The sequence below is a fragment of the Mugil cephalus genome, chromosome 17 (assembly GCF_022458985.1).
Source record: "Mugil cephalus isolate CIBA_MC_2020 chromosome 17, CIBA_Mcephalus_1.1, whole genome shotgun sequence".
Classification (NCBI taxonomy): Eukaryota; Metazoa; Chordata; class Actinopteri; order Mugiliformes; family Mugilidae; genus Mugil; species Mugil cephalus.
Genome location: NC_061786.1, coordinates 15,014,055 through 15,075,002, shown reverse-complemented (window position 1 = coordinate 15,075,002; position 60,948 = coordinate 15,014,055). Strand labels below are relative to the sequence as shown.

Sequence of the window (60,948 nt, the reverse complement as noted above, 5' to 3'; positions counted from 1 at the left end):
TCATTCAGTCATTCCAAAGCTTGTTTTTGTGTTGAAGGCAAAGGGAGGTCATCAAATATTAAACGTGTAGTCAGTGAAATGCATGTTACTCCTAAAGGTAATCCAACCTCTTCTTTAGTTTGTAATGTGTAATTTTACCATATAAAATGTAAGTGCCTCCCGCAAAAAGTCATCAAATAGTATTTTATTATAATTTTTTAAATGGTCATTAATTCACATTCAGAAAATTTTAGTTGTCTCCAAGGAAGGAAATTAAGTGAAACTGAGTGGAAAACATAGAATAAACAAATTAGAATAGATTTATATATAAATAAATGAAGAAAAAACACCTGGTTAAAACTCTTGGTTAGTGTGGTCGAATGTTTTATGATTTTACAACGGGGGAATAGCCATTCACCCAGAACCCTTGTTTGTAATGGAATGCTCTTCTTCTACTACTCCCAAAACAAGCAGGCTCGAGGAGCAGCTACGTGCCGTGGCTGTGACACTGCACGTGATTGGCGGGCGGGCGGGTTTGTGTGTCTCGTGGGGGCGGAGGGGTGGACCTGCTACTGGTTTCCCCATCCAGTCTGCTCTCAGTCCGCACTCGGTCGGGCGAGCTGGCTCTTCTCTGAAAAAAAAAAAGAAGAGAGAAACTCCCCTCCCCTCACAACAAACCAATAACTGTCACACAGAGTCGACGCGAAATGTTGAACGCGAAATGCTCCCGTTTAGTTTGAGAGGACAGCTCACAACTACGAGGAAGAAGCTGCTGGAAAAAAAAAAAAGTGGGCGAACTGTGACAGCTGGAGAAATTAAAAGGTGGGATTGAGGGACCGCACGTGGGATAAAAAAAAGAGTCTCCTTTAAACACGTCGGTGAGTAAAGTCAAGATGTACTTATTTTAAATATATATATATTTTTTAGATTACTGGTCCTAAATTTAAACGTTTTCCTCATAGAAAAAAGTTTAATTGTCTCATATCCTCGCGTGGTTTGTTGCGCTGTTCATGTTTATTTGGCACAGGCTGCGTCAACGACCCTCTCAGCCACTTTGCAGAGGAATCAAGTGCGCGCGACGCTGTAGCTCATCAATTATCAGTGCACGTGGTGGCGTTTCATTATTAAACTTATCTCTTGGTGATTTTTCAAGTTTCATTTTTGTGTTTTTTTTTTTTTTTTATTATTATTTATGTACTGTGCTTTCGGAGGCAAAAACTGTTCACCGCCATTTGCCTTGACTAAATAATTATAGTAGTTGATTAGCTTGACGAAGTCTGCACCGCACCTTCTTGCTTTGGTGCTGAGCCTGATGTCACTGTGTGCGTTTGAAAAGAAAACTGAAAGACCCGTTTGTGTCAAGCCTCGAAGTTGGCCAATATTTGAACAAGTTATGTGCCTGTTACATGTGTGACTTGGAACTGCAGATATCCCAGTAAATTCCTGTTAGCCCAAAGTGCATCTGGGTGTTGTCCAACTTGAATAGCTAGGAGTGTTATGATTGTAGGCTGCGCTTCTGTATCATCGGTCTGTTTGCTCATAAAACGGCATGACACACTTCTTTCACATATCATTGGCCACGCTTATGTGAGGGATATTTTGGTGAAATACTTCTCACTAGAGATTCCAACTTAACTGCTCTCATAGATGCTATAGCCTGTATAATGATATGACAAGATTCACTGATCAGCCACAACATTAAAACCACTGACAGGTAAAGAAGTGAATAACTGTGGTCTTGTTGCAATGCAATATCCTGCTGGGAATTCTGTGTCGTTGCATATTTGCCAATATTATTTAGACAGGTCCAACCTAAACATCATTGCCACCCCATTGCAATAACATTTCCCGGCCGCAAAAGCCATATCTCGCAGGAATGCGGCTTGGGACGCCACAAAAATTGCTCCGTAACATCTCAAAAAAGATGAAAAGTCGCCCAAAGTGTTACTGTTTGGTATACTGTTTGATTACCAGTCCCTACAGGACACTCTCAGATTGCCCATGTTCACTCCCGGAAGAGTTTTGGAGGCACAGGGGAAACCTGCAGAATATTAACATGGTGGTTTTAATTTAATGGCCGATTGGTGCATATGCGTTTTCCCCAAGACATTCATCAGAGTTGTCTTTTTGACACGAAAATTCCTTCTGATCAGATCAAACGGTTCAGGTTGAGGTGGTTACTTGAGAGTTATTCTGACTGGAGAGACTGCGTAATAGGTTGGAGCAGTGAGGTGCTTGGATATATAGATAGCAGAGATAATATGATGGTTAAATCTTAATTTGGTGCAACATTTGGGGAATAGGTGCAACAACATTTAGCTGTTATATTTAAACAAAACAAAAACACTGAAAGCTGTTTTTTGGAATGAATGACTGGCTTGTTTGTGTCACAGAAAAACAGTATCAAGGCATGTGCAAACTAAGCAGCCCTCAGGTGCCAGCTACGCTTCTGTAAACCAAACGAATGCTGAATGTATTTCTTCAGTCAAATAATTGTGCCTTAACCATAACCATGCCTTTTTCTTGGAAACTGGTTCCTTTTGTTTGTTGCAAAGTCTAATTTCTGAAAGTAGCTGGTTGCATTGAAATACCAGTTGTCCAGAGGAGGAGTTCCTACATGTCTCAACTGCTGTATCTCAGTGACAGGTCGGGATTGGAATGCCGTTTAGTTGAGAATTAGCTGTGATGCTCATAGGCCTACCCCTGCGCTACCCAATGGCATTAACCACCCCACTTACATTAAAATATTGCCTCCTCCCATGCGCGGGTTCAGGGTTTAATTTTCTCTGGCATGCCATAAAAGATAAGCTTATGCATTTACCAGCGATTCAGTGTCCAATTACAGTCGGCTTAATGTAAAGTGTCGAGCTGGCTCCCTCCCCGTGCGTCCACCACCTCATCTTGTTCTGCAGCTCGACAGGACAGATCCTCGGAGGCGGACATAAATGTATAAAAACCCTTGTTTTTTTTTTTTTTCAGTGGATCATACAGTGAAAAGAAAGAACAAAACCAGTCTGTCAGTGTTTCTGGCACAGTGACACAAACATTAGAAGTCCTTGAGTAATCTGAATCAGTGAGGTTGTAGTTGGCTTCCCTGCATAACAGAATGACTGTGATGTTAAGAAGCGCCGCTATAATTGGGCAGGACTTACACGAGACTTTTTGTTGTTTGTGCGTATCTGACAGTTTTGGCGAGTTGTTGATCTAAGCGCATCGACCAGATCTGCTGTTTTGGCTTCGTGCACCGACTCTGAATGTCAAATGCTTCATCTTATAATGCATACACAGTCGCATTGTTAGCGCCTCATGTCATTGCCTCGGCATAACTTCTTGTGGGGATGATTCTTGCAGTGTTGGTAGAGATATGTTGGTAAGTGTTTGCTGTTCTGATGTTTACCCAGTCCCTCTTAAATGTTTTATTGCTATAAGGTGCTAGGCCATAAAGAGAGGGCTCATTTGGAAACCTGGCATGTCATTTATTGATTCACGGTTAGCCCATGTCTCCCTGGCACTATATAACCTTCCCAAACAGCTGAGTCACATGCATACAAGGATGGGTCCGTGCAGATGTTTTGCTTTTAAGGAAAAAGACAAAGGTACCGTTCAGTCCGCTGCTTTGATGGAGAGCTATTATTTTAACATCGTACATGTAACATGTACAGCGTACAGTGTTGGTTGCCATATGTTGTAAAGGGAAACACACAACTCTCATTAAAGACATGACAGAGACGGGGTTAAATTACATTTTGAATTCAAATTAAAGATCAGTTAAGTTATGAGACGGATCCAGAGGCAAAAAGACAAGACATCTCTTTGAACTCTCCCATCAAGAATAAAGAGGCCTATATATTCCAGCTGGAGCATCGTTCAGAATAGCCAGTTATGAATGTTGATGTGAATTTCTTCTTGAAAATCAGTCTGATCCCCTGGCGCAGCACAAACTTTTCAGCTATAAGGAGCCGAGCTGAGTTCTCTTTTTTTTTTTTTGTCTTCCTCACATTGTCATCCGAAAGCTAAATAGTGCGGTTCAGGCCTGGCGTCACACATGAAACAACCCTTAGTTTGGATTTGGTTGTGAGAAAACCCAGATGCCTTATTCTCCCAAAAACAAAACAAACAAACAAGAAAATGATGCACAAGGAGAGAGAGCATCTTAGAGACTAGGGTGACTGAGTGTCAGCAAGGAAAACTGGAGGCGAGATCCTGAATTTTAAGCTCTTAATAGTTCAGTTGCAGCATTCCCTGTCATTTCTGTTCAGTTTGAAATAATTTATATAGCCTGGTGATATTTTTTTTACCATAATTTCCACTAAAACAAGTCCAATACTTGTATTCAAGTAAAGTGCATTTGGCCGGATCAAATGCGTTTGAAGGTCTCTGGACGTCTAACATGGCAGACAAACTGTGCTAATGAGCATTGCTGACTGGCACGAGTTGGACCTGAAGGAGGGATTTGTTCCTAGATGTAAAAACTTGGACGGCTAAATAAGGCCTGTAGTTGTACCACGCTTCAATAAGCTGCCGTACCGTTGTGCTTGTTTTTATCTTGAAAAAGATAAATAGTTTGGCTTGATTTTTCATAATTCGAAGCAATTCTACTGATAGAGCTGCTTAATTCCCCAAGTGCTGTCGTGAGGTATTGTAAAAAAGCTTCTAAAAAGTGGGATCTCTTTGACAGACTTTCATGTCTTGCCTATGAAATACCAGAGCTAGATTTTCCTCGGCTTGGAACGTGCAGCTGTGTAACATAATTATAATGCTTGGTATCGCTGGCCCTTAGCAACAAACAGGATACTTGAAAGTTAGTGGAAGGCTTTTATTGTGTATGTGGAGCTTAAGTTTTGTTATTTGTAGCGCGTTGCTGTAGTAATGTAAGATTAAATATTAATGCATCACAGACTGGCATTGACCCCACAAAAACAGCAGGCGAGATAGTGTAATCTCTCAATTATTTTATGAGAGGTAACATTCACCATCTGTTCATGCGGCGATGCTGGATACTGTTCCCTGAAAGGGACACCAATGAATGACATCACTCTCTAAAGATTTAGTCTATGAAGACGGGTGCACTGTAGGAGGTTTTTTGTTCTCCTGTCTAAAATCAAGGCCTTTTACAAGAGCTGTGACTCAACATGAAAGACATGCATGAGATGCTGTAGACGAGGCAAAGTGGTTCATTCGTTTCATAGATGTTTGAGAGTGTGGTGTGCGCGTGAAAGGAATTATTTTGTCTTTGAAAATTTTACTTGGTGTGTGTGTGGGAGGAGCTGAGATGAATGGATTCTAAATGAAGAGTTTTATTTATTTAATTACATATCTTACCGTAGAACCCAACTGTAAGTGACAACGTTGGTTACTTCTTGTCTTGCTGGTGACTTATCAGGAACAATATGCTTGCAGACACACCAGTGCAGCGCAGTTGAACAATTATGCTTGTTTCAAGAAGACTTATAATGTAAATGTTACTAAACTTGGATTGAACTTGGAGTAAATTCCTAAAAGTGAATCATCATTTGTGTTAAGTAGACTGTTTTCTCTGCATTCCCCCCATTTTATTTGAAAACGACTATTCAAGTTTTCTCAGGACTGTAAATATAAAAAAGGTTGACAATGATAAACGTAAGAACAAGTTCCATTTCACATTCAATGCTGGGTGTTTTCTATGGAGTAAAGATAAGGACACAGAAATATGAGTTTTTCCACGCTTATCATTCAAAGCATGTGCACGTACATTTGTATGCATTACCCTTCCTCTTACCTTAACCTAAACTTGATCTAACCTCACTCCAGGGAGCAAGCCTCAACCTTCATATTTCCTTTTTTAAATAAAATGCACATACATATGAGATCTATTGCCAGTGGGTTTCAGTTGTCCCTTAATACGCATTAGCTCAGTGCTTATCCATAGCACTAGCTCACTACTTCACATCATTTTGGTTGATTTCTAATGGCTCTCAACATGATTTTCCCATAAACTACCAGATGTTTAATTACACAAACAGCAGAGTAAATATATTTGATACTAGATGGATTACAGATGAACCTAGATTGATTTTTAACCTATGCCAACTGCTGATGTAGCTTTTATGTCTCTCCAAAGAAAATTAACGACAAACCTACAATTTAGCATTATGTGCCTTTCTTTGGGCCACTTAAGTTTTATTCTTCTACTACTACTTCAACTACTTTGGCTGGAGGCCAGGACTGTGTTGATGCTTTAAGAGGTGGCTGCGCAGGCTAACTCAAAGACCCTACTCTGGGGAAATCCCAGGAGAGCAGTGAGCACCGTCTGAACACATTTCACATTTACACACTAGACAAGAGGGAGCGAGGAAATGAGCCGAAACTGTGCTGCTCCTTCCACTGCTTGGCAACACGCAGCCACTGTTAATGAAGTGTTTTTGAAAGGGGCTATGCTAGAAAATGGGGTGATAAGCAGGCGTAAAATATATGTGTCGTTTTCACTGCCTCAGCAGCTCCTTGGCTACAACTGTACGGCCCTGCGCTGTTAGCATTGCATAAGGCCGATCAAAGTCGAACCACAAGCCGCACGCTGTGGCTGGCTACGTTTCGCCGCCTTCAGGCTCCTGTTGGCTTCCTCCTCCTATTCCTACTTCTTGTTTTATTCCTCGCATCCCCCATCTCCTTATCCCTCCTTCCTGTCATGCTTCAGTGGACCACCTGAGGGGGGATCTGCGCTGGTGACAGCTTGAGGAGAGCCATCCCTTTTCAGCTGGAGGATGGTGTAGGAGAGGGAGAGATGCTGAGGATTAGAGCTTCCACACAGAGGGACTCCAGTGTCTTGATTTGCTACCATACAGAAATAAGGCCGGTGGCTATTTAGCAATTAACTTTGATTTTCTGGTTTTGTTTTCTTTAGTGTGTTATCCATTTAAGTGACAATAGAATGGAATTTGAAATAAACAGCAGTGAGAGTAAGGGAAAACGCAGTACTGCATGGAATTTCACTATTTACTACGGGCAAATTGTTCCTATCAAGGAGGAAAAATGTATATAAAAACTATGCAATCTTCAGGTTGTTTGAATTGAAATCTCTGATACACACAAGACAATATATAATATTCGGTGGACATAATGATCAAGTCTTCTGTCTTGAGGTTGTACTGCCACAGGACAGGACTTTCAGTTCTTAGCAGAGCTCAGTTTGACCTGCACATGCAGCTGGAACATGTTACCCACTGTTTTTACGTGATGTCTGACTTGTGGAAAGTGCCCCTGGTGAAAGAGTAGTCCTGCTTTTCACAGAGGGTTGAATGCAAAAGAACACGGCACCTATTTTTATAGGAAACATTATGTCTGCTGTACACCTCAGCCAAAATGTTGGGAGGTTGGATGTCTTTTCAATTCCAAAGAAAGGCATATTTATCAGCCCTTCTAATTACTTTCCACAAACTCTTGGCACCTTTTTTTCTTTACTGTGAGTGCTTACATTGCTAAAAGGACAGAGGGAAAGGTATGAGACGGATAGAAAGCTGGCTGTACCTTTTGTTTGTTGTTTTTTTTATACGAAAACAATTGATTACTACAACTACAAAAATGAGTTTTATTGTAACTACCTAGTTCTGGACATGTTGACCCTTTTTAATCTCACACTTAAGCTCAGGATGAAAGCCTTTTTTATGTCTGTATGAGCTGTATATGTTAACAATACAGTTCAAAATGCGGCCTTGTATAGTGCATTGTACCTTAAACCCAGACAGTTTGTGTCAAGGAAGTGATAATTCATCTAATTGTGTAGAAAATGCAGTGCAATTCAACATGAAGCAACCATTAAGTGCTGCACTAGAAATCACCATTGAGCAAACACACTCGACACAATAACCAGAAATAACGCCTCTTCTGCAGGACTGTTTATTAGAGTGCATATAGGCCCAGTAACAATGCTTTTGTGTCTGAAGCTTTTATGTTGCACTCCTGCTGAAATGTTCCTTCTGGCTTGACATAATCCTGCTTCAACAATGACCACCAGTCAACAATAGCAGCCTTTTAGCTACTTGCTCAGCCTGGAAAAGTGACTGTGTACACTTTGTTCTCCCCCAGGTTTGTCTTTTCTTTTGATAACCAGTCAAACAACTCTGTGTTCCTCTGTTTAATTGTTCAATACTCATTTTAAAGCTCGCTGCACTGCTAGAAAACGACTTGGTGTCTGTGGGCAGTGGTTAAATAGCAAGTAAATTTGATGAGAACAATGTCTTGCAGTCTGGCTCGCTTTGCAGCGCAGTGGAGTAATTCATCCACTAGTTGAGACTGACAGATTGGGTCATGAGCAGCAGCAGGGTGGCCTGTGCAGTATGCGGTCGTCTGTGCTTATTTATGCGTTTCCAATGAATATGTGTGGCTGAGAAAATGATTAAGTTCCTCAGTCCTCATGGGGATATTTTGACCTAATTAGTCCCACTTCTTTATGACCGAATCCTGCACTTGAGTACAGTTAAGCCAAGTAAGCACAGCACAGTTTTTCCTGACGCCATCAAACGTACTGCTGGGTTTATCGTGGCATATTCCCAGTCTCGTTTTGGTGAAGTGATTTATACAGATTGAGCTTCTAGGGAGAACACTGGCAAAACACTGAACGCGGAGAATGGCAGCAAAACAAAGTTGCAACTGTTAATCTGTTTTGGATTCCTTTACTCCCTGTGATTACTTTAATATGCTGAACACTGTGAGCTGTAGAGACTGTACATGTTCAGATTGTGTGCGTGGGTGTCCATCGGAGATCGAGGCCACGGATTGACTCAAGGCTGAGGTCATCAACAGAAACATAACACATGTTTATATAATAACTTATAAATTTCTTATTTCATTGCATAATAATTTCTCATTGTTTAGTTTATTCTAACCAGCCCCCTAATATTTGCATAGTTTTAACTCATCGGACATTTTATTGCACACTATTCGTACACTATCAGCCACAACATTAAAATAAGTGAGTGAATAACATGCAGTAAATAACATTTATCAGTTCTGATTTCAGATTTCCTCTAGCTATTATTTTGACACGTCCCACCAAACTAAATATTGTTAAAGACTAACAATGGCAACTATGACATCATGACCTCGAATCATGGCTGGAAGGTGGCCCACATGCTGGGACTGTCCAGAGAAAAAGCACTGAACAGGGTAAATTTATATTAAGGATGATTTTCTTCATCTGCCTCGAGTTTTCACACCGTCAACAGTTTTCATAGGGCCAATTTCACTGGACCAAAAAGTGTGAAACACAATGTGGAAACTAGCAGATGAAATGAAAAGACTGGGTTTTTTTTTGTGTGTTTTCTTCCCAGTTTCATTTGCCTTTTCCCTTTTTTCTTCTCATCTGCAGTCAAGACTGAATCTCTCCACCTAAACCATTCGCCAGCTGTTTGCTCCTGTCTGCTTCAGAGATGAGCGCCAAGTCAGTCATCAACAAGGAGGTCTTCACGCCCCACGATGAGAAGATGCTCGCTGCCGTGCAGGTGAAGCGGAGGACGAAGAAAAAGATCCCTTTCCTGGCCACCGGTGGTCAAGGAGATTACATGACGTTCATCTGCCTCTCAGGTCAGCACGAACCAAAACCTCTGTCTCACTCGGTCGTTTTTGCCGGCGTTTCCGCTGCTTTTATGTGTCCATCTATGTTATTTGTGTGTGCGCACCCTTGTTGTGCTCTTGCAACCCGAAGTCACATTTCAACATGTCTCCCTTAATTCTCCCTCTAATGTTCACACTGATGAGCATGTTTACGTTTTCTCTGCCAATAGAGTGCCACGCTAAATCAATTTACTGCCAGGCCTCAGGTCAATCCATTTTAAATAGATTTAAGCTCAAACTGAAAAATTGTTTCGCCAGAAATTGTGGTTTTAATTATTTTGTGTTTTTCTTTCCGCGACATTAGTTGACATATTGCTTGTTAATTGAATTAGCCATGCATAATGTTCTTGATGAGAATAGCTAGAATCTGTTCACGTTTGTGCCAGCAGAAATGCTTATGAAGATAATTGACATTTGTTAATCTTACATGTTACTTTGTTTTAAACTGTTAATGGCCAAGGGCACAGAAATACTCAATAGTTTGTCGATGCAGCGCAAATGCCAGTAAAACTTTGCACTTGATTCAAATTCAAGGTTGCCTTGCAATAGTCAAGCTCCTCAACACTGGGCCTCGGAGTTTACAGTTAAACTTACGGTTTTCAAGTACAAGTCACAAATTAACATGTTTCAGAGAACATGCCCCCACTTTTCCAACAGATTTAGGATGAGTCACTTCTTCTTTTATGTTCTCCTTTCAATATTGCTTAATATTCAGTTTTGGTAATGCCAATCTCATCACATTCCCAGCAGCCGTATCCCATCTGAGCTTTGCTGCTCTGAGATCTGTGAAAGTCACTGGATGCCTTGACTGTTTAATCTACTTGACATCATCGAAATGTGTTAATTATCTGATGTCATGTGATCTTTCCACTTGTGGAGACAGACCTTATTGAGTAAAGGAATGCAACTTGATGCTGAGCGTTTGTTTAGACTGCTCGGTAAACGGCTGTCTTTTCATATTTCATAAAGGTAGCTATTTGTACAACACTGCTGACAGTGTTGATGTCATAGCTGTTTGCTGATATACAGCTTAGGTAAATTACAGTAGCTGTATGTGACTAACTCAATTAGGTTCTCATCTAGGCATCTACCAAACTGAGACAGTCGTACACAGCAAACAAACCAGGTGTACAGACAGGCTTTGCCTCATTTAACAGGCATCTTCAGTGCAACTAATAACAACATACATTCTACAGAAGACACTGCAAATCCAATACATGGATTTGCTGGGGCCAAAACTGACCTATAATATAACGTATAGTTTGGTGCCACATTTGGTTCCCACATTGCCAAACATCACCCTACTGTAGACATTTTAATCAAAGCAAAAATACCTTGTTTAACAGTTAATCGTAAGGAAGATGAATAAAAGAGAGACTAATTCCACTCATTCAACTTCCTTCGCATTGCAAACAAATAACAGTTGACTCAAACGGAAATAAGAAGGAGTTCAGAAATACATGAATTTATGTAAAGATCCCCATTCTGTACTCGTTAATTGAACATTTATCCTCAGATTTGTGGGGCCGCTCTCTCTCATACACTGAAAGGCAACAGAACCCGGACAGAAAAGCAGTCTTAAATCTCCACTGAGGGGCCCAGGGGGATCCAATTTAAAGTGCCTTAAAGTTGCTTTCAGTGGGGGATTCACACAGATTTACTTTTGTGGAGATTTGCTACAGTCAGTGGCTTTAACCTTTTCATAAGAAGGTAGAGGCCTAATGTTGACTGTAGCCTTCTCGCTTCATTTACTCTTTATACAGTATAAAGAAGCTCAGTAGCTGTATTCCCTGTGATCGTAATGAGGATATTTTTTACACTTAGGACTGAGACTTCAGCCTTTTTAAAAAGATGTGTTCATCTTTAAAGAAAGAATTTGCATTTCACTATCATTTAGAAAAAGTGTAACTAAACTGCGTGTAGTGCGTTACCACAGGCTGCTTCGCTGTCTAATTTATATAAAGTCTCCTGACGCCTAAGCTGATGTCTGGGACCGCGTGTGCAAGCGCAGCACTGAATGCCAGCACTGTTGCGTAGTTCATTTAGTCATGTGGCATTTTTCTCAAGCCAGCGACGCATTGTTCTGAGTTTTATGTGTGTTCCTGTGCCTGCACTGTACAGACACAACTCGAGTGTGAAGCCAGGCTGTTCCCAGTGCAACTTGTGTGACTCTTGAGTGATCGGCATGTATATGAAAGCACTGTGTGTGTGTGTGTGTGTGTGTGTGTGTAAGTGGTGGGGGATGGGGGTCACTGGTAGTCTCATGCTACAGTAGCAGATAGTTGAGGGCCCCAGGGCCAAGCAGTGGCAGAGTTATGTAATATGTGGCATGTCACGGCGAAAGGAAGCCCACTGTGTGAGTAGCAGTGCTACAGAGACATCCACAGGCATGCCACTTTCAAACTGAGGAGGGTACCAGGATGAAACACCAGGCTGAAACTGCTACTCCAGTAAAAAGACCATATGCTCTAGTGGTGTCATAACTTCTGACTCAGTGCGAGCAAAATATTTTCAACTAATATGAATGAAAACACTATCGCTTTCAGTTTTTATCATGTGCTTGGAACAAACCACTGCTTTTGATAGTGGGGTTATGCAGGCATCCTTGTAACCACAGCTGTATTTTCGTTGTGGGAGAGTCTTTGAATTGTCTTTTTGTTGAACACATGGCTGTTTGTCTTAGGTAGAGGGCTACATTTATCAGTGGAACAATAAGCCTGGACAGCTGCCACTTGGAGAGCAGGGGCTTCTTGTTTCAGAGTTACACGTGGCTCCAGGAAAATAAGACTGGTTCTGCTCACTTAGCTTACTGTTGTTTGGCTTCAGGGGGGGAAGCTTGGAAATTAGTCTTATGTCAGCACACCACACCAGTAATACTATTAAATTCCCTGTAGCACCGATTTTCCAGGAGAAGAAGGATTTTGTCTAACCACTATATCTAATCTAGATCTGGATCTAAAATGTAGCAATTTTATTTATTTTTGCTAAGGACCCAGGAAAGCAAAGGAGTTTCACTACTTTCAAAATGATTTAAACGGTTTTCATATAACTCACAATTGTGTTTTTTTTAATACAGAATCAACTTTATTGTTACATAGTGTGATTGAAATCTAAACACTCCTCCTTGTCGCTTTTGCGATGAGATTTCTGAGATCCCTTTGATGTTATGCACATGCACGTTCTCACGGAGTTACACAACGGCGCGCAGAAACATATGTTAACGCTTTTACAACAACATCAGGGGTCTTGATGACATAGGAGTGTACTGGAGCGATGCCAGGAGCTCGACATGGACCACGTTGGTTAGTGAGTTTTCTCTTTGATCACCAGGCTTCATGCGGTGCCTTCGTGGCTGGACCTTAGGGCTGAAACAGTGGACCGCCCACAGAATATTTGGCAGGGGAGATGTGAGGCCAGTTGAAGCAGATAAGACACTGTGAAGGTTCACTGGAGGTAGCCTATTAGTCTACATGGATTTCTTCTATATTTTTTAAGATCTGAAAGGAAAACACATTTTTGTTGCCTTCCCACCCTGCCTCTCCTTTCCCCTCATAACTTTCAGCACCTCTCTTTGCTCATCCTTGTGTTTTTTTCCTCGTGTGAGTCTGTGTATGAACTGTAACTATTACAGCCTGGCATCTGCGGCAGCTTTAGTGAAAGGATTGCAAAACCATCTGACGGTTTCCAAATCACATCAGGAAATGCCATTATAACGCTACCTAACTTTCTTCTGCTTTTGTTATTTTTTCGCACTTGGCTACGTCAGTGATTTATGCTAATGCGTGAATTTCCAAGTGGGAAGCGTGTGGGCATCCATGCTGCTGGGTGTATTTGTGCATTATGTGTTTATGCAGGCATGTTGTTTTGTGGGCTGTTTACATGCTTAAAAATATGCGTAGGCTGCGTCTTAATCATGCGATCCACCGAGAACCCCATGCCGACATCTTGGTTCAAGTGCATCCTTTTTGTGGATGAAAAATGTAACGAGGAAAGAATCTTTTAATCATAATGATACAAAGATAATATATAATTTGAGTGCTTTTATATGTTGGTGATTTACGACGGTTATATATATTCTCATGTGTCTTACATGTGTGTGATTGTGAGCTTTTGTTCAAATGACAAAGATCTCTTACCGTCTGTCAAATTCATACCGAGTCCAGTATCAGTTTTTGTTCCACACCCTTTACATTTGCCATCCCAGTTTGTCTATTGCATCTGTGTACTTTTGCCTCCAGCCCATTCATCACCAATGTCCTTGTGATTATTGATTTGCTGGTAAGATGGATTGGAGAGGAGCTCACTGGTATTTTAAAGTGTTTACTCCATTAGAAAGTCAGATCCATTATGACCTTGGTTGCATTTTCAAAAAAAAAAAACCCGTCCGTCTAAGGTTCTGTATTCATATACACACATTGTAAGTTGTTAGTGTGTCCAGAGGGTAAAGTAAACCAATGAGAGACTATGATGCATATTCATAAGGATCTTAGGAGGTTATTATGCAAAACATTTAAAAACAGGAAAACACCTCACTGTTTCACAATGTATATTTGTTAAAATTCATAGGGTTGTTGTCAGTTTTGAGGCTTGTACTCAGTTTCAGTTGAACTGTTGAGCTTGTGATAACAACATGGGAATTCATGTACACAAAATGCTTAGTGTTTCATCAGCCAAGGTGTGTGGGAATATTGTCATTTCTCCCAGGCGTGGTATAAAATATTGCAGAAAACTGTCAATTTTATGTCGGCAACTTGTTACAACTCTAATCATTCGTAGCTGTGATCATGGGAAACCCAATCCCTATTTGAAGACACCTTTAGTTACAGAAGATTAATCTAATATGCGTCTATTTGACGTTATAATATTGATTCATTGCGAGAAAGCATATCTTTAGCTTCGTAGCTGCTATTCAGTCCAGCTCAGTGTTGTGCCATTCAGTGTACTTGAAAGAATTTCCTCGACTGCTTTAGCGTGGGCTCTGCATCGCACTGGTAAAAACTTTTTTTTTTTTTTTAAGCATATTAGGGAGTCTGGAAAATATTTGAGCCAGGCGGGGTTGTGTGGGTGGTCAGTATTCTGTTGTGAGGTTTTGCCTTCTGTGGCAGCAGTGACTGATGCTGGCCTCGGGTATTTACCGAGAGCAGAGACGTACGGCCCACTCACACCGGACCAGATACATCAGCATGACTCTAATACCACATCAGCTATAAGTCTGTGTCAGCCCATGCATTTGTGTGCCATGCATACCAAAAGGTCCTTGTATCTGACAGACTTCATATGGACTAATTAGACTCTTGTAGCTCACTTCATGTTTGTTTGAGGTTCACTTCGCTCTAAAACATGGGTTGTCCTTATCACTCATTCTTACTCCCTCATTATATATATATATATATATATATATATATATATATATATATATATATATATATATATATATATATATTATATATATATATATATATATCTCCTCCTCCCTTTGAGATAGTATTCACAGGTTTCATGCACACACAGGCACTGGGCACCAGTTTTGGTAAACATGAGAAAGGTTCCCAACACTTGTAGGGATTGCTACAACATAACTGACCTTGACGCTTATCTCTTCTGTGGCAACCGAGCCTCCTGTTATGGATCCAGTGTGTGTGTCCTCTCCTGTGACCGTAACATCTGTGGCCTCATAACTCACAAAAACAGTTTGTTGTTGTTGGGAAATAGCTCCGGGATAAGTATGATTAATAAATGTATTTTTTTTGGACTCGTGCTTTTTACAAATTATTTTTGCAGAACTTGCTTAATTCTAAGATGGATAAAAGGAAAGTATTCGCAGAATCTCGCAGACATGCAGTCAGGCTAATGTGTAATCCAGTATGCTTGGATCCACCACACACACACGCACACACACACACACACACATGCATGCACACAGCAGGTGGAGCTGATAGATGAAAGGCTCAGGAGCTCTGCAGGTAGACTGTTTTGTGTGTGGTGTTGGGCACACAAAGCCTCTCTCTGTAGAGAGTCTGTTTCATCCTGTCTACAGAGAATAAATATGGTTTGCGAGCGTGTGCGTGTTGGGAAATAGGCACATGCTGCAGTGATCCTGACAGCTCTCATTGCAGTGCTTCTTTCCAGATATCCAAGCCAAAGTGTCCATCATCGTCCTCCATCAGCAACTCCTCCTGTTCATTACTGTCCAGCTCATTGTGCTTGCCTCCCATCCAAACAGCATTACGGTTCAGATTACACCACTGCACTTTCACATCATGGTCTCCCCGCAACTCACAGTCCCGTGTACTGTTAGTGGTCACTGTTTTTGTTTAGTGTGCGCTTGTCCGTGTTGTTTTTTTTATATACAGTACACAGTTGTTTGTGTAGAAGACTCTGTTTGACTCCATGTAACTCTCCTTTTGTTGGTGTAGCTCCAGTCTAGGTGTTTGCATGTAATTGCTCCATGTCTTACAACTTGGGTGGTTGCATCCGTGTATATATTTGACCTCAGGAAGTTATATGTGGTGAGAGGAAATTTGAAACACTTTGTACACACAGCTGAATAGATACTGTACGTTCAGCTTGAAGGGAGAAATGGTTAAAGGATGTTTTTCTTGTTTTTTTTTTTATCAATATGGCTGGTAAAGAAGGAATAGGAAAATGTTTAAACTGTGGATGTGTAAGAATTGACATGATTATTCTCTTGTTTAGTGTTTAGACTAATGAGGCTTTGTTTCTGGCTTCTTTGCTGGGGTGTATCGTTGTTTTTCTGAATGTTGTTAATCTAATGACGGCCCAAACACAGCAGAGAATGGCCCAGGGAGATGAGGTGATGTGTCCATTGAAGACGTAATTACCTAAGAGGACCACACCACACATGTTTTTGGTACTGTGTGCTTTGCTCGGTTAGTGAGCCAGTGCATATGGTCAAAGACTGTGTTGACAAAATCTGGTGTTCTCATCTTTTGTTATGTTCAAAAGAAGCTTGTACACCACGTCCTTCCTCTCTCATGTGCAGTGTGAAAAGGATGACGAGGAACGAGAAGAGAGTGCAGAGATGGGGCTCATAAAAATCAGCCGTCCATATAATTAGCCGATGCACTGTTCTTGTCAAACTGAAAGCCTTCACAACTAAATATTTAATAACCACCACAAGTTACTCAGTCCAATTGACCCGCCAACACATTCACTTCGCTGCATTAAAACTGTCACTGAAGATATTGAAATGACTCGTATAAAGAAAAATGTTTGTGACCTCTGTCTGGCCCCTGCACCAAAAGCTCATTTCAGTTCAAATTCATTTCTATTACACAATATATTGACATCTTTTGATTACAAAAACAGCTCAGTGGGAGAATTATTTTTTACAGAGCCACATTTGCTTATCTGTCACAGCAATTTAGAGGTTTCCCTTTAGGGTAAGGAGTCTAGATCAAATTATAGAACGGTTAGAGGAGTTGTATCCTTTCAGAGACGGCTTATGAGTGTATTATAGGATATTTTATAGTCGGTTATTTCGTAGTAGATTAATAGTAGGTTTGGTCAGAGAATATATTTTAAACGTATTTAGATCCTCTTTGCAGAACTTGCCTCTTTTAAGAACTGCATTTGATGCAGACCTGCCATTACAACAGTGAAGTAAGATTCAATGTTCTGGTCTGTTCACTAAGAGCTGCCTTTAATCTACTTGAAAGATGTTGTAAGGATGACATCACCCTGCAGAATGTTGGTTTTCATTCATTTAACCTCAAAACTCACGAAACACACGTTCACCTAACAGTGCTGGCAAAGTTAGCTCAGTGTGCTGCAAGAGCAAAAACATTTTGCCACGTAAGCTGCTACAGCAAACCCAAGTTTGTAAAAGGCCATTAAGTGTTCAAGTCATTTATATACCTCTGACTACAGGGAATCCAGCGTACTCGATTGGCCCATTTGTTTGTTTGCAAACAAGGAGCAGTAGATGATGAATGATGACATATGTTGTCTTGGAGAGTTGAGAGTTATTGCTGTACAGAACCTATCTGCATCCTTGCAATAATTAATGCAAAATTTATGCTAATAAGTTACGCCGCAAAACCAGGTATGTCACATGCCGTGGACATATTTTGAATTGTGATCAGTTGTTATGAATGTTATGAATTATGCATTGTGATTGATTAATGTACTATTTAAACTATTGGCAGATATGGGAAGATCTTTCATAAGGCTGGAACAAGGTTTTGTGTCTCTCTTAGCAGACATTGCTCTTGAATGCTCTTAAACCTTTATGACCATCTGTGCAAGGTATTTGGTTATCAACACATTCTTAAAAAGTCTTTGCTGTAACCTTGAACCAATGCTTTCAGTATGTATATTCCAGCTCCCAGGAGTTATCAATATGCACACTCAGACCTTATTACAAACAGACCTGATTGATGACTTGGTCAGAGCTTGGTCAGCTATTGACTAGTGATCAAATATCATCTCTTCACTTTTCTTCTCATTTACTGTGAGGTGATAAATGTTGTTCCATTTATCACCAGTTTGCCCCTTTACACAATGATAAGATCATGCATCACTGTCTTGGTGTTGTCCTCTCAGCGGCTGCATCATTTGATCATTTTATCATTTAGTTTCCTACTAAAACACTTACTTGTAGTTTACAGATCTAAGACGGGCATCTATGTTGTTTGGTTTCGGCTCTGTTATTTCCCTCCGCTCCACGGTTCAGTCCATTCTTTGTTGGATAGTGTACTTTGGATGAATACTACATTATTATCCTGGCTTCATGCCTTCAGTGCAGTTTATTATCTGTTTGGCTGAAAACTTTGGAACATCTGCAAAAGGTACGCAGCTGTATAAAAGCATGCGCTGCCATATGGCATATCTAAGGACGGCAGGTATGGTGAGATGTAAAAGTGTTCACTGAAGATGTTTGACACAGTGTTTATGCAAAGTATAACTTCAGTATTGGTTTGTATAACACTCCCTATTGGCAGCAGCTAAATGCTTGAATCCTACCAGGTTTACAGAGTCAAGAGGTCCTTTGTGACTCTGCTTGTCGTGAAATCTGATTACTGGAGCCTCTCTTGAGTTACACAACACTATTTATCAGCAAAAAAAAAAGAAAAAGAGGAAGATTCAGTGCATTATATGACAGCTCACACTGTGATAGTTGGAGACAGGGAACGGTTCTAGTGAAACAGATAGATGTGGAGGGTGGGGTAACGGAAGGGAAAGATCTCAGGGGTCCCTACTTTTGATAGTCTTTACTGGAAAGAAGGAGGGCTTTACGTGGAAATTAAACTTGGAAAGCCATAGCTGTTAGTAATCTGTGGTGTTCTAGTTGTTACATGAATCAGAAATGATTCTTGTTATGCAGAACTGGGAGAGACTGTTAATCACTGTACTTTCTATACATATACACTGTTGTTGCTTCTGTGAGCTGTAGAACTAAGATGCGTAGTGAAATAACTTTCCTGAAATGCTGCATTGTACACAGCTTCCAACACTGACTCTGTCTAATTGTTTCACTCTGATTTCAAATTGAAAGAATTCGGTCTTATCTAAGCATATTAAGGTTGAAGTTAATAGCTCATCATTTAAACGAATCACAGTTAAATTGGATTAATGTGTAATGAATTTACCCTCTTATCTCCAGAGTCATGTTTTTGTTGTGCGAGGTACACATTTATTCCACACCCTCCTTCTGTCGCTGTGTGCCTTGCCTTGATTTACAATTCCTTTGATGACCAGAAAGGTGCCTAATACCTCAAGTGCTGCATAAATAAAATATCTGCCTGTGCCAAAGGAGCTGATCAATTTATTCATGCTCCTTTATAAAATGCCAGCTTCTGATTTGACCAAGTCTGTACGCATAAATAAAACATATCATGTTTCTCAGTGCTTAGTATCTCCATTTGTTCTCCCTTCCCTAAACTAGAGAAAAGCATGAAAATATAGGTACTGTGATATGCTACGGCTTGTTCTTTATAATTCTCTTTGATACAAGTTCAGCCCTACGTGAACATATAGAAAGAGTTTGGGGATTCAGCAGCACAAACACGTATAAAAAGACAAAAATTTCCATGCAGTATCTCCTATTCGAAATTTTCAGCTTCATAAATGTGAGGATTCATTTTAATAATAACCATTACTTGTTGTGTCATTTTGAGGTTTTAAAGTGGCAAAGTTATGCGTCTGTGTCAATGGGAATAACTCTTTATACCAGCAGGTGGCAGTGGTCTGTATTCCTTGTTGAAGGAAACGGGTGGGCAACTATGAAATGATCATTGTGAAAATAGTTGTGTGCGCCCCTTTGACATGGGATCCGTTTCTTTTCTTGTGCACTGGTTGGCCAATAAAAATTATATTTCTAAGCTGCCAAACAGGTCAGATAAAACTAGTGTCACAAAGAGGCTCACCAATGGCCCTGTTGGGCTGTTTGAGCCTTTGGTGTGCACTAGCATGAGCGGGGAGAGAGATTATACATTATCCAGTTTCATCAAAAAAAGAAAACGTTTGTAATGATTTAGGTTCTAAACCATGCGAGTGGATCCTCCAGCTGCAACCAGGGCAATCGCATTAATACCTCCCCCAGTTTTCACTTCATCATTCAGTGAAGAGGAAAAATATAAAAAAAAAAAAAAAGTTTAAAGAGAGAGATACATTGGTATTACCATCTTTTTCTTTTCATTCCAATGTTTCAGCTATAAAATGTGCTGCCATTACTCAGAGTGAAGAAGTAGCTTGTTAACTGCCTGTGATTGAGGCGAGTGCTGAAAATCGATTTTTCTTTCTTTTTTTTGCAGAGCAGCTCTTTCGGCTTTCACAGTAAATATTTGTCTCTCTCCCTCCAGGCCCCAGGTTAGAAAACAATGCAGGCAGCATATGCTGAATTAACATAGTCTCTCCTCCCACCTTTGCTCATAAATTCTGAGGCAAAATGAAAGTGCTGGATATTTAATAACGCCGTCCAAGTTGTGTGAATGCTGGTATTCACGTAATCATTTGCATTGCATAACATATCATAGAGCTGCATACTACGTTACGTGTTCTCTACCTCAAATATGCAGCCTCCTAACGCCCTTACCTGAAGCCACAGCTTCTTCTAATTTATCTCCTTGATGTATTATAAATTAAAGTTGCATCTTGTTTTTATCCTGCAGGCTGTAGCCTAATGGAGTTGTTTAGCACAATGCACGCAGAAAGCAAATGGTGTTTATTTGGTATTATTTATGAAGAAATACCCTAGTAATTCTTATACCTTCTGTCAGCAACACACTGAGGCCTCATTCTTTTGTGAACTTATCTTGCCATACACACCGAAGACAGATGAAGAGTAATAACTGCAATTAAATATCTATGTAGTTTTCACCAGTAGTGATACTTCTGAGTGACTGATAAGTGAAATACACCTTGATTTTACAAAGTTGCTGGAGATTTATTATTAAACATTATTTATTTATTTTTTACCTTTTACTCTGCAGACATTGTTTCTGCCCGTGATCTTTGCGCCCTCAGCATATAGCTGTCTGGGAAAGAACAAAGAAGATTTAAAGGGAGTATAGAACAAAAAAAAAACTCTCTTCTCTCTGCGTGGTTCAAATAAAGCGCAGCAGGATTGATGCCATGAGATGTAATGAATTCAGAGTGCTATCTGATACCATGGCCGTATGCTTGCTGAGCCTCATGATTCTTATATCATTTTGAACGCGCTGGTATTGATTTTGAAGTGAGGCACATGGATTTGCTGAGCCAGTGCATCTGGAGTTAACTCTATCAGTGTCTTTAAAGGGAGAGCAGATTTATCTTTGGCTACAAACGGAGAACAATTCTGCCTTTCAAGCAGATCCGAGTCCAGCTGCAGTCTCCAAGAAGATAAGGGGTTTGGTTTGATACTGCATGATATCTTATCATAGTCACCTTTTCACCAGTTGTGTTGTGTGACTGTGTTATGTGTTGTCAGTGGGGCAGTCGCTACTTTATTTTAGAATCCGTTTCAGTAGTTAACTCAGTGCCTGATGTGCTCATGCTAGTGACTGAGATCGTTCCCAAAATAAGTGCCTTGATCTCTATAATTGTCTTTTTAAAGTTAATTTAGTGGTAGAGAACTGAATGTTAGAGCTGTAAACCAATGAGTGACGATGTGCAGGTAGGCCAGACTTTCCGTACACGGCCAGAGTGGTCCTTCACTGATGTGCATGTTACCGTTTTATCCGAGCTGTGGTTGTGTGGGTGTCGTATTTGTTTCCTTATCCTTAAATGTAACTTTGTGTGTTGAGTGAGATTAGGCCATTAGATGTGGATCAGCCTTGATGCAAACAGACAGGGCTCTACTGAGCTTGAGTAATTGGACCTTGTGGGGAACATCAGACCCACTTCTTGAAAATAGACACGCTCATGACAGCGGCGCACACACAACCCCACACCACACTGCTTCCCGCAATATCACTTTTTGTCCACAGTGATCAGATAAAAGCTCTTGTGAGATTACAATAAATTCCTTTTCCCTACAGAGCTATTTCTCTTTGCCAACAAATCTGGAGCAACATCTGAGTCAGGTAATCTGAAGTGAGGCAGCTGATAAAGTCTGTTTTTAAGCACGTGAAAGCAACATCTACCCAACAGTTTCCTTTGGCATCTTTCACCCAAGTGAAACATTTTACAGAAGCATGACAGATGCTCTGAAAGTGTTAAAAGTGTTTGTTATAAATACATATATCTCTACTGAACAAGCATAATTTGAACAAAACTACACCATTTAAAGTCGAATTGATCCTAGTTTAATTGGAAGATAAGAAAGAAAATGTTCCCTTTCCTTTTGAATTAACTAATCAATGCATCCAAATTATGCGCGGCAGTGTTTTCAGGATGTACAAATAAAATTGAAAGTAGAGAAGTTGGAGTAACTGGTTATTATTTGAGAAACTTCTAAATTCCTGCGTAGACTCCCATTTTGTTTCTGTAATGAATCCGGTTATGTTGCTACGCAGCGGGAACAATCTTGGATGATGTTTGTTTATTTTAATCAAATTTGAAAATGAGATTTGAAAAAAAAAATATTAAACATTAAAAAAATGATAAAAAACACATTTTTCTCCACTCTCCTCATTCTTGGAGGGCGTTAGTGTGTCCGTTTGACATGCTCATTTATGCTGTGCTGATTTTAATCAACATGTTCTTTAATCAAGATGTTTCACCGTGGTCTTGAAATGCCATAAAAATGTTCTAACATAATAATAGAAAAAAAACATATTTCTGATAAACTTTTAAGCACTGTGAATGAGGCTGATCTGAATAAAATGTTGATGTGCTCCAAACCTACAAGACGTTTCACATGTGCTCATTTCGATAGTTCTGAGACGTTTTTCCAGACGTGAACTCCTCTCCAGCCTCACCCTGAATCCAGCTGTTGTGAGATTCTATTATGAATAGCTTCTCCTGCTCTGTGACCTCTAATTAATACATTTAAGACAGTTTACTTTGCATCACTCCCTTTCCTAAGCAGCTCATTATTCAAACTCAACAACTAATGGAAATAACTTTTTGTTTGTCTGTGTTTGATCTCCTCATTCTTCTCCTTTTCTCTGATGTCCCTTTGATCTCATCTTTTACTCCTTCAACCCATACAGTCTCGCTTTTGTCACTTTTGTGTCTTTGACCTTCTTTCTTATTATGTTCAACATCTGTTTGTCCTCATCTCACGTCTTTGAGATAGTACTTCCTCAATTTCTCTCTAATCTATTAAAATGACAAACTGAAGTCTTTAGATGAGAAGCTAAGAAAACGGATGTAGGCCTGTCTTAAAGGGACATTTAGAGAAAACATAGATGAGTTCCTTTGCCTATGTGCATACACCAATCAGGCATAACATTATGACCACCTTCCTGATGTTGTGTAGTTTTCCCTTGTGTGATGCATCAGAGAATAGGTGAGCGCTAGGTGTTTTGTAAGCCCTAACCATTGCATTTAATACTGTAACTTGTGTTTATGTGCATATTACATGACTATAATGCAGCCATTACACTGCTGATAAACACAGCTGGACTTTTCTTTATCTGTTCAAACAGGAAACATGTGCACTCTATTTCATTCATCTAACATATTAGAGTACTGATTGTTTTCAAAGGTTAACTAGCTTGTAGGAAATATTCGTATTCATAATAATTATTCAGTTTATTTACACTTTTTTTACTACACTCTTCTTGTTGTCATCATTCAAGAGGAAAAACCACACGGTTTAATGCTTGATGTTTTAATAACAGTTTGACCTGAGGTGCTCGTTTATGTATCTCCATCACTTACAGCGTAATGTTGAAAGCCCTTCACATTTTTAAGTGGACTCGTTGACTGGAAGCTAAAGCACACATCAGGCGAACAAAGCCACTGCAGTTTCGCTTTGACTCGCTTGCTACTTGCATGTCAACAAAAGTCTGTTTGGTTAGTGAAGAAGACGGTAGAATATTAACTACAGGTATTTTCAGAGAGAGTGTGTAATCTAACCTTAGGTCAAGTCGGCATTGTCCTGCGTTTCAAATGTAAATATGGTTCATTGCTTTACTCGAGTAACTCTGCTCTTGAGATAACATTTTTGGGATAAGTGCATAAATATGTTCTCAAAATCATTGTTATCAACACTCATTGTAATCATTGTAATCAACACTAAACGATAATCATTTAATACTTTGTGACTATATGTTGCTGCAACACTGCCAGTTTCCCCACTGTGGGATAAATTAAAGGATTGTTTTATCTTATACAACCTTTCTAATTTTCAACTTTAACCAGGAAGATCAATATATGCAGGAAGTCTTCTGTCTGAACAACAAAGTAGTCAAGTACCGCTCTGTTCTTCTACAAATCAGATCCTCACACTGACCAATTAAGCATTGTTTTCGTTTGCCTGGCCGTGGTACCAAGGGACACGATCAGGCATGTAAATGAATGAGTTTGTGTCGAGAAAGCAGCAGAAAATAGGAGGTAATGGTCTCCGTGTCCACCTCTGTTCTTTGATCGATCAGCTTCAGAATAACAAACAAAAGTTCCTGAATAAAGCGCCCATTAGCTGCGGTGCAATGAGCTGATTTTGTTTTCATATTGATTCTTCTCTCTCTCTTTTTTTTTTTTTTCCTTACAGACACGATTTTGGACAGAAAGCAGAAGGTTTGTAGCTAAGATCGTAGGCCTCTTGTAATCTAACCCAGCTTTTGGCATTTAAGTCTGGGCTTTATCAGTCTGTTGAACGGTGATGGCAGATTTGTGGAGACATTTAAGCCGAATGTCAATGATGTCAGTGAATGTGACCTATACGCATTTATTTCAATGCATGGCGCAGTTTACGAGTGTTTAAAGCAATAAACTGCCCTGTGTGACATATGCCAACTATGTCCATTGTCTAATTAGTTGTCGTCGTACAATAAATTCAAATATTTTTTTCTTTTCTTCAGCTACATTATTGCACCTTGTCACTCTCTATATATTTTTTTTGCACACATGAGTTGAGGTTTCGAGGTGTGATATGAAGACGACTTGAAGGCTTTATGAATCTGTACATTTATATGATTGTCCTTTGCAATGTGTTTATCGTTGTAACAGTTCCGCCTGCTCTGATAAAACCCAATAACTCTCACACATTCTGAAAGCATTTAAGTTGTCACGACATGGCTCATAAGCAACGACATTAATGGAGATACACAAGTTAAGCGTAAAGGTTGTTAAATCTATTTAAATAATAACATCGGCAACCAAGTCATAAGAATGAAATGAGGCTTGAGTGGGAATATCGGTGTGTCTGTCGATGGGTGCGTGATAGAGTGTGTATTGTTGGAAGGTGCAAAATAAAGTAACTAGGCTGAAGGCAGCAGAGCAAAAATGCAACGCTGGAGGGACTGAGGTTGAGAGCTGAGACCAAGACACGAGTGAGGGCTGTGACTGCCAGAACTTAAAGGATCAGGGAACCTGGTTAGGTGCTCATGGTTAACCAAACTGAGACCCTCCCACTAAGGTACCTGCAGAAAACACAATGTTTTGAATTAATACACTTGTATATTAAAACAGTGAGACAGAAAGAGGGGCATCTGTCATAATGAGGAACCACTTGCTTGATGTCTGAAATTAAATGAGTATTTAACAGCTACAGATGTTTCACTCATGAGTGGGTAGAGACCAAAAGGAGAGTGAATATTAAGTAGCAGACCGCAACAGTACTCCATCTCTTCTCTTCCACGCTTACTCTATGGTGCAGCATTTACTGCAGCCTGGTGTGAGACTGTGAGTGGCATTCGTGTTAATTTTGTTAATGAAGGTCACCCAGAGGAGCAGCTGGAGTCCCTCTCTGTATCTACAACACTCCCTGTAGGGAAGCCGGAGCCTGGTGCGAACCTCACCAGGATATCTAGAAACACCATATGCTATCCACCCCACACCTCACACCTTTCTCAGGTCCACCACTGAGAAATTCAATCACAGAGCCCACGGTCACGCTCGATATGTGAGATACTATGAGGTCTGATGTCCAAGTTAAGAATGAGGCTTAACTGGTCCGGGTTTGCTGTGTCTGACGTCTCAGTGATGCAATTTGAAGATGTGATGTTACAAGATGAATTTTAATTAACTAAGGTCATTTTAAGAAATAACCTGAAGGGTTACACTACTTTTAAGAAGTGGTAGCTCTCCAGGAAATACAAGTATACCTCCTCATCCAAGTAGACTCCAATAAATGTTGCAACAAGTCATCTTGTTGACAGTTACTAGGGGTGCACTGATGCCTTTTTTTGGCCAAAGTAGAAACACTTACATTTGGGTACTTGCAATATGGCACAGTGGGATCTGTTAAGCATACTTTAAAACCTGCAGCAATGGTTGCTTTTGTTGATTTGATGCCATGGTTATTGTGTTTCTTTGAACAGCAGGAATCATGTCTGATACCAGTCACCTCTGATGCCACATGTGCTGTTCCTGTGGGTCAGCAACTCTTCCTGGAGTCTTTTTACATCCTGGTTGATGTGTGTATGAGTGTTGGGCAGAAAGACTAATGCATAACTTAAAAATGTTAAATTATTTTATGTCTGTCACCACAACAGCAACACTTCTGAGTCAAAAGGCCGGCGTTTCCGAGAGGTTAACGTTGAGTATTTGAGTACAGTATTTGATCAATATTGGTTCACACCAATCTTGTGCATATCTCAGGCACATCATATATAAATGCAATTAAACATATCTCCTTCACTTCATAGCAGGTGTTCAGGCCAACACCAGCTAGTCAGGCAACTTGAAGTTTAGCGTTTGTCATTTAAAGGTTAGACGGGATATGGACTGGCACGTTGGCCTCTCACTCTCTCCAGGCTGCTGCGTGGCTGAACAGGCCCGGTGACAGTAGCCTGCAGGGACTCTAGCGGTGGACTGTGGAGACTTCCTCTGTCAAGCCCTGGGTGGGCTTTGCTCTGGTATTTCACATTAAGGGCATGGCTTAGCACTCCTGCAGGGTCCCTGGCAGCGTTTTATCGATATTTGCTGTGTATCAGGCTAGTGGGGAGCCGTGCACACACACACACACACACACACAAAAGAACAGGAAAAAAAGTTTTTTTTCTGTTCTTTCATTTTTGCTCAAAGTGGAAGATAATGTAAAAACAACTTTTGAGAAGAATTTCCCATTACTTTTCACTTGCTAGTGAACTGAATGCAGAGGCGGCCAACACATATTTTTTTTTCCAGCATCTGACAGCAATGAAAGGAAAGGAAGATTGATATTACAGTTTAATATCAATCTCACAACCCCCAGCTGTTTTCCTGCTACATGGAACATCATTCGTGGAAAGGCCAGATGGAAACCCATTGACAAGAACAACACAGGCTTTTCCTGCATGTTGGCGATACATCCTGGTAGAGCAGCAACGTGTCCCCTTCAGTGACTCTGTTTTCATGTGTGGTGCGTTTGTGACAGGCCCACAGGGGACGTAGTCGCTGCGTCTCGTCATTCAGTGCTATGAAGTGCAGTCATGCAGTCATTACACTTCGACTCCTTCTGTCCAAATTGAGATGGGTTTAAGCTCAATGTACACTGCATTACAGAAAAACAGGCTTGTTTGCCCCCACAGCTTCAGTGAGGTGCTATATATCAGTTTTATTTTCACGCAGGTTTAGCTCGAGGGATTTGTGTTGGCTCAGCAGAATTTTAAAGATTTGAACTAAGGTCTGCCAGCCTGTCATAACAGGAAAGTTTATATATATATGTACACAGCTTTTGTGTTGTTCCCTATTTTGGCATTGGCGTATTCTTTTGTGTTTTGTTCTACATCAGCAAGGATTCATCATTCTTGTAGCAGGTGTTTTCTGCAGATGTTCCCTGAATGGATGAATTGGGAGTCCAGTAAATCTGCCATGCAGGTGCCGCTAATGAGGGAATATTATCCAATGGATGAGCCATCAAACCTAATTAGATACCTGACAGAAGTATTGATCTGGTTTTCGGGTTAGCTGTGTTTTACATCGGTGAGGTTACATAATATTTCTCTCATTCAGGGTCATTGATTAGATTTCCTTATTGAATCAGCTGTAGCAATCCTGCTTACCTAACTCAAAACCATTTCTAACAATGTATACACGAGTTCACATCACACATTAATCAATATACAGATAATGACTCTTATAACCAGGTGTTTTCTTTCAGGTTAACAGTTCTTTTATACAAACAGGTGGCTCCATTTATACTCTAGATACGCCATGACAGATCCCGGCTGTTACAAAGACATGTGATGTACTGTACGTAACGTATCACTGCACAAATATGTTCACAGTTGCATATGTTTATGGAGTCAGATGACGCTCTCTTTGTTTTCTCCCATGACCTCTCTGTTATGGTTACTGAATTATTCATCTTTCTTTCCACTTCTGCTTTGACCAAATGTTTCAGAGAAACCAATGGATCTACGAGGGCACAGGCAAAAACCAGTGGATCGTATCTGATCGTATGAGAGTTTTTATAATAATGTAAATTAATTCGATTTTCTGACCCCTGTGTTTTGGCTAGCTTTTCTCTATTTAGTGGACAAATAAGTTTGGTGACAACCCCTTAGTCAGTCATCACCTAGTTTAATTTGGTACATGTGTCTTACTAACCCTTTAATTGCACACATCTGTCATCATTACGTCATCTCTGAGATCATGTTATCTCTATTATTTTTGGAGATGACTGTCGTGAATGAGGGGAAAAAATCCATCCAAGAAAATGAAAGCACTTGGTCCCATATTATAATCATAACTTTAAATGTATAGTTACAGTTAGTGAGGAGGAACTAATTCGAATTTCCTGAATTTAAAATGCTATTCTGGGCTTCGTTGCTGTCATACATAACAGAGATGATCTAGTTGAGAACAGTCTGACGTATAAAACCGCATGGACCCAGAGACGGTAAGATTTTACTGTTTGTCTGTACATAGCATCATATGTCCCTCTTGGAGAAAAGCTGCTACAGATACTTTGAAACAAGAACAACCAGTCTTAATCTTATGAGACATAGACAGTGTATGAAAGCACAAAGTGCCCTGCAGCATGGCACTATGGGGTACAATCATTCTCTTATTTATTTAAAAAAATGTCTTTCCTTTTCTGAATTTGCCTGTCACAGTCATGACAGTGGAACTCGTCTCAATGCTTCCTTAAATTTGACGTGCAATATGAGTTCTTGGATACTGGGAAAGAGGATGCAATAATGATGTCTATCGCTCTCCTGCAAACGATACAAGGCAGTGCTTCACTAAACCTTATCTAAAAGAAAACGGATGGGTCAGGAAAGGAAATATGGCAATAAGCCTGAAATAGTGGTTTGATTGATCATTTGGTTTCACTTTTGGGGGGGCCACTGTAGTCGTAGTATTCAAACCAACTCTACCTGGCATCTCTGTAATAACAATGTTTAACACCATTAAGGTAAAGTGATTGACAAATTCCAGCCAAAAGAACGTAAAGTCAGACCACCCAGATAGGCTCCGGCCCCTTTTTTGTCCTCTTCCTCCTCAGTATAGTGTATATAGATGGGGGGAAGAATGACATAGGAACATGTGGACTGCACTCACAAACCAGTTATTACTAATTAAAAAAATCTGTTCCACGCAATGTAACCCAGGTTTCACTCTGATGTTTGTTTTCGCTCTCAGTTTCTGTTCCAGGCACATCAGTTTAGGTCATCCTGAAGAAGTAAGTGTTGAGGAATGCACCTTGTTTTGACTGTTTGAAATAACGGTGCATATGATCGTGTGACGATATCCAGATTAGGTTTCTGTTAGGTCTTTGTGTATTAATGTACACCAGAGCTTCGGCAGATAAAACACCCTTTTTATCTTTTTTTTTCTTTTTTTTTCTGATAGCTAGTTATGAGATTGTACTGAAAAATATACAGTGACATCTTTGCGTCCAGTGAACTGGAATATAGATTTTTAGAAATGCCAGTCAGTTAACAAAAAAACACTGACTTGACATGTAATTTTTCCCATTTGAACCTTGTGGAGTCATGCAGAAATGCAATCAGCCCAGGTTTTACATGGCCTGGGGAGCCTAGACTGGCAGATTAGTATTAAATCCATCCCATAGCATCACTGCAAGGGAGTCTCAGGTCGGTGCCCCAGTGTAATTAAATATTTCCTTATATCTATGGTCTCTGGCTGCAAAGGAATGTCTACTATGTGGGCTGGGGCCGAGCCTCAATGCTGGGTTATTAAGTGGTCCGTGGAGCAACGGGTGATGAACGAGCTCAGTGTGGAATATAGACCTCACAAGAGATCCTGTGTTTTCTCTCTGGATTTGTTCATCAGCAGAAGGCGAGATGAAAAGAGAAAGAGGAGAAAGTGTATATGACCTGCCTCTGTGGAAACTGACATTGTTTTTCTTTCCTTCTGTTTGATATGTTTTCTTGTTTTCTCTGAAGTGGTGTCCAACATATATTGCTTCCTTGTCATGATCAAATGAAATCTTCCCTGACCATGTTGCAGGTCTAAAACCATTCCTCGGTAGAGAAGGTTTTTCCAACCTGACATACATGACTTCTTTTACTCCTCTTTTAAACCGTCAGTCTTCTCTGGCTAAGATTTGGACATTGTTATCTTCAGATTAGTGCCCTTGTCCTTGAGGTGTAGGTGGCCTTGCAAACAATCTTTCTGAGTTGTTCTGATGAACTGAACATAAAACTAATGCCTCAAAAGACAGTTCTGGTTTTGAATCCCCGATGTGCGTGATTTTTCAAGCCTTCAGAATCCTTTTAATGTGTTCTCCTTGGGTGACTGTTATACTTGAATGATTAACAGATGTGACTGGAGGCAAAAGAAAGCTACAGTACGTTTTAAAAAGCTCATTTGGCTTTACACTTTGTATGTTGTTGAGGAACTGAGATGAAAGGGGAGGACTTAACTTCCAAAAGATCAAACTGGAACACTAACTAGTTTCGTTCTGTTTGCATTCTGATTGCATGAATAAACTATATTTTACCTGAAGGATCATTGCAGCTGAAATGAGTAACAGGAACTAATATCTCAAATTTGAACTGCCTCTGTCTTTATTAGGGATTGCGTTGGTACACAGGAATGGACTGCTTCATTGTTACGGTTTAGTTAATGGTGTCTTTGTCTGCTGTGTTAGCAACTTTTCAGTTTGAATGAAACTGATCTCAGCTCTATAGCTGTTGTTCAACATGGTGTTGTAAATTCACTCTCATCTGCTATTGGTGCCTTGTCACATTATGGCAACGGTTCTGCCTGAGAAGGCCTTGTACACAACAGCAGTTGCTGTGTTTTCAAACCCATGAATACACTGTAGAGGTCTTTGTTCCAGAGTGTTATTGCCAGTCGAGCCTGAGCTGTGGTTCACTGCAGTGACAGCTTCTTTCTGAAGATAACAGTGTGTTCCAGCTCGAGCAGAGTGGGGCCAGCTTTAAAATAGACCTGTAATCATAGACCTAGATGGAGAAAAGTCTTAGACGTGCTCTCAGACTGCAGCCCTAGCAACAAACTGCAAGATTTAACCTGCACAGCAAACTGTTTGGATGTTTACCTTTGGAGATGGTCTCTGTAGTATTGACATAGCTATTTTAACCACAGAGCTATTCTGTAATCTGTGTGTGTTCTGCAAATATAGCAAGCTGTAATTTAAGATCCTTGTTACCTCATCAGATGGGGTCATAAAATGTAATTGTGTGTCATTTGTTGACTCATATTAACATTGACCACTGAACAACTTTCAGCTGTGTCCTTCCTACAAAATATGGTATAAGACTGGTCAGAAAATGTTGACTAGTGACAGTGAAATATAAATGTACATCTGTTATAGTTGTGCTTTGAACTTTTGCCAGAGCTTTTTCTTGAGTGTGTGTTGCATTGGGCCGATTATGACTCATGCAGCTGAGTATATTTGAAACACGTATGATCTGTCCCTTGAGAGCTTTCCTATGTTACAAATAGAGAACGGCCCTCAGCCAAGTCAAACAGACCACAGCACAACATTTCCTTGTAGTCCAGCTCTTTTCACTGCCTTAATGATACTCAAACAGCTTCACAGAGTAAAGCTTGGATGTGGACCATATCTGTCCCTGTATGACCCGGACCAGGAGTCTCTTGGGTTTATTTTGTCCCATGCAAATGAGGTTGCCATACCAACTGCTCCCACTTAATGCTGAAGCATAGAGATAATTGCCTGCTCATGGAATGGGCCCGATTTGGTCAAGAGGTCCTCAGCCCACCTCGTTGAGATGAAGGCTGTGAAATGCTTATTTGAAGTTGACTAACAAGGCGTCCCTCAGCTTAAATCGCAAACTGTGATAGAGATGAAGGCTGATATAGGTGAATTTTTGAAACAACACAGTATTTCCCAGACAGTGCAGTTTTACATTATCTTCCATATCTAATGTGTCTTTTGTTATTCTGCATTTTTGGAGCGCAGCTTTTCTCGGAAGGCCCCAAGATGTTGATACTTATTATACTCCTGGCTTTTGGATGGAAGTTTTTGATAAGCATCAGTGCTGACACAAGGATTATGTTGTATCTTATGTAAGGGAAAGGAACCTTTTTTTTTTAATTTTACGTCCATGGGGTGGTCTTCCTTCCATTTCCATTAGCTTTTATTGTGCCATTTGTTTTTATAGCGCTATATTTAACATTTCCTAAAACACTCGCATACACACTTCACACACGATCAGTTGTGTCGGTATCGCCTTTGCTGAAACTCCTCCAGGTGTTCACATTTCTGTTTTAACAACCACAACTATGATAATATTTCCTTGAGGGTAAGCTGATCCTGGGAATGTTTCCTATGTGAAGTCAGTGTGTGAAGGGTACGGTACGAGCTTCCCTTCAGGCTGCAGTGCTCGCACACAGCCAAGCACAATAAGGAATGGATCCACTGGAGGAAGTGAGAGCATGTCACCATCGGAGCATGAGAAAGGAGCCGGACAGGAACCCCACCGTGACCTTCCTCTGACAGTCAGCTCACATGGAAACAATGCATCTGGCTGCTTTTCAGTGGTTGCGGTGTTTCCTTGGTTTTGCATATGTTGGGAAGCCAGATGTTCCGTGTGTGTATTCTGTGACTGCTGCTGTGAAAGTGGGGGAAATGTGTCACATTTTGGAACGCATGCACAAGAACACAAGAGTGGGTTCATCTGTGTATCGTCGCAAGAGTTCAAAGTTGGCGAACCGATGTTGAGTAGTGGTGGTTGGAGTGTTGCTGTCAGGATGACACCCTAACAGAAGCATTGAAAAGTGTATCTTAATGCCAGCTTGCAAGAAGAATGCCAGCTTGCAAGGGCATTCGTCTTGTCAGGATCCACGTTGGTTTGACCCGTGTCCTGAAAGGAACATGACAGCTACTGTTTTGTATCAGGTGTGATGACAGTCTGTGGTTAAGACGACAAGAAGCAACTGTTTTGTTGATAACAACTGTGTTGGGTGAATTTTATGATAACAACCGTGGCTATCTTCACTGACTGCTTGCTACCTTTCAAAACCCCTCAGAGTGTATCTGGTTTTGAATCCTCTTTGGTGCTCCCCAACGATGTCAAATTTTTCCTTCATCTGATTCTTTGAAGTGAGTCTTTGACAGACAGTAATAGACATGGTCCAGTCATCTGCTGGGTACTTTATGAATGCTTGTCCTTTCCCAAACGGACGTCTCAGATGGTTCTGTGCAACAAACCATCTGTTGTGTCATTTTCTTTCAGCTGCATCTCCGCTTGCCTCCGTTGTTGTTGATAAAGCTTGTAAAATATTTTCTTCTCCATATTCGGCAATTAAATTCATCATGAGAGCAACTTGCAAATTAGTTTTACTGGAAGAGCTTGAAAATGTATTTTCTTCTTTCCTGACTGCTAGTTCAATAAAGCCAGCTCATTTAACTTTCAGTAATTGTTTTAATGTGTGCTACTCTGGCAAAGTGGGAACAGCTGAATTTGAAATTGATTCGCCAGGCTCAAAGGTGTCTCAGTGTTTGTGCTGATGATTTGAATCGATGGCCTTGAGACGACGAATCCCTTTCACATATTCACTGGTGCTTCTACATTATACACTAGCTGGCTCTCATCACGGTGTCATGGCTTTATTAAAAAACATAAATAGTTTCTCTCTTTGTGCGAGAAACTTCATCATACATTATTTAGTATGCATCTGATAAGCATTTCCAAGTGTTATGCTGCTGTTATTTTATTCCTGGAGTCAATGTGATTGTTTTGAAAGCAGCCTCACAACAAAGCCTTTGATTTGACTGTGACTGTGTATATGCTGATGAACGAATACGTCAATCAGCGCCGCTTGGGCTGGAAGGTCGTTCTCATTCATAAAGATTTTATTTTCATCATAGGTGAAAACGTTTTCAGCTACCGGGAGTCTGGTTTCTGAGAAATGTTTTTAACTGAATTTATGCTGTACTTCTTTTTAATATTTCAGCTGGCAGTCCTGCACTTTACTCACATTAAGTGTGACTAATAAAACCACAAGTTTTTCCTAATCAGTTTGGAGAAAGTGGTAGTTCTGTTCTGCAGCACAGCACCAGTGCTACTTGGAGGCAAATTATTCTCGCTGTGAATTGAATGACCTTCTGCTGTGCTTCTACCCTTCGACGTGCTGGTTCATTACATCCAGCTGTCATCCTCTTTATGAAATTTTCTGGTTTCTAGGGCTCCTATTAGCCTTCACCGTGACCCAAGACAGATCTGATCACTCACTTCATCTGTTTGTCATGGCCGTGCTCATCTGTCTGAATGATAATAAACGATCAAAGGAAAAATGAGGAAGAAATATCCGCCTGTATCGCCTCCGTCTGTTCCTCTCTGGAACCTCGGGCGAGCCCCGCAAGTATTAGCTGCAGCTGTATAAATGGATACACAAAATAAATCCAAACATCCTTCATCTCAAGGGAGTTGGCTCATTGAATGCATCGCCATACACTAACATTCAGCTACCTATGTTTTCGAAATGATTTCCAGAGAAGGATGCCGTGGCTCTTTCACAAAGTGAGCCTGAACAATGGGGGAAAGTGGATCAGCCAACAGGAAAGATAGTGGTGTTTTTTTGGAAAGATGAGGAGTAAAATCGAACAACAGGGAAAGTGACTTTCCTCTCTTTGAGATGACACAATGGCAAATACGGGAGAGCGGAAGGAAGGGTTCGCTGCTGGGGTTGAAAAAGCATCACGAGCGCATGTTACCACTAGAAAAGACAAAAGGCTATCGCAATCCAGACACACACACACGGCCAGCGCCGCAGACCCAGGCTGAAAGTTAAACCCTGGAAGATCCGCAAAGAATGTGATGCTGTTGATCTCTGTGTGGGAACAGTCAAACACAGAGATGCCTGGAAATGTAAACGATTATCTTATGTAATGCTGAGATGAGCGGGGTGAGGAAAAAATGATGTCACTGGATGGGAGGTTAAGAGTGAAGCTTTTAAGATTCCTTGGTTATTTATAGTCATTACACTACGTTAACATCTTATCAGGACTAGCTCATATGTCAAAATAAATAATAATTAAAAAATATATTTTTCTGCCTTATTACCTATTTAGATTCAGTCAGAAATGCTATAAGTGAATTACAGCATTTTGCTGCAATTATTCTTGAAATTCTCAAAGTATTCTTGAAACTAATGGTATAGAAATAAAATAAAAATTAAATAAAACAATTCTGGAGCACAACAAAAAGTTAAAGCACTTTGTCCAAACGTTCTGCTCACAGTTTGGCAGGATTAATAAAAAACAAAAAAAACAACGTCAGGCCCATGTTTCTAAGGCTTGTCAGCTCATAGTTCGACATTGTCTTCTCTCGTTGTGGCCTCTTGGCTCCAAATCTGAAAGGTTCATTGTTAAAGGATCTCTTTGTTTCTGCCGCCCACAGTTAGTAAGCTTGTGACTTTTTGCTGGTCTATTATTCCTCATGCGATGACCTGAACTGTCCAGTTGTCCTCATCAGGCTGTTTCTTTTTTATTGCTTTTGTCTCCACAGTCACAAATAAGAAACCATGCCACGTATCCATCACTAAGGTCAAGCAGTTCCAGGGATCTTCTGCTTTTGCAAAAAGGTCACAGTGGACAATCGACCAGCTACGGCAGGTCAACGGCATCGACCCTAACAAAGTACGGACTGTCATCTCTAAAACGTCTTCTCTTAAACCAGTTGTGTTAATTCACTTAATTAATTCACTTAATTTTGCCATACTTTAGAACTATTAATGATTCAAATGATCATTTTAATATGTTCAAACTTTGCTGTTATTTTCCCTTCTATTCCTAAAATTACTGCACACTCTCACTTGGACTTGTCTTCTTTTCAAGGACTGTCCAGAGTTTGACCTCATGTTTGACAATGCTTTCGACCAATGGGTTGCTGGCTCAGCGGGGGAGAAGTGCACCTTTATCCAGATCCTTCATCACACCTGCCAACGTTACAGTTCAGCAAGGAAACCAGATTTCATCAACTGTCCGTCCAAACTGCTGGGGGGTAAGACACACACACACACACACACACACACAAAAACACTAACTGCCTTCTGTTAATATTTCTATTCAAATCACACAGGCTCTACAGTGCCAGCCTCACTGCCATCACACTGTGCTGTAAGCCAGCCTGAATCTAATTATGTATGATGGCAACCAGCACCTGGTGTGTATGAAAATGTATGCTCATTCCCTGTACACCGCATCTGCTGTGTGCTCCTCCGAAGTGAGGTCAAAGAGGATGTCCAACAAAATGCGTCAGCTGTGACTCAAAGCATCTGACACAGATCAACTGGTTTTACAGCACATAGAAATACCCGGTGCAGCACTAAATAATAATTACTGCTAATTTGTGACGATGGGACATTTCATTGTGTGACAGCCTGATGTGTGAGACTCATTATTTTTTGATTGGTTTCTTCAAAGTAACATTACACATCACAGTAATCGCCGTAACAGTCACTTAATCATCGTGTGACGCTGGTATTAAATCGATGACATGGAAATCCAGTCAATTAAAAGCTAACCTCTCCCTCTGAAAACATGATTAATTCCATTCACAAATAATAAGTAAAGGCCGATCAAAGAATTGATGAGCACTTGTCAAATGTCTTAGCCAAGTGAAATGTGAGTGTAAAACAACATAACGGGCAATTTCCTGCCCGCAAATGGTGTATTTACTGTAGTGGTTATGTAGTGGTTATGGTGACGATGAGAAAGTCGCACACAAGGCGGCTTAATCAGATATTGATCTGTTTACCCCCCAGTGCATCTTTGAGCTCCAATAAACCTGTTGTATTATTCATGGGTTTATTTGTGGAAAAACATCTTCAACCTGCCCCCTGCATAGTGCCCATCTGCCCCACGAATACAGGAGCCAATCACCAGAGAGAGACGTTAAATATACTTAAATATATCAAGAATGATTAATGGCAGCCAGGAGTGTCTTGTAATTGGTACCATGCTTTGATTCGAGATGTAAAAACGCTTTTGGAGACTTTTCTAGGTTAAGCTGCAGCTGGAAAGTATTTTGCCGCTTGCAGTGAGTGTGTGAAATATCTTCGGTGTGTGTGGGGAAACAACTATCTATTCATTGATAATAAAGCTGTCAACTTTTCTCAGTATTCTATTACAGTGTCTTGACCTCCCTCCTACTCTGAAAGCCATGTCCGTATTTAACTCTTCAAATGACCTCGGTGAATACTACGGTCCCTGTAGGTGTAGGTGGGAAAGTAGTGGTGTCCCAGAGAGCACTGAACCCGAGGCAGTCCATGAAATATGAATCGCACTTGTTGCATATCAACTACACGCCTCCACTACATAAAAAAAAAATAAAATATCTAGAGGCATCCACACAAAGTCAAAGAAATGCATGAATCATATTAATAAAAACTGGGTATTAATGCTTGTAATATGCATATTTGGCCACAGATACGGTTTAAAATACGCTTTAATGTTCCAAACCAGTGGTATTTCACAAGTCAGACAGCCAACAATTAGATTCTGAGCTCCTGGCTTTCATTACATAGAGGGTGCTGTGTATGATTGATGAAACCATTGGCAGCAAATTACAGCAGGAGGAAGAAAGCGGATGCTGCCAGTCCTGTCCACTCCAGTTTAAGTCTCACACCAGTGCAAAACAAAAATCATGACGCTGCTCAGGTGTGGGACCATAACTGTGGGGGACTCTGTCAACACTTTAGATGAAAGAGCCTTGAAAAAACAAAAACAAAAAAAAAACAGCAGAGAGAAAAGTAAAGCAAATAATTGTTGTTTTCCATGGCTAGGAACCGCGATGCAGAATCAGCACATAACAGTATTCTCTGGAGTTTTTTTTGTGTTGTTTTTGTTTAGTTTGTGACAGTGTTGCAGGTAGCTAGCATATCCATGTGCTACATCTATTACTGTTAGCATGCAATCATCCAGTGGTGTTATTTTTTGTCTCATTATGTTGCTAGGTTGTGTTTGTAGTATAGAGCATATATAATATTTTATAGATTATATTAGTATCTCTGTTTACATTCAAGTTGTGTCTGTTTTAAAAGACTTCTGCCAGAGCAGTGTGGGGTAGAGGCACAGGCTTGTGTTTCTGATCCCAGATGAGGCATGTAATTGGTCCAGAAATAAAGGCAGCTAATTTGCTAATTGCCTTGTTATCAGCGCCGACTTGGGTTCCTGCCCACACTGGTATACCCCGTTACAACCCAATTCCCACCTGAGCTTTACTGTCCTAGTTGTGCGTGTTCATGATCTGAGTTTAAATGAGCCTTTACTCCAAATACTTTCTGTGAACTTCTCCTCTAAGGTGGAAGCATGCACCTCATATTAATGTGGAATAGATTCTAAATACTTTTCTAACATATCTGACATAGCTTTAGTTCTTTAACACATAACGTGGAACCGGTTTTACTCAATAGAATAAAAACCTAACTAGTTTTACAGTGGAATGACATTCACAAAGAACTGAACACTTTGAAATTTTTAATTAACACATAATTATATAATCCAAACCAAAACGGTAACCCCACTCGACTAATTTCCAAATCACCAGATCACCAAACCCCACAATGACTTTTGATATTCTCTCATCACAGAAGGCCAAGCTGTAGATTCAGTCATTTTCCGTTGCACGATGTTTTTGAACAGAATGCGGAAAGAATTTGTTTCGCATCGAGGTCATCTGGTAAGACAAGGTAAGCACTGTATGAAAAACACGTCGAGTTCCAGGTGATGTACAGAGTCTCTCGGATGAAATATACAGCAGTCACGTTTTAGGAGAACTTGCAGAAAACTATAGATCCCTTCATGGCTTACGTCACTGTGACGTCACAACGTTAGCTGGAGGCAAAACACAGGGAAGCTTGAGGAAAACACTGTCCCTGTCATCTGTGAAAATGTCTTCTAGCTGTATGTTTGACTGGTTTAATCACATATCAGCTACTGCCAGTTGTAGACAACTTTGGGTTGGCTTTGGCGATTGAAAGAAAGGACTGGAGGGAGACAATCAATAATATTGGGCACACTCCATATCAGATAAGATGGGGTGATTCTTGTTACAGGTTAATTCTAATATTCTAATGCTAGCTAATACCAGTGAGTGAGATTGTAGGGGTCAGTGAATGTAGTCCCATCAGTCAGAGTCAACTTTTTAACACTCCTGGTCTCGGGGAGTGAGTGTATTAGTATATTTTCTAAAATCTGCGTTTTTCTCGTCCATTCTTTCCAAATATATCTGAAATGTGTTAACCACTGTTTACGGGCTACAGTGTTTGAGATGTTTTGCCTCCAGCTAAGCTCCGCCCCTTAAAAAAAACTCACATTGTTTACCAACCGTGAAGAGGTCAATTTTTGCATAATTTGAGTTCTTTACTTTGGTCCCAAGCAGGTGAAGGTTATCTTCTCTGTAAAGATATCAACATGAAACTGAAAAACTATGTTTAGTTTGTAGCAGACACAATGATACAATAAATGTATCATTCAAACTGACTTGTTCTTGACTCTCAGGGCCTCAAAGTTTTCTTTAAGACAAGTGAGCACCCTGCCAAAGTTTTACTGCAGTGTGTCACTTTGGTTGAAGGGGATTTGAAGTTTACATTGAAAGGTTATGTGAGTTTTGTTCCCTTTCTTCTCACCTCTCTGTCAGACTGCGCAGAGTCACTGACAAATACCGTGAAGTCGTTAAAGTCGTTGAAGTATAAAGATGGTACAATGATGGAGTGCTTAATCCCTAATGGTTTCCTCTGTATTCTGTTCATCTGTGTAGTGTTTTATAGATTTAAGTTTAGTCAAGACTATAATAATGTAAATTATGGCTCTTGATGCAGTGTCTGCTGACATTTATCTGTTGGTTAAAGCCACTGAGTGTAGGCTCCTCATGAATACCTAGTAGCTATTTTTCTATCAATGCTGGCGCTGCTCTGTGGTACTTTTAGGACATAATGTTCCGCGTTTGTTCCCAAGTTCTGTCTTTTTAAACAGCATGGGGGTCAGATCAAGTCTTTCCCTTCTTGGCAAAATATCAGGGGCAGAATTACGTCCCTGCTTTTCTCCGAGAGGTTTAACCAAAGGGGATAAAGGAGAATACACTATTCCACCTCACTCACAAATGTGCACATCTTTAGAATATTTAAATATGTGTTATACAAATCAAATTACACAGGTTAATTAATGTCTACAGGATGAGTTGTTGTAAACCTCATAATTTCCATTTGTATTTAAGTTTATGTCTGATTAAATAGATCCTGTAAGTTGAGGTTAAAGATTTTACTGCTACAAAGACATTGACATACATAGAGCACCTTTTATATTAGAGTAATGGAGTGGTCTTGGGGTAAAAAAAAAAGAGGGAAATGTGACGGCTAAAGGATTTACACGGAGCAAGAGGTGTGTCTGATAAAATTGAAATTCTCAAGCTACTTGTTAAAGAGAGGACTGTAATTTGACATCACAGGGACGATGCTGCTGCAAGAAAGTGGAGAAAAATGACTTGATTGTAAAAAATAACTGGATAACAGGCCATGGAGGAATAATAGGTATGTGCCAGGAGCTGGGGGAGGTGCCCTTCCTGTTTGAACCTCTGCTATAGTTTCATTCTGCTGCTATGGCTAATGTCAGGATTTGCATTAATTAAACCAGCAGTCGGAGCAGCATAGCTCTGCCTTTAGGCCCTCATAATGTCTATTAGCTATTACAGAGTATCTTCCTCATTTTTATTTTATATGTAATCCATTTGGAAATGTGAAGAAGACTTAGTGTTTTCGCTGCTGTTATAACACAGTAGGAAACTAACCCTTGCAACATATAGAGCGTGTACACATACAGCATCGCATGAACTATGTACCTCAAGGATGTAAGTGCAGTATGTAAAAGGATGTTCTATGTTTTTATATCATTAGGGGCTTTGTGCTTTTCATAACATACAAATTCCATTGATTTTTGTGTATTTATATATCAACGTTAATATAGGTATTTCTGTAAGTACAGCTGACTGTACAGGGAATACATTGCTATATTACTCTATTAAACCTTTAATTCTTGCATTTGTCATTACCAGTGGCATTTAGTCTTACAGACTTACTTGTGGAGTAAGTCTGGAATTAGACAAATCTCAAGTTAAACAAGTAATATCGTAATAGCAGAGACCAGAATACGAAGCCTCTGGTTTAAAAAATAACTGCAATTACTGAGTACTTCAGAGTCAGAGGCTATGCAGGTAGAATTACGAATAGGATATGTAACCTTGGCAGAATGTTTCATAAGTTTCCTTGGATGAATAGCAACTGCCCGATTTCTAACGTGGGTACATTTTTCGATGCCACTTGTTTGAGTGCAGAGAAGTGTGTGTGCACGCCAATACACAAAAGAAATTACTGAAAGGCAGTCTCTGCCTTAAAACTCCCACGCATATTATACCCCACAGTATTTTCCTCGCATCGTGATGATATGATAACATACGCTGCCAGAATGAAAATATTCTAAACACTACACCATTTGTTTTTTTTTTGCATAGAGCTCTTGGTTCCCTGTTTGTTCCTCATATACTTTAACAATGAATATAATTTGGCTGTCAGCATCTTGTGAAGTGTATCTGACATGTTTCTGTTGATAACGTCGTGATTTTTCTCTTAGCATCACAGCAGTGCAGCCTGTAATCTGCTTACAGAATATTAGAAAAAGAAGGGTTGTTTTCTCTGATTTCTATGTCATGTTCTATTTTCTGGATCTTCTTTTTTTGCCACAAAACAGAATTCCTTTATGTTCAGTGTCCATTGTTTGAGAAACCCTATCTGATTATGTTGATATCGTTCAGTACAATAACAAAATTCCTTCCACATTGTTGAGAGAGGCGTGTTGTGGATTTAGTAGATTCTGAATGCGAGTTGACCGAATCTCAACAAGAAGCTCCTCTCTGAGATATAACAGGACAAACTTTACCCTCCTGTCTTGTTAAAATTCAGTCTCAAGTAATGCCAGCGAGCCTCCCGAGTGACATGACAGCCGCTGTTATCCTCTTATCAGTGGTGGCTGATCAGCCTCCACTTAAAGTTGAGACGCCACGGCTCTGAGGCTCCCAGCTACAACACCAGATAGCATAATCTACTCCTACACATGTTTCATTCAGCTTGTGATGCTGCACCCTCATCATAAACCCTCCAGAATGTCTCCGCCCTGTTTCTTAATTACATTCTACACTGGGGGAAGCCACATTACAGCCTACCCCTTTTTTTTCTCTGACAGTAGAACAGGAAAGGCACAGTAAATGGGAAAATGGTGGGTAGAGCGTAAAATGAAGATGTTTGCAGAGTGCATGGTGTGGAGCCTTTGTGAGCGTGGGGGTTATATTGAGGATGATGGGAGTATTACTCCCAGGGCTTCTGTGGAGGAGGAGAGGATTAGGAGAAATCTGTCTGAAGGTGAAAAGGTCCTTTCCTCTCGTGAAGACCTGGCACATTTAAGAAAAAATATATGATCAGGGACGCTTTTTAAGCTTGGTGATTAAATTAAATTCATTAACAACGTAGGTGAAGATCTCAAACATTTGACTAAATTAAAAAGAAATGCAGACAGAGCTGAAGCGTTTTGCAGAACTGGTCCAGATGTCTCCGTCATTAGCAATCTCTTGGATATTGCCTGGAAGGAAAACTTGCGTATGTGCATACGTAGGTGTGGGTATGGACGTCTATACATTCCTCTGTGTGTGTGTGTGTGTGTGTGTGTGTGTGTGTGCAGCCCGGGAGTGTCTCTATATATGTTGCTTTGACTTTATTAAGTTAACTTCTTTTAAAGGAACACCAGCTGGTCTGACTGTTTCTGGGCTATCATAAGCGCTGCCCCAATTATCTGTCACTCAGCCTTCCTGGCTTGATGCCCGGGGACATACATTTACTATATTGCAGTTTCCTGCAGGAGAAGATGAGATCCGGCTTGTTAGGTCTGAAAACACAAAGTACCCTCATGCTTTTCTTTTACCTAATTGTTCTTCTCAAACGCGTTCATATATCTGAGGTTATAGACCTCACAAAGTCTAATCATGTCTAGTCTTATTGTTATAAAAGCTGAATAATTGGGTTAAAGAAATATTCCCTGACAACAAGAGTATTATCTCACATCAGCAGAAAGTGACAACATTAAAAAAAAAAAAAAAAGACATTTCCCTAAACTGTCTGTCTGCCCTGAGGTACATCTCCATAAAATGACAGATCACGCCCCACAGAACAATGCAACTGTATCGTCGGCAAAGCGAGAAAAGAGCAGGAAGATTGCAGCTCCTGGTCTAGTTGTTAGCGTAGCGCATAATGGCAGCACTCCCAACCTGCGCTTAGATTAATGGGCTGTCAGAGAAAACATCCGCAGGGCTGCCACGGCTATCCGAAGATGTGTTCTCTGCATTCTATCCACTGTCAGCTCTCCAGGGCGGTCCACGCAGCCGAGCACATATCCTTTCTTTATTAAACTATCGTTTAGGAAAGAGCAGAGTAGTCGCAGAGCTAACTCCAGAAGTTCAAGGTGGAAGAAAAAACTGAACCAGGAGTGACAGCCTTCCCCCAAAGGTGCCATTACATCAAGAATTGTGTGTGCATGTGTTGTGACATTCTTTAAAGTTTGAAAAGGTTAATTTCACTTGATCTTTCCTTGAAGTAAATCAGCTTTGAAGAAAACTCATTAGCCACCTTCCCACATCGCACCTGTTGGAAGCTATTTTGTTTTTCATGATTTTGAAGCATTAATGCCCAGGTCACTGATTGCATTGCACCCATCAAATCTTTTTTTTCTTCATGCCAACTGTTCGCATCATACTGTTCGCCAAAGGACTCACAGTTTCATCTCCCCTTGTCTTTTCTCTTCTGTTCTCCTCTCTTGGCTTTGTCCGGCCTGCTTCTTCATTCCCATCCTCACCCACAGGTAACAGCATTCTACACTCAGCTGCTGACAGTGTGACGAGCGCCGTGCAGAAGGCCAGCCAGGCTCTGAATGAACGCGGCGAGCGATTAGGTCGGACCGAGGAGAGGACCGCAGACATGATGAACAGCGCTGAACAGTTTGCGGTCACCGCGCACAAGGTGAGGCGATATGGTAGCGAGGTACTTTACAATGCATAATCTTATATCGTGTATTTTAATACAATACATTCAAATCCAGACTTTGAGTTGTACCACATGTTTGCAGAATATCATACATCATCAGTTCAGCCAAAATGTTTCCTTAAACCTGAGGATGTGCAAGAGTTGCTTCGTCGTGACTCCAGACTATAGCAGCGGGGCTTTCTGCTCAGAGAAGATAATAGTTTTTTCTTCTTCCCTCATTTACTCGTAGTTCTCTATAGGGCGTTCTCTCATCCTCCATCAATCCCACATCTCTCGTTCGTCTCGGAAAAATAATCGCATGCCGTTTAATGAGGCTATTAGCATAATACGACAAAACAACGCGAAAGCATCATCACACCTGGCTGCAACTTGGTCGTCTTTATATAATATGCTTCATGTTCACAGCGTGGCATCTCGTAATAAGTTAGACAGTCCTGCTGGACTGAGGATAGCCTTCACTGATGGAGAAAAACTAGAATGCAGTTACTTTAATGGTAAAGCTATCCACTACCTACTGAAATTACAGATTTGATGCATAATACCATACTAGTGATGGTGGGATAATTGAAAGTCATTTGAGGAGCTTTGCATGGGCCCCTCACCGCTCACAGACGAGCCTCCCCACTGTGATGAATTACAAAAACTGTGATAGGCAGAGACAGAAGAGATGTCTTTGGTTGCCTCAGGAGGAAATGACTCCACAACCCCCACAAAGAATCCCTCATTTGCCAGCTTTTCATTTCACTCGATGCCATCAGCTTTTCCACTATTTGCTTCATAACTTATCGTTTATCCTGCATTTCAAGCTGTTCAGAAACCTGTTGATAGCCTATAAGATGAATAAAAGTAATTCTCTTTGTGGAGAACTTCTTGGCTTGATGTATTTTGAATTTGAGTTTTCCTGTTTATGAACTCATCTGCACATTTTATGAGTGGACGTGTGCACACGGTGCATCTTTATTTTTTTAGTGCAACAGCAAACATCTGCAGTACTGTGGGCGGGTCACCTTCACTCTTATTCTGTTAGCAGACAGTTTAGCTGCACTCTGCTCTAATCAGAACCTCTCCTTTCTGTGCGCTGCTCTACTGCCCCCACTTGATCAATCCATAGAACTCAGTTCTCCTCATTCCACAGCAGCATATCACATGCACGTTGTGTTTATAGTCTATATACATGATCAGCCAAAATATTAAAACCACTGACAGTAGTAGATAACCTTGATCTTCTTGTGACAATTTAATGTTCTGCTGGGAAACAGTCTCCAACATGTTGCAGCCTGACACAGACACACACAAACACACTTTAGGAACAACTCAAAAACATGAAAAATAGCAGCATAGTGTTGACCTGACCCAAACGTATCTGTGGGATGCACTGGAACAAGCCTGATCCACAGTCCTTTCATTTTGTTTACGTCATCTTCACTGTGAATTTGATGTTCCTTGGTCTTAAATAATGTCTTGTAGTCTGTGCTGCATTATTAATAGTAGTATTATTATTTTAAAATTAGAATAAAAGTGTGTATTGCAATTTCACAATCGGGCTCTTGTCGTCTGATCCTACCTTAAAAGCTCAAATACTTTTTGTTACCTCATGTCCTTCTGTCTTCATTTTTCTGACTCTGTTATCCTGCGACTCCCCCCCACCCTATTTTGTCTGCAGCTCGCCATGAAGCACAAGTGTTAGACCACTGCCAAAACCACCTGGGCTTGGGGGAGGGGCGGGGGGCTCGGCGTCGCCAGCGGCTGTACAGGAGAAGGAATCCAAATCTTATTATTTTCTAAAGATTTTAATATGATTAATATTTGTTAACAATGTTAACATTTTAATGTTTTTGGTTATTGTATTTTGGTGCATTTTGGTCCTGATGATGGTGACACATCAAGCAAGAGAGGTAAACAAACAACACTACTTCAGACTCCACGGTTCCCTTTGCCAAAACAAATCACAGCCACAGACGTGACTGTACGTGAAAATGACAGTAACTCAGCCAATCAACTTCCTCTTTTGCTCAGACACTGATATGAGTGTGTGCTCATTATCAGCGATTACTCCCAGACAAACGTGTCGTTTAAGAGTTATTTCTGAACACTGCAGTCATTACTCACTCTGACCTCTGAACAAACTTACATAAAGGTTTGATGCTGAGGTTGTAAATAGATAAATATTTTGCCAACAGGGATATCAGATAAAAAGGACGTGGAAGTAAATGTATTCTCTGCTTCGACTCTTGAATATTGAACTTTTCATTTTTCTGCCCTCAACTAAAATAAAATGTATCTAAACTAAAGTATTAATCCAAATATCGTCAACAGAGCATCGTCTGTCATTCAGAACCAAAACTAGAGGTTGCCAACCCTTTTGAAAGTGTACTTGAAGAATTTCAGTTTAAGACTAAGCTTTATTCAGTAATTATTTAGTCTAATAACTTCTGTTAAAGGGGAATCGTTCAGTAAAGCAGCTTCTGCATTGTAAAAAGCGACATGTAATTCTTCTAGTACTGTTATCTCAATGTCTGTAGAGCTAATTGGTCCCTGAACATGGCATTGTTTGAGATTAATCCTGGCTGTATTTCAACTTTAGACATTCAGTAGTCATACGTTGTGCTTTTAGTATAATTCAGGTCAGTCATTATGATGATGCGTATGCTAATGAAGGATGCAATGTCTTAAAATAGCAGTGTTTTAGTTTTTGTTTTTATTTGTCAGTCCGCTCAGACTGACTGTAACTTTGGCTTCCTCACTGGTGAGACACCACCCTCACACCTGATGTATGTATTTTCTTCTTTTTTTATATTTTGAATTTTATAAGTCATGATGTTATAAATGCACATATAACCTTATCTTGCAGAGCACTGTTGAGTTCATAATGAAACGTTCCAGTTGCCTAACACTTGGTGTGCTTATATTCCTCTCTCTAACACTTTGGATGTTCATTGTTTTAATAAAAAAAAATATAAATTTATATTATCTCTGTCTTTTTAAAGCCAGCTTTAAACTATGGCATCATTGTTACAGCGTTTCTTTATTCGACTCACACTGATGTTCTTATGAATGATAAGCTGCCAAATGCTCAAGGGTCATTATTCCATCTTCTCTGTCTGATATTTCCCAAATGATGATCTCAACTCTCACCTCATACTGTACGATGTAAAATAAAGTCCAATTCACAATAAAATTGTTCTTTATTAATGTCTCACCTCAGACTGTGAGTCAATATTGTCCTGCTTTATGCTTTTTTAAATAAAACTGCCTCTGTGGATCAATGAAGGTAATAAGTGAATGAAATATTTATAATGTACACAATAGTAAAATAATGAGGATGAGTCTTTAACAAATTTTGCTCATTTAAATGCGACTGGTTAGTCATAATTCTCATTTTATATAATTTTATATATCAATTACTCTCTTGTTCCGGGTTTAGAGTCATTACTAGTTCTATAACAAGAGTATATTTACATTATTTATTGTAGATAAATTAAATTGTAACTTTCAGTTTTTGTTTTTATTGCCAATTATGGGATGAAAGTTGTTTCCGCCCAGAAAGAGATTTATTGCAAGTTTTTATATTTTTTATGGCATTTATGATATATGATGTTCAAACTTTGGTAAATGAGTCAGTTTCACTGCTGTCAGCTGGGTTTCATCAAAGCTTCGTACCAATATGTACGGTATGTGTGTTGTGGCTCTATACACCTTACACTGCCCTCATGTGGTGTAGTTTAGACAAACAACCAGTTTTCCAAATACAAGACCAAACTTTGAACAAATTATTTCAATTTCAAATGCTCCCATATTTAGTGAAAGGACTTAACCGACCATTTGTGACCATTTCACCAAGTTTAGTAGAACCATTCCCATAGTCCATCATGCTGTAGCAACTCTCAGTAGTCGCTTGTTTAGTCTGCATTACCTTTCTAACCTAATGTCAAGTTTCACAGACATCATACAACATATAATGTAATAAAAACAACCTCTAAAAATCTTTAGAGTCAAAGGTCTTGGTGTAACGGTGAGTGAAGTTCAGGAGGAAATTGCTCCAAGAAAAAGCTCCAAGTATGTTGATGCAATAGGCAGAATGTGAATAAATGGAATACATCTTTCATTTATCTTTGTTTGTACACATAAATAATGATCATTGTCATTAAGAAAATACACCATGTCTGTCTTTAACAGTTAAAAGTAATGTAGATTAAGAATAGTACAGCATAATGTAGGTAATAACATATTGTTCCTGGAACTGTATCTGTCTCAATAGACGTGGAGCTTTCAACCTGTTCACCGTTTTCACAGAGTGAGGGAAGAAGCCACTGAGCCAAATAAAGACTTGTAGAACATGCAGCATGGGTAAGTGAGCAGAAATGAATCTTATCAAAACATCTACGTTACATCGGCCCCCCCTCCTCCTCCTCGCCTTCGTTTAAATAGTGCTTTGATCCTCCCATTAATGATGCAGATCAATCTGTCAAGCAGAAGGGCAGTTAGAGCAGTAGCAGAGCTGGAATACATGATCTATAGCTTTTAGTGCCAGAGAGAGGGAAGTAAGCGCCTCATTAAAGCCCCTGTGCAGGTCTGTGCCACCATTATTCACTCTGCTCAGCCCTTGTGAATCATTTCTGGTCTTTAAACCCACCTAGGACTGTTCACTCTCTTCCATTTATGCCTCATGGGAAACCACATGGGAATATTTTTGTTATACTGTGACAAATTTCCACCTATGTGCAACCTATGTGCAACAACCCGTACTTTTATTTTCTTCTTTACGTACATTAATCAATGACTGAGCAGGTACACCTTCTGATTTATTTTGTTCACCGTCCACAGAGAAAATTACTCCTGTTTACCACTGGAGGGCGCGCCAGTCTCGTAGAAAGATCCAGCGTCATTTTAACGTTGCCTCCCACTTGTTTATTGATTCCTGATTTTTAGTGCATAGCTTCGCTTTAATGTGTGCATTGATCGCATGTGGGATCAAAGTGGTGAATTGAGGGATGATTGAGACCTGTTCAATATCAGTAACTGCTATAGTTGCAGACAAAACAGAAAAAATGGCCGTTAACATTTTCCCCCAGTCTGCAGAGGAATAACTCTAAAATATTCACATTTTTCTGGAATTTTTAATTTCTCAGTGTTTTCTTAAGTATTTATTTGAATGATATGAAAATGTAGCACATAAAAAATTAAAAGTAAATAGCAATAACGTGTTTTTTTTAATATCCCTTCACATGTGAAACTAGAACATGCAAAATTCTGATTCAAAGAACATTCAGAAGTATTATCTGTAAAACTAATGTCATGTATTAGAGATATTAGTATTGTTTATACTCATAAATATGTTGGCTGTATACACTGTATGCTATTCCTCATAGTATTTCTAATGCACTAATGTATAAGTGCAGCACAAACTTACCTCTTGAGTGACAGTAGCGCAGGACTGGAGGTCTAGTCCGGTCAGGTGTCACCTTGAGAGGTGCATTGACATTCCTGTCAGCGAGGGAGCTGGTATCACCTCCGCACAGCCTCAGTGGCCGCCTGACTAGCTGGCCGGCCAAGCGGCCTCAGGGCTACTCCTTTTTAATCGGCCACCCTCCCCAAAGCTCCACCGTAGTAATTACAAGTTAAACCCAGAGGTTGGGGGGGGGGTGCATGAATTGCGATCGCGCCTCTATTTCTCATTATCGCATACAAATCTCTGCAACGATTCCTGAGTAGTCCTATTAGTCAGGACTGGGCTTTACCTCAAAGCCAAAGTATAATAACTGCAGCAGGATATTGCCGGCGTCCCCGAGGGATCCTCTGCAAAGTGGGATCCATAGAAATGTGTCTGGGCAAGAGTTCCACGAACTGACTGCACCAAAAGAAAGTGCCACAAAACTTTTTCAATGCGCTGGAGTTTAGCCAGTGTGTTTAAAGTTTTTAATTCATTTAATCTGAAACTTGACTGGGAAATAAATTCCACCTCAGCAGAATTATTAATGCCCCAATATATATAATTTATAGATTAACGTAACGTTGGCTTTCACATCAATCTAGCTTCGGAGGAGAGGTACGATGTATTTAGATCTCGTTTTATTGAGTTAAAGCTTCTGACTGCATAGAGAAATTACTTTTCATCCTATTATCCTGTGTGGATTTCCTCTCTCTCTTTAGTGTTTTGGTGGAAGGGCCAAATAGGCAATGCTTGGACATTTTGTTAAGACATTTCCAGGACAGATATGACCGTGTATTATTTGCATACTCGTCAAAACTAGCAAAATTTGTAGCAAAGCTTGTGAGTGCAGGCAGATGAGTAGTGACTCATTTATCAGTGGGATTTTTATTCAACACACTGGCCTCAAATGTGTATTCCTTGTCATAACTGAACACAGCATCTTGTGTATCTGGGTACACAAACGCCAAATATCAAATCCACATTATTTGTAAAATGACACTAAACATGACTGTAAATGAGCAGCATTTCTACTCACTTTTAATATTTGGTTTGGTTTATCTGTTGTGTTAAGTTAAATTACCATGAACTGTTTTCCATGTTTTTGTTTTTTTATGTCTGTGTCAGGCTGCATCCCTGGTCTGGTCTAGGTGGGCGGTACATGTCTAAGTAACATCCACACAAATGTCATTTCCACAAGTTTCCCCGCAGAACATTCAATAGTCGCAAGCTGGTGTTGTTATTTCTAACGTCTTACTGGTTATATCTGACTTTATACTGACATTTTGGAGACAAAAGAATAGATCACTTGATAAATAACACCCACACATGCAAACATTGGAATGTGGGAGGCATTTCAACCTAATAGCAAGAACCAAAATATGGGAAGAGAACTCGCACAGCAAAACAGCTGAGAACGGACTAAAGGTTTAATAACCGCAAGATTAAGTGGGCTGCATGATACTATGCAGTGTTGCAGTCACCTAAAAAGAGTCCTGTAAAGATTTTTACATCAAGAGAAAAGAAAAAAAGCTGCACCTCACAGACAGAGTCAGCGCATGATCCGGAATGAACTAAAAGAAGAGGAGGGAGGAGCCAACACCTGCCGCACCATCAGTGCTGCACTCCAGACCCTTAAATTAATACTGCTCCTTGTCAATGATGCACTTAAGTACTGTGGGAGAAAGAAAAAAAAATGCAAATTTTAAATTATATGTGAGGAAGAGGCGGAGGCTGGTGCAGCTCGGGTCACCCCGGCGCTTGCTCACAGTGACTTGGCAGATGTGTAGCGAGGCAAAGTGCACAACAGCTGCTTGCTCTAAATCGAGCAGCCTCTCCGTGCGATTCCCCCCCTCTGCCTTTGAGTTCCCGCGGAGTGCAATGTCAGCCGTGCTGGAATCTTCATTCATTATGCTGATGCGTCCACCTCATGCTACCCTTTGTGCACACACACAGCTCACTTGCCCGTTGTTTGTTTTTCATGTATCGGTTCTTTTGCTATTGGTCCAACTTTTCTCTCATTTTGTTTTGCTTTTATGCGGCTCCGCGCTGGTTTAGGAAAAAGGCACCTAATATAATTTGTGTTTATTAATAAACCCGAAGGATATTTTTGAGCTAAAAGGGAGGAACGGAGAGCACATCTCTTCTGAGTATAAATATCACCTTAAGCTGCTGCTTAAAACAAGCTTTAGAAGACAAATGGTGGTGGACGGGAAAGATCTGCAGTGACCCACTTCCTCGTGGGCCTGTTAACAATACAGTATGTGCGGGATTATTGTTGTTTTAGTGAAGCTTAGTGTGTCTTTGTAATTGAAAAAGAAACTAAATCCCTGTCTGGTGCGCGGTAGAGATGGAAGGAACAGAATCGCTCTTCATGCCTTTGAGATGTACAGTGCAGAGAAGAAAACGTGCGCTCCGTAGTCGCTTGTGTGTGTGCCTTTGACGCACAAACCTGCAGGAGTCTCCTGGTGTGACGCGGCGTCGTCATTGAACTCTCCTCCATAGTATCCAGCTGTTACTGTATTGACTTGACTGCAGAAACGGATTGGCTTCAAACAAGTAGTGACATGCAATCTTTTCCTCTTCTGGGAGAACTCGGTGCGCCCGCTCCCTCGTAAGGGAGTGAAGTGAACATGTGAGTCGGTGCCTGCTGAAGACGTACAGTATGTCAGCAGGGTCTGTCTGTTTATACAGTATGTAGCTGCGACTTAAATCCTTCCAAACCCACTTTATGGTAATTTGCTCAGTCTCTTATCAGATGCCAAATATGAATAAATAGCAGGGACCAACTAATCAAGTGTCTGTGGGATGCACTGGAATAAGCCTGGTCCACCGGACCCAAAGGCCCCCACCAGACACCACAGGACACCCTCAGAAGGCCCATGTCCATTCTCTGACTTTGTAGATTCACATGCAGAGTCCTCCCACTGACTGATTGCATGCTGTTAATTATCCTCAAGTCGGTTTGTGTTTACTCTGATCTATGACCAGAACCGGGTACAGGTCGATGAATAGTTTGCTCTCCTTCAGGCATGGTCAACTCCGATCTCATATTCTCCTCGGCCCTTGTGTTGTACTCAGTTTCCTTTTGAGGGGGATGTCTTCAGAAGTCTAAAATGCCTTCAGAATCCCCTTCAATGTGTCTGTGTGTCCTGTGCGAGGGATAGTCCTGTTACAGCAGTAGGAGAATTCGGTGATCCCTCCCCGGAGTGAGGAGCGAGACATCAGTATGCAGACAACGCCCTGCAGTTTTGCAGTACAGGCTGCGTGAAGCCTGTAAATTAAGGTGGAATATGCAAGAGGGAAGAATTCATAACAAAATCTGTCGCTCCCTGTTTGTGCATGATACATCACCTGAGCCATGTTAATATTCTCCAGATTCCACCAGAGGATAGGAGGAGGAGGGGGAGGGGGAGGAGGGGCGGGGGTGAGTTAAAAGTGTAGTTTTTTTTTCTTTCTTTTTCTCCGCTATCTATCTGTGTCGTGGCTGGAGGTAACTGCAGTGTGACGTGGTGAAGCAGCAGGAGTTTGTTTCTGTCTCTCTATCTATCGACTCGGGAGATTTATCTTCTGGACAAAGGGGAGGCGCCTGAAACCTTGTGTATCAGCAAAGTAACGACAGCCGCGGCGCTAACACCAGGGGGCAGCAATTAACATGAATTAATCACATTGATTTAGGCTTCACCTCCTCCGGTTAGAGCTCCGTCTCTCTGTGTCTGTTACACACCTAGCCTGGTATTTATTCATGACATTAGCTCTTCCTAGCATAATGAGTTTATAATGGCTCCTCGTCACATGGGCCTTGAACTAAACGCGAGGGTGTTACTTCCTTGTTAAAATGGCCGAGGTCAAAGCAGGTCAAATTTAGGATCCTAGGATACCCTCCTTGAGTTTCGAGGGGACAAAAGGATGACACGACACCAGAGGACGTGCAGCGTATTTGTGTAACCTATTTTTTTTTTTATCCTTTCCATGACCTTGTGTGTCTTCTCCCCCCGACAGCCCCGTGCTCAGAGCTTCGGCGCGTCCTCAGATTTAGCCACTGTGTGGCGCTGCAGCTCAAGCCGAGTCCTGTGGAGCTGAAGAACTCAGCTGAACCTTTAGGAGCGCACACACCGGGCAAGACGCTGTCAGCTGCTCACTTCAGTGCCAGCCCCTAAAAGTTACCCAGGATGCCTAAATCTGCTGAGCTGTCTCCTCCTCCTCCCGCTCCTCTCTCTGTACCGCAATACGACTTTTCCGCCCAACTCCCAAAGAAAGTTCTTTACCATCTCGCCCCTCTGTTTATCCTTCCTTTCCTTGTTTCCTCTCGCTCCAGCGTGCTCTTGCTCCAGCCGCCCTCTTTTCTTAGAGGCATCAGGTCCAATCCAACTGTAGTCAATCTAATCCCTCTAATTCAGTTAATCTAATTTTCTGGATATGGTCACACTGCTGATCTCCGCCGCTGCTTCTTTCTACAATCTCGCTCTCCACAGTTCGCAATTTGTTCCCGAAATCCCCCGGAGCTAGCAGCGCTCGTTCTCCACATCTCTTATAGGAAGCGACTGATTGACACTAAAATGATGTGCTGAGATTTTTTAAAGTGTAACAAGTATCGGTGGCTTATATTTTCAGCATATGCAAGTGAGTTCGGGACCTAATATGGAATATCTGTGGCAAAGCTGCATGTTGCACGCTAACACACAGGTGGGATTGTGTGTAACTTGGCGGTCAGCTTCATCCTTTGGCTTTTTTTCTTGATTATTAGCAAATCTTTTCAAAATCACATGTCTGTCAGGAGCAGGTTAGCCACAAAAGGAGCTTAAAGGAGCTTCCAGTAACATAAACACTATCTTCTCATGAAATTTCAGCATTGATTTTAACATCTTGGCTTTTATTTAGTGCGTAATTGCCTCTGAATGTTAATCTAATCTTACAACCTGAGCTTCAAAGCGGCGAGTGAGATTATTCTGGGACAAGGAGCCCCTGATAAACTTTGTTAAAGTTTACAACCTGGAACTTGTCTTTAAGAGATAAGTTTCCCATAGAATCTATTGGTTTCTCATTCAGAATTCGTTAGAAGCCTCCACTGCGCCGTACATGCGTGTTTGAGGGATTACCAAGGTCTATTAGCAGATAAGAGGGACTTTCTCAGTGGAAATCACTGGAGATAGGGTATGTAGGTTAAATATTGTGTTCCAGCACTTGCTTTTTAATCACATTCGCAGATAAGCTCGGTGTTATTTGCGGTCCATTTTAACACTTGCCCGCTGCATCAGAATACCACTTGTTTCATCACGATTTGCCTGCCTGCTCCTCTCTACTTTGTCCTCCTCACTTTCCCTCATCTATCTGCGGCTCCTGGCTGCAGCAAATCTCTGCGGTGTTCATCAAAACATCGAAAGCACTTTATCCGCATGAAAAAAAAATAAATAAATAAAAAATTGTCTCCTTTACACGTCCTGCTTTAACCTGTTATTATGGGTGAAAAAAAAAAATCCAGTTTGCGAAGGGGGGGGGCGAGAATAGTGTCGGTCTAAGAGAGAGGATTAGGGCCAGGCCGGCCAGACGTTCACAGGAACTGAAAGTGGGCCGACCCAGACACACCCTTGTGTCACATCTCACCGTCTGGGTGCGTTTGTCCTGCCTGACAGCTGAAGGGGAAAAAAAAGCAGATAATATTCCTGTGTGTGTTGTGTCTGTCTTTTTTTCTTTCTTTTTTTTTTGCCCCCACCCCTCTCCCTTGTCTCTTTCTATTATTTCCTCCGGCCTCTTTGGAATTCTCTCTTTCTTGCACTTCTTTCAGCCGTTCCTCTTCTGTCCTTTCTCTCGCCACCCGTGGCCCACTTGTGGCTTTATAGGTCAACTGTCTGGTGATTTCAGGTCTATCTTATTTAATTCTCTTCCCGTGGGTGTCGGGGAAAATGAGATACCTGCCGCAGCTCGGCTCTCGGAGATAGAGTAAGTCGCTGCCTGCTGTCTGCTCCGCTGACAGCCTGTGCATTCTGAATGTCATTAATAGTAAAAACGGTGGCATCTGGGATCAATTTAATCGAATAAGAGAGAAAAATGATTTGTTTTTTTTGCCTGTTATTGTTTCATCTGTGTGAGTTGATGCCTTAGTTTATTACTTCTTCTTCGTCTTTTTATTCTTTGTTAGCCCTGGCACCGTCCTAAGACTCCTTTTCCTCTTCGATCCATCTTCTTTCCCCCGGTGAAATATGGATTTGGTCGGGATGACTGCAATGCAGCTGAAACAACAGCGCCGGTCTTACTCCCAGATCTGACGGAAGGGAGGGTGGCCTGTCATCCAGGCTTGTGTCGAGGTTTAAAGGGCCCCTGTGCTTTCAGGCTCTGAATTTGGACTGGAGCTGCCCGGCCGACTCATGCTCAAACAAAACAAAACAAACCAAAAAAAAAAGCCACACTGCTCCTGTCTCAGCGTGGGTACACCGCTGCATACACCGAGACCAAGTAAAAACAAGAGATTAAAAGACAAGGACGAAGATAAAGAGACTGAGAAATAACTAGACAGCTCAAAAGCTGAAAAAAAGAAAAGAATACAATAAGAAATTTTGACTTCCAGACATGCGCAAAAAGAAATGTTGATATATCGGATGCCACATATAAGACATTTTTGAGACGCAGCACAGCAGTGCTGTCATTAGAATATGACCTGAGTGCCTCTCGGTGTCGACTCAGCCTCCTGTGGTCTGTGGGAGCAAGCGAGACAGGTGCTTTCCGGTCTGCAATATCCCTTTGTGCAGTACCGCTCTCACACCTCAGCCAGGCGCCACGCCAGCACAGCAGGGGGATGAGTGTGAGCCAAGGCCCACCACGTCTCAAAGAGTGTAAATATATGAGACTAACTTTGGGCCTTTAGTGTTAATTTAAAAGCAGTGTGCGTCATTCTCTACCTGAAGGTATGTGTGTAGATTATAAAGGGGCTGGAACGCTCAGTTTAAAAAGCAGCCAAAGTTCACCTTTGACAGTACAGAACCGTATTGTTAACGTGAGGACACTGGAGCAGTGGTTAGAGGTGCAGCTTGGAAGCTGAAGGACAGATGTTTGCCTCCCAGAAAAAAAAAGTCAAGACTTAGGAGCAAAACCAGTAAGTTGGGGAGAGTTGAAGAAGTTGGTGGGACAGTATGTTGTAGAGGAAATGCTGCATTTTTGATAAAAACATGTATTTTATTTATTATTTTTTTGGTGTAATAAAGAAAGTTAGTAAGGAGTAATCAGTAATCACGAATCGTATTACTTTTTCAAGGTTACTGTGGCAACACTGGTGGAAGGTTACAGTAACATAATGTGCTGTATTTTCTTTCATATTTTCTTTCATTAATCCAATGCTTTTACATAAAAAAGCTTAGACATATTTTTAAAGGGACCATGGTTCTCACCGCAGTCGGTTTCCACTGGTGATTCAGTGACTAATTAGGGCTCCATGACCTAATGAAGTCCTCACTTGTCCACAGTTTAGACACATCATTAACAGCCACGCTAATTAATCTGAAATAAAGTAGCTCCATATCAACCAGTTGCTGTAGTAACATCATAAAGGCTGATACAGTCTTATGGCAGTTTGTGAAATGGCCTCTAGTCTATTGATTGGATCCCTTTTTTCCCCCCGTCACAATGGTCGTGACTTGTATGAAGGTGCAGTACCAGTGCGTAGAAAGACCCACGACATGCAAGCGAGTGGCTAAGTGGAGCAGTGTCACTTTTACCCAGGAGACTGGAGTTCAGCTGACATGTGGGAACTCCACTCATTGTTTTTGTTGGTGCTTCGTTGGATTTAGACAACAGAAGCCCTTGGTTGGGATTAAGAAAATCTTATGAAGGATCCTGCGTGTTGAAATACATTATTTCCAAAGCCGTGCTCTATCACACACACAACACAAATCAGCCCGTTAAAGTTTGCGACTATTTCGCGACTTGCAAACACTTAATTTTTGTGATGATGAGACTAAGATTCTCCTGACACCTTTAATTAAATCTGTACTGCTCCACATCTGTCAGCAACTCGCTGCAGCCTCAGATAAAACTTTGACTTTTGATGGGTTCCTTTCTGCAGAATCCAATCGTGTCCCAACCCAGTGATCAGTGCTATCTGTCAGCGTCCCCGCCGCCTATCAGCTCAGGATGACAGACAATTAGTGGGGGTTGAAATGGCTTTTGAGGCAGACGCATTCCCCCTGAATTCCCTTGTCACAGCTCATTGCAGTAATACAGAGCCTTCAGAAGCAGAAGCTGCAAGTGGGATAGCGGGGGCTACACCGTGCATTCATATTTCAACAACCACTTGGGTTGAGATTCATTTGGAAAGGAGCGCGCACTCTCATGCGCACACATAAATACTAACCAGAGCACTTAGAAAACAAGTCCTCCTGCATAAAACACAGTTTCACTCTAGGGTGTGTGTGTATGTTTTGTGTGTGGTGTCCCTACTTACTTCACACACAGTTGGCTTTTTTCCCTCCACTTAATGAATAAAAAAAACAAAAAAAAATGTGATATTCGGGTTGGAGATGCAGCCAGCCACAACATGCTCAAAAACTACTAACTTATTCACTGCACAGAAGCAATTAGGAGAAAATGAAATCTGTGCATTTGGGAGCAGGGTTGAGGTTCATCGCCCTGACTGTGAATTACATCTGAGCGGTGGCACCCAAACTGCCAGAGGAATAAATATATATATAAAAAAAGAGTCCCAAGCATCAAACATCATCGGAAAAATAATTAGTTTTTCTCACTCTACACATCAGTGATGTGTTGCTGGGTGTCGTTTGTATGCCTGGAAATGATTGCTAGTGAGACCCCGAGTCTCTTCCAGTAAACATTTTATGTAGATTGACGTCATTGCGGTTGATGTAACCTCTTCAGCTGGTTACTGACTTACGTTATTAGAAATAAGTGACGAAGTGTACGGAGAAAAGGTGTGTCACATCTAGATAATTGTTCAATGGATGACAGAATCATTTAAGGAAAAGGCTTACGGGCACTTGCAAATGTTAATTATTCCTTATATTGTTTAGTGCAGGGGTCTTCAACATTTCTCAGGCCAAGGACCCCCAAACTGATGGAGAGATTACGTAGGGACCCCCTGTCTACTATATGTATTCTATATTAAACTCACCCTAGAGTTATTTATAAACATCACATTGATTATATTACTATCTATCTTTATTGCTATTCTTTAATTTATTATAAAGTATATTTCTATCCTTATCCTATTTTAACTAAATATATCTGATTTCGTTTAGTTATATTTAATTATATATATATATTATATATATATATATATATATATATATGTTAAATGTCTAATCAACCAAAGATTTTGCGACCGCTCTGCAGTACTTCCACGGTCCCTCTAGGGGTCACGAATCCCCCGTTGAAGACCTATGGTCTAGTGCAGGGGTTTGGCAACCCGCGGCTCTTTCGTTCCTCTGCTGCGGCTCTCTGTGGCGAGCGGTGCGGAACAAGGACGTTCACTTTTTCACGCTAACTAACTGCCTCAGAATAGCGGCAACTAGTCACTCATCAGTAAACGAGCGAGAGCTACACAACAACTGAATGACACTGAATGCCACACCACGCTCGTGGATGTAACATCAACCAAAAAAAAACACTAAACTCCCACAGTGCATTGCAGCTCATTTACTAGTTGCTGTCGAGTATTTAATTCAAATGTATTTTTATTTTAGTGCGTTAGTTTTTTTTTTATATAATTCTAAATTTAAATCGATGATGATCATGTAACATTAAAATAATTTTTTTTTTTTTTTTTTGTCGCTTAAAATATACGTCACAACTGCCGACGTGCGACACCCGCCGGCAGGTCCACCCCGCTGTTTTCGACTTCAGGTAAGACAACCGTGGATTAATCCGTGTTATGTATACATAAATGCAATTTCGTTTTCTCTGTAGCAGTTATTTCATTTCCTAAATGCAACACACTATAGGCCTAGCATAGAGGTAAAAGCGATATATGCAGTGTTATCTTCATTTTAGATGTCAAAGGGGTCTTTTGGCTCCCAGTGTTTTCTTTTCTGTGGGAAACGGATCCAAATGGCTCTTTGAGTGTTGAGGGTTGCCGACCCCTGATCTAGTGTAATTTTTCACATAAAAATATGCTGCATTAAACTCTCTTATCATCTCACACGCCACGTACTCTGACTTATTGAAACCAATTAACCTTAAACTAACCTCACATTATTAACTCACTCATATCCAATAAATACAAATGAAACAGACTATGAATTCATTTACTTATAAATAAACTAATGACTAAAAAAGTCAATAATCCGTGGGATGAGAGTCATAAATTCGTAAAGTGAAACTTTCCTAAATATTTTAGGTTTGTGTTTTATTTACAGGCCTTTTATTCATAGAGAATGATTTAGGTTGTTTTTATACGTTATACGACTTAATAAGACAAATAAAATACATGATAGTCTGTATAACCAGATGGATTCATATGCTTTGGTTTAAGTAAACTATAGCTTTGTATTATTAATTTATCATTAATGCTGGGTATTAAAGTATACATAATCAGTGATCCTTGATGGGTAGTTTATTCTTGAGGAAACCTCAAAAGAAAGAAGAATAAGGCACAAAACAAAGTGCAAATAGTTTGGTGTGTGCGTGTTTAGTTTGCAGTTGTATAGTGTAACCGGTATGCTCTCCTTGTGTGTATAAGCCTAACGAGGACAGTGAAACTGGTCCAGCCTCCATTTGGGTTTTTTTTCCCTCTACATGTCACACCCTTGGATGCACATTACAGCACAGGTAGATGTTACAGCACATGTATCACGCTGAGAAGGAGACGTAGCAGGAGCCGTTTGAATTAATACTTAATGAAAAACCAGTAGACCCAGTAGGAAACTCGCTCTGCGGATGAAACTGGTGTCATGTGTAAATCGCAGGGGTCGTATATTTAAAGCTGACCT

General features: G+C 40.6%; 1 protein-coding gene across 2 annotated transcripts; it reads left to right on the top strand.

The window, feature by feature from the left end:
* Positions 1-562: 562 nt before the first annotated feature.
* On the top strand, positions 563-47,785 carry stxbp6 (syntaxin binding protein 6 (amisyn)). 2 transcript variants are annotated; one of them, XM_047611313.1, is made up of 6 exons: positions 563-801; positions 9,323-9,537; positions 36,012-36,142; positions 36,341-36,506; positions 44,405-44,562; positions 46,250-47,785. In XM_047611313.1, exons 2-6 carry the CDS (start codon positions 9,384-9,386, stop codon positions 46,271-46,273), a joined length of 633 nt encoding a protein of 210 aa, XP_047467269.1. In that variant the 5' UTR covers positions 563-801; positions 9,323-9,383; the 3' UTR covers positions 46,274-47,785. The 2 variants fall into 2 exon arrangements, with proteins under 2 accessions (XP_047467269.1, XP_047467268.1); XM_047611312.1 differs by having other exon boundaries at positions 564-857.
* The last annotated feature ends 13,163 nt before the right edge of the window (positions 47,786-60,948 follow it).

Bases quoted from the DNA above. Each gene is read 5' to 3' on its own strand.
- stxbp6 (XM_047611313.1), top strand. From the start codon at position 9,384: ATGAGCGCCAAGTCAGTCATCAACAAGGAGGTCTTCACGCCCCACGAT. The intron at 36,507-44,404 runs GTAAGACACACA...CCTCACCCACAG, and splicing joins TCCGTCCAAACTGCTGGGGG to GTAACAGCATTCTACACTCA. The intron at 44,563-46,249 runs GTGAGGCGATAT...TTTTGTCTGCAG, and splicing joins TTGCGGTCACCGCGCACAAG to CTCGCCATGAAGCACAAGTG.